The following is a 71,796-nucleotide window of genomic DNA, read 5'->3' as shown; positions in this document are numbered from 1 at the left end:
GATTCAGAGTGCAGATGCAGAGTGCAGATGCAGAGTGCAGATGCAGAGTGCAGAGTGGAGATTCAGAGTGGAGATTCAGAGTGGAGATTCAGAGTGGAGATTCAGAGTGGAGATTCAGAGTGGAGATTCAGAGTGGAGATTCAGAGTGCAGATTCAGAGTGCAGATTCAGAGTGCAGATTCAGAGTGCAGATTCAGAGTGCAGATTCAGAGTGCAGATTCAGAGTGCAGATTCAGAGTGCAGATTCAGAGTGCAGATTCAGAGTGCAGATGCAGAGTGCAGATGCAGAGTGCAGATGCAGAGTGCAGATTCAGAGTGCAGATTCAGAGTGCAGAGTGGAGATTCAGAGTGGAGATTCAGAGTGGAGATTCAGAGTGGAGATTCAGAGTGCAGATTCAGAGTGCAGATTCAGAGTGCAGAGTGCAGATTCAGAGTGCAGATTCAGAGTGCAGATTCAGAGTGCAGATTCAGAGTGCAGATTCAGAGTGCAGATTCAGAGTGCAGATTCAGAGTGCAGAGTGGAGATTCAGAGTGGAGATTCAGAGTGGAGATTCAGAGTGGAGATTCAGAGTGCAGATTCAGAGTGCAGATTCAGAGTGTAGAGTGCAGATTCAGAGTGTAGAGTGCAGATTCAGAGTGCAGATTGAGAGTGCAGAGTGCAGATTGAGAGTGCAGAGTGCAGATTGAGAGTGCAGATTGAGAGTGCAGATTGAGAGTTCAGAGTGCAGATTCAGAGTGCAGATTCAGAGTGCAGATTCAGAGTGCAGATTCAGAGTGCAGATTCAGAGTGCAGATTCAGAGTGTAGAGTGCAGATTCAGAGTGCAGATTCAGAGTGCAGATTCAGAGTGCAGAGTGCAGATGCAGAGTGCAGAGTGCAGATGCAGAGTGCAGATGCAGAGTGCAGATGCAGAGTGCAGATGCAGAGTACAGATTCAGAGTGCAGAGTGGAGATTCAGAGTGCAGAGTGCAGATTCAGAGTGCAGAGTGCAGATTCAGAGTGCAGATTCAGAGTGTAGAGTGCAGATGCAGAGTGCAGAGTGCAGATTCAGAGTGCAGATTCAGAGTGCAGATTCAGAGTGCAGATTCAGAGTGCTGATTCAGAGTGCAGATTCAGAGTGCAGATTCAGAGTGTAGAGTGCAGATTCAGAGTGCAGATTCAGAGTGCAGATTCAGAGTGCAGATTCAGAGTGCAGAGTGCAGAGTGCAGAGTGCAGAGTGCAGATGCAGAGTGCAGATGCAGAGTGCAGATGCAGAGTGCAGATTCAGAGTGCAGAGTGGAGATTCAGAGTGCAGAGTGGAGATTCAGAGTGCAGAGTGCAGATTCAGAGTGCAGATTCAGAGTGTAGAGTGCAGATGCAGAGTGTAGAGTGCAGATGCAGAGTGCAGATGCAGAGTGCAGATTCAGAGTGCAGATTCAGAGTGCAGATTCAGAGTGCAGATTCAGAGTGCAGAGTGCAGATGCAGAGTGCAGATGCAGAGTGCAGATGCAGAGTGCAGATGCAGAGTGCAGATGCAGAGTGCAGATGCAGAGTGCAGATTCAGAGTGCAGAGTGGAGATTCAGAGTGCAGAGTGCAGATTCAGAGTGCAGAGTGCAGATTCAGAGTGCAGATTCAGAGTGTAGAGTGCAGATGCAGAGTGCAGAGTGCAGATTCAGAGTGCAGATTCAGAGTGCAGATTCAGAGTGCTGATTCAGAGTGCAGATTCAGAGTGCAGATTCAGAGTGCAGATTCAGAGTGTAGAGTGCAGATTCAGAGTGCAGATTCAGAGTGCAGATTCAGAGTGCAGAGTGCAGATGCAGAGTGCAGATGCAGAGTGCAGATGCAGAGTGCAGATGCAGAGTGCAGATTCAGAGTGCAGAGTGGAGATTCAGAGTGCAGAGTGGAGATTCAGAGTGCAGAGTGCAGATTCAGAGTGCAGAGTGCAGATTCAGAGTGCAGATTCAGAGTGTAGAGTGCAGAGTGCAGATGCAGAGTGCAGATTCAGAGAGCAGATTCAGAGTGCAGATTCAGAGTGCAGATTCAGAGTGTAGAGTGTAGATTCAGAGTGCAGATTCAGAGTGTAGAGTGTAGATTCAGAGTGCAGATTCAGAGTGCAGATTCAGAGTGCAGAGTGCAGATTGAGAGTGCAGAGTGAGAATGCAGAGTGCAGATTGAGAGTGCAGAGTGCAGATTGAGAGTGCAGATTGAGAGTGCAGATTGAGAGTGCGAGTGCAGATTGAGAGTGTAGAGTGCAGATTCAGAGTGCAGATTCAGAGTGCAGATTCAGAGTGCAGATTCAGAGTGCAGATTCAGAGTGCAGATTCAGAGTGCAGATTCAGAGTGCAGAGTGCAGATTCAGAGTGCAGAGTGCAGATTCAGAGTGCAGAGTGCAGATTCAGAGTGCAGATTCAGAGTGCAGATTCAGAGTGCAGATTCAGAGTGCAGATTCAGAGTGCAGATTCAGAGTGCAGATGCAGAGTGCAGAGTGGAGATTCAGAGTGGAGATTCAGAGTGCAGATTCAGAGTGTAGAGTGCAGATTCGGAGTGCAGATTGAGAGTGCAAAGTGCAGATGCAGAGTGCAGATTGAGAGTGCAGATTGAGAGTGCAGATTGAGAGTGCAGAGTGCAGATTCAGAGTGCAGATTCAGAGTGCAGATTCAGAGTGCAGATTCAGAGTGTAGAGTGCAGATTCAGAGTGCAGATTCAGAGTGCAGATTCAGAGTGCAGAGTGCAGATGCAGAGTGCAGATGCAGAGTGCAGATGCAGAGTGCAGATGCAGAGTGCAGATGCAGAGTGCAGATTCAGAGTGCAGAGTGGAGATTCAGAGTGCAGAGTGCAGATTCAGAGTGCAGAGTGCAGATTCAGAGTGCAGATTCAGAGTGTAGAGTGCAGATGCAGAGTGCAGAGTGCAGATTCAGAGTGCAGATTCAGAGTGCAGATTCAGAGTGCAGATTCAGAGTGCAGATTCAGAGTGCAGATTCAGAGTGCAGAGTGCAGATTCAGAGTGTGGAGTGCAGATTCAGAGTGCAGATTCAGAGTGCAGATTCAGAGTGCAGAGTGCAGATGCAGAGTGCAGATGCAGAGTGCAGATGCAGAGTGCAGATTCAGAGTGCAGAGTGGAGATTCAGAGTGCAGAGTGGAGATTCAGAGTGCAGAGTGCAGATTCAGAGTGCAGAGTGCAGATTCAGAGTGCAGATTCAGAGTGTAGAGTGCAGATGCAGAGTGCAGATGCAGAGTGCAGATTCAGAGTGCAGATTCAGAGTGTAGAGTGTAGATTCAGAGTGCAGATTCAGAGTGCAGATTCAGAGTGCAGAGTGCAGATTGAGAGTGCAGAGTGCAGATTGAGAGTGCAGAGTGAGAATGCAGAGTGCAGATTGAGAGTGCAGAGTGCAGATTGAGAGTGCAGATTGAGAGTGCGAGTGCAGATTGCGAGTGTAGAGTGCAGATTCAGAGTGCAGATTCAGAGTGCAGATTCAGAGTGCAGATTCAGAGTGCAGATTCAGAGTGCAGATTCAGAGTGCAGATTCAGAGTGCAGATTCAGAGTGCAGATTCAGAGTGCAGATTCAGAGTGCAGATTCAGAGTGCAGAGTGCAGAGTGCAGATTCAGAGTGCAGAGTGCAGATTCAGAGTGCAGATTCAGAGTGCAGATTCAGAGTGCAGATTCAGAGTGCAGATTCAGAGTGCAGATTCAGAGTGCAGATTCAGAGTGCAGATTCAGAGTGCAGAGTGGAGATTCAGAGTGGAGATTCAGAGTGCAGATTCAGAGTGCAGAGTGGAGATTCAGAGTGCAGATTCAGAGTGCAGATTCAGAGTGCAGATTCAGAGTGCAGATTCAGAGTGCAGATTCAGAGTGCAGAGTGGAGATTCAGAGTGGAGATTCAGAGTGCAGAGTGGAGATTCAGAGTGGAGATTCAGAGTGCAGATTCAGAGTGCAGATTCAGAGTGCAGATTCAGAGTGCAGATTCAGAGTGCAGATTCAGAGTGCAGAGTGCAGATTCAGAGTGCAGATTCAGAGTGCAGAGTGCAGATTCAGAGTGCAGATTCAGAGTGCAGATGCAGAGTGCAGATGCAGAGTGCAGATGCAGAGTGCAGATGCAGAGTGCAGATGCAGAGTGCAGATTCAGAGTGCAGATTCAGAGTGCAGAGTGGAGATTCAGAGTGGAGATTCAGAGTGGAGATTCAGAGTGGAGATTCAGAGTGGAGATTCAGAGTGCAGATTCAGAGTGCAGATTCAGAGTGCAGATTCAGAGTGCAGATTCAGAGTGCAGAGTGGAGATTCAGAGTGGAGATTCAGAGTGCAGATTCAGAGTGCAGATTCAGAGTGGAGATTCAGAGTGGAGATTCAGAGTGGAGATTCAGAGTGCAGATTCAGAGTGCAGATTCAGAGTGCAGATTCAGAGTGCAGAGTGCAGATTCAGAGTGCAGATTCAGAGTGCAGAGTGCAGATTCAGAGTGCAGATTCAGAGTGCAGATGCAGAGTGCAGATGCAGAGTGCAGATGCAGAGTGCAGATGCAGAGTGCAGATGCAGAGTGCAGATGCAGAGTGCAGATTCAGAGTGCAGAGTGGAGATTCAGAGTGGAGATTCAGAGTGGAGATTCAGAGTGGAGATTCAGAGTGGAGATTCAGAGTGGAGATTCAGAGTGGAGATTCAGAGTGCAGATTCAGAGTGCAGAGTGCAGATTCAGAGTGCAGATTCAGAGTGCAGATTCAGAGTGCAGATTCAGAGTGCAGATTCAGAGTGCAGATTCAGAGTGCAGATTCAGAGTGCAGATTCAGAGTGCAGATGCAGAGTGCAGATTCAGAGTGCAGATGCAGAGTGCAGATTCAGAGTGCAGATGCAGAGTGCAGATTCAGAGTGCAGATTCAGAGTGCAGAGTGGAGATTCAGAGTGGAGATTCAGAGTGGAGATTCAGAGTGCAGATTCAGAGTGCAGATTCAGAGTGCAGAGTGGAGATTCAGAGTGCAGATTCAGAGTGCAGATTCAGAGTGCAGATTCAGAGTGCAGATTCGAAGTGCAGAGTGGAGATTCAGAGTGGAGATTCAGAGTGCAGATTCAGAGTGCAGAGTGGAGATTCAGAGTGGAGATTCAGAGTGGAGATTCAGAGTGCAGATTCAGAGTGCAGATTCAGAGTGCAGATTCAGAGTGCAGATTCAGAGTGGAGATTCAGAGTGCAGAGTGGAGATTCAGAGTGGAGATTCAGAGTGGAGATTCAGAGTGGAGATTCAGAGTGCAGAGTGCAGATGCAGAGTGCAGAGTGCAGATGCAGAGTGCAGATGCAGAGTGCAGATGCAGAGTGCAGATGCAGAGTGCAGATGCAGAGTGCAGATTCAGAGTGCAGATTCAGAGTGCAGAGTGCAGATTCAGAGTGCAGAGTGCAGATTCAGAGTTCAGAGTGCAGATTCAGAGTGCAGATTCAGAGTGCAGATTCAGAGTGCAGATTCAGAGTGCAGATTCAGAGTGCAGATGCAGAGTGCAGATGCAGAGTGCAGATGCAGAGTGCAGATGCAGAGTGCAGATTCAGAGTGCAGAGTGGAGATTCAGAGTGCAGAGTGCAGATTCAGAGTGCAGATTCAGAGTGTAGAGTGCAGATGCAGAGTGCAGAGTGCAGATTCAGAGTGCAGATTCAGAGTGCAGATTCAGAGTGCAGATTCAGAGTGTAGAGTGTAGATTCAGAGTGCAGATTCAGAGTGCAGATTCAGAGTGCAGAGTGCAGGTGCAGATGCAGAGTGCAGATGCAGAGTGCAGATGCAGAGTGCAGATGCAGAGTGCAGAGTGCAGAGTGCAGATTCAGAGTGCAGAGTGCAGATTCAGAGTGCAGAGTGCAGATTCAGAGTGCAGAGTGCAGATGCAGAGTGCAGATTCAGAGTGTAGAGTGCAGATGCAGAGTGCAGATGCAGAGTGCAGATGCAGAGTGCAGATGCAGAGTGCAGATGCAGAGTGCAGATGCAGAGTGCAGATTCAGAGTGCAGATTCAGAGTGCAGATTCAGAGTGCAGATTCAGAGTGCAGATTCAGAGTGTAGAGTGTAGATTCAGAGTGCAGAGTGCAGATTGAGAGTGCAGAGTGCAGATTGAGAGTGCAGAGTGAGAATGCAGAGTGCAGATTGAGAGTGCAGAGTGCAGATTGAGAGTGCAGATTGAGAGTGCAGATTGAGAGTGCAGATTGAGAGTGCAGATTGAGAGTGCAGATTGAGAGTGTAGAGTGCAGATTGAGAGTGCAGATTGAGAGTGTAGAGTGCAGATTCAGAGTGCAGATTCAGAGTGTAGAGTGCAGATTCAGAGTGCAGATTCAGAGTGCAGATTCAGAGTGCAGATTCAGAGTGCAGATTCAGAGTGCAGAGTGCAGATTCAGAGTGCAGATTCAGAGTGCAGATTCAGAGTGCAGAGTGCAGATTCAGAGTGCAGAGTGCAGATTCAGAGTGCAGATTCAGAGTGCAGATTCAGAGTGCAGAGTGGAGATTCAGAGTGGAGATTCAGAGTGGAGATTCAGAGTGCAGAGTGGAGATTCAGAGTGCAGATTCAGAGTGCAGATTCAGAGTGCATATTCAGAGTGCATATTCAGAGTGCATATTCAGAGTGCAGATTCAGAGTGCAGATTCAGAGTGCAGAGTGGAGATTCAGAGTGGAGATTCAGAGTGGAGATTCAGAGTGCAGATTCAGAGTGCAGATTCAGAGTGCAGATTCAGAGTGCAGATTCAGAGTGCAGATTCAGAGTGCAGATTCAGAGTGCAGATTCAGAGTGCAGAGTGCAGATTCAGAGTGCAGATTCAGAGTGCAGAGTGCAGATTCAGAGTGCAGAGTGCAGATTCAGAGTGCAGATTCAGAGTGCAGATTCAGAGTGCAGATTCAGAGTGCAGATTCAGAGTGCAGAGTGCAGATTCAGAGTGCAGATTCAGAGTGCAGAGTGGAGATTCAGAGTGCAGATTCAGAGTGCAGAGTGGAGATTCAGAGTGCAGATTCAGAGTGCAGATTCAGAGTGCAGAGTGGAGATTCAGAGTGGAGATTCAGAGTGCAGATTCAGAGTGCAGATTCAGAGTGCAGATGCAGAGTGCAGATGCAGAGTGCAGATGCAGAGTGCAGATGCAGAGTGCAGATGCAGAGTGCAGATGCAGAGTGCAGAGTGCAGAGTGCAGAGTGGAGATTCAGAGTGGAGATTCAGAGTGGAGATTCAGAGTGGAGATTCAGAGTGGAGATTCAGAGTGGAGATTCAGAGTGGAGATTCAGAGTGCAGATTCAGAGTGCAGATTCAGAGTGCAGAGTGGAGATTCAGAGTGCAGATTCAGAGTGCAGATTCAGAGTGCAGATTCAGAGTGCAGATTCAGAGTGCAGAGTGCAGATTCAGAGTGCAGAGTGCAGATTCAGAGTGCAGATTCAGAGTGCAGATTCAGAGTGCAGATTCAGAGTGCAGAGTGCAGATTCAGAGTGCAGATGCAGAGTGCAGATGCAGAGTGCAGATGCAGAGTGCAGATGCAGAGTGCAGATGCAGAGTGCAGATGCATAGTGCAGATGCATAGTGCAGATTCAGAGTGGAGATTCAGAGTGGAGATTCAGAGTGGAGATTCAGAGTGGAGATTCAGAGTGGAGATTCAGAGTGCAGATTCAGAGTGCAGAGTGGAGATTCAGAGTGCAGATTCAGAGTGCAGATTCAGAGTGCAGATTCAGAGTGCAGAGTGCAGATTCAGAGTGCAGAGTGCAGATTCAGAGTGCAGATTCAGAGTGCAGAGTGCAGATTCAGAGTGCAGATTCAGAGTGCAGATTCAGAGTGCAGATTCAGAGTGCAGAGTGCAGATTCAGAGTGCAGATTCAGAGTGCAGATTCAGAGTGCAGATTCAGAGTGCAGATTCAGAGTGCAGATTCAGAGTGCAGATTCAGAGTGCAGATGCAGAGTGCAGATGCAGAGTGCAGATGCAGAGTGCAGAGTGCAGAGTGGAGATTCAGAGTGGAGATTCAGAGTGGAGATTCAGAGTGGAGATTCAGAGTGCAGATTCAGAGTGCAGATTCAGAGTGCAGATTCAGAGTGCAGATTCAGAGTGCAGATTCAGAGTGCAGATTCAGAGTGCAGATTCAGAGTGCAGATTCAGAGTGCAGATTCAGAGTGCAGATTCAGAGTGCAGATTCAGAGTGCAGATGCAGAGTGCAGATGCAGAGTGCAGATTCAGAGTGCAGATTCAGAGTGCAGAGTGGAGATTCAGAGTGGAGATTCAGAGTGGAGATTCAGAGTGGAGATTCAGAGTGCAGATGCAGAGTGCAGATGCAGAGTGCAGATGCAGAGTGCAGATGCAGAGTGCAGAGTGGAGATTCAGAGTGGAGATTCAGAGTGGAGATTCAGAGTGCAGATTCAGAGTGCAGATTCAGAGTGCAGAGTGCAGATTCAGAGTGCAGAGTGCAGATTCAGAGTGCAGATTCAGAGTGCAGAGTGCAGATTCAGAGTGCAGATTCAGAGTGCAGATTCAGAGTGCAGATTCAGAGTGCAGAGTGCAGATTCAGAGTGCAGATTCAGAGTGCAGATTCAGAGTGCAGATTCAGAGTGCAGATTCAGAGTGCAGATTCAGAGTGCAGATTCAGAGTGCAGATGCAGAGTGCAGATGCAGAGTGCAGATGCAGAGTGCAGAGTGCAGAGTGGAGATTCAGAGTGGAGATTCAGAGTGGAGATTCAGAGTGGAGATTCAGAGTGCAGATTCAGAGTGCAGATTCAGAGTGCAGATTCAGAGTGCAGATTCAGAGTGCAGATTCAGAGTGCAGATTCAGAGTGCAGATTCAGAGTGCAGATTCAGAGTGCAGATTCAGAGTGCAGATTCAGAGTGCAGATTCAGAGTGCAGATGCAGAGTGCAGATGCAGAGTGCAGATTCAGAGTGCAGATTCAGAGTGCAGAGTGGAGATTCAGAGTGGAGATTCAGAGTGGAGATTCAGAGTGCAGATTCAGAGTGCAGAGTGCAGATTCAGAGTGCAGATTCAGAGTGCAGATTCAGAGTGCAGATACAGAGTGCAGATTCAGAGTGCAGATTCAGAGTGCAGAGTGGAGATTCAGAGTGGAGATTCAGAGTGGAGATTCAGAGTGGAGATTCAGAGTGCAGATTCAGAGTGCAGATTCAGAGTGTAGAGTGCAGATTCAGAGTGTAGAGTGCAGATTCAGAGTGCAGATTGAGAGTGCAGAGTGCAGATTGAGAGTGCAGAGTGCAGATTGAGAGTGCAGATTGAGAGTGCAGAGTGCAGATTCAGAGTGCAGATTCAGAGTGCAGATTCAGAGTGCAGATTCAGAGTGCAGATTCAGAGTGCAGATTCAGAGTGTAGAGTGCAGATTCAGAGTGCAGATTCAGAGTGCAGAGTGCAGATTCAGAGTGCAGATTCAGAGTGCAGAGTGCAGATGCAGAGTGCAGATGCAGAGTGCAGATGCAGAGTGCAGATGCAGAGTGCAGATTCAGAGTGCAGAGTGGAGATTCAGAGTGCAGAGTGCTGATTCAGAGTGCAGAGTGCAGATTCAGAGTGCAGATTCAGAGTGTAGAGTGCAGATGCAGAGTGCAGAGTGCAGATTCAGAGTGCAGATTCAGAGTGCAGATTCAGAGTGCTGATTCAGAGTGCAGATTCAGAGTGCAGATTCAGAGTGCAGATTCAGAGTGCAGATTCAGAGTGCAGATTCAGAGTGTAGAGTGCAGATTCAGAGTGCAGATTCAGAGTGCAGATTCAGAGTGTAGAGTGCAGATTCAGAGTGCAGATTCAGAGTGCAGATTCAGAGTGCAGAGTGCAGATGCAGAGTGCAGATGCAGAGTGCAGATGCAGAGTGCAGATGCAGAGTGCAGATTCAGAGTGGAGATTCAGAGTGCAGAGTGGAGATTCAGAGTGCAGAGTGCAGATTCAGAGTGCAGAGTGCAGATTCAGAGTGCAGATTCAGAGTGTAGAGTGCAGATGCAGAGTGCAGATGCAGAGTGCAGATGCAGAGTGCAGATGCAGAGTGCAGATGCAGAGTGCAGATTCAGAGTGCAGATTCAGAGTGCAGATTCAGAGTGCAGATTCAGAGTGCAGAGTGCAGATGCAGAGTGCAGATGCAGAGTGCAGATGCAGAGTGCAGATGCAGAGTGCAGATGCAGAGTGCAGATGCAGAGTGCAGATGCAGAGTGCAGATGCAGAGTGCAGATTCAGAGTGCAGAGTGGAGATTCAGAGTGCAGAGTGCAGATTCAGAGTGCAGATTCAGAGTGCAGATTCAGAGTGTAGAGTGCAGATGCAGAGTGCAGAGTGCAGATTCAGAGTGCAGATTCAGAGTGCAGATTCAGAGTGCAGATTCAGAGTGCTGATTCAGAGTGCAGATTCAGAGTGTAGAGTGCAGATTCAGAGTGCAGATTCAGAGTGCAGATTCAGAGTGCAGATTCAGAGTGCAGAGTGCAGATGCAGAGTGCAGATGCAGAGTGCAGATGCAGAGTGCAGATGCAGAGTGCAGATTCAGAGTGCAGAGTGGAGATTCAGAGTGCAGAGTGGAGATTCAGAGTGCAGAGTGCAGATTCAGAGTGCAGAGTGCAGATTCAGAGTGCAGATTCAGAGTGTAGAGTGCAGAGTGCAGATGCAGAGTGCAGATTCAGAGTGCAGATTCAGAGTGCAGATTCAGAGTGCAGATTCAGAGTGTAGAGTGTAGATTCAGAGTGCAGATTCAGAGTGTAGAGTGTAGATTCAGAGTGCAGATTCAGAGTGCAGATTCAGAGTGCAGAGTGCAGATTGAGAGTGCAGAGTGAGAATGCAGAGTGCAGATTGAGAGTGCAGAGTGCAGATTGAGAGTGCAGATTGAGAGTGCAGATTGAGAGTGCGAGTGCAGATTGAGAGTGTAGAGTGCAGATTCAGAGTGCAGATTCAGAGTGCAGATTCAGAGTGCAGATTCAGAGTGCAGATTCAGAGTGCAGAGTGCAGATTCAGAGTGCAGAGTGCAGATTCAGAGTGCAGAGTGCAGATTCAGAGTGCAGATTCAGAGTGCAGATTCAGAGTGCAGATTCAGAGTGCAGATTCAGAGTGCAGATGCAGAGTGCAGATGCAGAGTGCAGAGTGGAGATTCAGAGTGGAGATTCAGAGTGCAGATTCAGAGTGCAGAGTGGAGATTCAGAGTGCAGATTCAGAGTGCAGATTCAGAGTGCAGATTCAGAGTGCAGATTCAGAGTGCAGATTCAGAGTGCAGAGTGGAGATTCAGAGTGGAGATTCAGAGTGGAGATTCAGAGTGGAGATTCAGAGTGCAGATTCAGAGTGCAGATTCAGAGTGCAGATTCAGAGTGCAGATTCAGAGTGCAGATTCAGAGTGCAGAGTGCAGATTCAGAGTGCAGATTCAGAGTGCAGAGTGCAGATTCAGAGTGCAGATTCAGAGTGCAGATTCAGAGTGCAGATGCAGAGTGCAGATGCAGAGTGCAGATGCAGAGTGCAGATGCAGAGTGCAGATGCAGAGTGCAGATGCAGAGTGCAGATTCAGAGTGCAGATTCAGAGTGCAGATTCAGAGTGCAGAGTGGAGATTCAGAGTGGAGATTCAGAGTGGAGATTCAGAGTGGAGATTCAGAGTGCAGATTCAGAGTGCAGATTCAGAGTGCAGAGTGGAGATTCAGAGTGGAGATTCAGAGTGCAGATTCAGAGGGCAGATTCAGAGTGCAGATTCAGAGTGCAGAGTGCAGATTCAGAGTGCAGAGTGCAGATTCAGAGTGCAGATTCAGAGTGCAGATTCAGAGTGCAGAGTGCAGATTCAGAGTGCAGATTCAGAGTGCAGATTCAGAGTGCAGATTCAGAGTGCAGAGTGGAGATTCAGAGTGGAGATTCAGAGTGCAGATTCAGAGGGCAGATTCAGAGTGCAGATTCAGAGTGCAGATGCAGAGTGCAGATGCAGAGTGCAGATGCAGAGTGCAGAGTGCAGAGTGGAGATTCAGAGTGGAGATTCAGAGTGGAGATTCAGAGTGGAGATTCAGAGTGCAGATTCAGAGTGCAGATTCAGAGTGCAGATTCAGAGTGCAGATTCAGAGTGCAGATTCAGAGTGCAGATTCAGAGTGCAGATTCAGAGTGCAGATTCAGAGTGCAGATTCAGAGTGCAGATTCAGAGTGCAGATTCAGAGTGCAGATGCAGAGTGCAGATGCAGAGTGCAGATTCAGAGTGCAGATTCAGAGTGCAGAGTGGAGATTCAGAGTGGAGATTCAGAGTGGAGATTCAGAGTGCAGATTCAGAGTGCAGAGTGCAGATTCAGAGTGCAGATTCAGAGTGCAGATTCAGAGTGCAGATACAGAGTGCAGATTCAGAGTGCAGATTCAGAGTGCAGAGTGGAGATTCAGAGTGGAGATTCAGAGTGGAGATTCAGAGTGGAGATTCAGAGTGCAGATTCAGAGTGCAGATTCAGAGTGTAGAGTGCAGATTCAGAGTGTAGAGTGCAGATTCAGAGTGCAGATTGAGAGTGCAGAGTGCAGATTGAGAGTGCAGAGTGCAGATTGAGAGTGCAGATTGAGAGTGCAGAGTGCAGATTCAGAGTGCAGATTCAGAGTGCAGATTCAGAGTGCAGATTCAGAGTGCAGATTCAGAGTGCAGATTCAGAGTGTAGAGTGCAGATTCAGAGTGCAGATTCAGAGTGCAGAGTGCAGATGCAGAGTGCAGATGCAGAGTGCAGATGCAGAGTGCAGATGCAGAGTGCAGATGCAGAGTGCAGATGCAGAGTGCAGATGCAGAGTGCAGATTCAGAGTGCAGAGTGGAGATTCAGAGTGCAGAGTGCTGATTCAGAGTGCAGAGTGCAGATTCAGAGTGCAGATTCAGAGTGTAGAGTGCAGATGCAGAGTGCAGAGTGCAGATTCAGAGTGCAGATTCAGAGTGCAGATTCAGAGTGCTGATTCAGAGTGCAGATTCAGAGTGCAGATTCAGAGTGCAGATTCAGAGTGCAGATTCAGAGTGCAGATTCAGAGTGTAGAGTGCAGATTCAGAGTGCAGATTCAGAGTGCAGATTCAGAGTGTAGAGTGCAGATTCAGAGTGCAGATTCAGAGTGCAGATTCAGAGTGCAGAGTGCAGATGCAGAGTGCAGATGCAGAGTGCAGATGCAGAGTGCAGATGCAGAGTGCAGATTCAGAGTGGAGATTCAGAGTGCAGAGTGGAGATTCAGAGTGCAGAGTGCAGATTCAGAGTGCAGAGTGCAGATTCAGAGTGCAGATTCAGAGTGTAGAGTGCAGATGCAGAGTGCAGATGCAGAGTGCAGATGCAGAGTGCAGATGCAGAGTGCAGATGCAGAGTGCAGATTCAGAGTGCAGATTCAGAGTGCAGATTCAGAGTGCAGATTCAGAGTGCAGAGTGCAGATGCAGAGTGCAGATGCAGAGTGCAGATGCAGAGTGCAGATGCAGAGTGCAGATGCAGAGTGCAGATGCAGAGTGCAGATGCAGAGTGCAGATGCAGAGTGCAGATTCAGAGTGCAGAGTGGAGATTCAGAGTGCAGAGTGCAGATTCAGAGTGCAGATTCAGAGTGCAGATTCAGAGTGTAGAGTGCAGATGCAGAGTGCAGAGTGCAGATTCAGAGTGCAGATTCAGAGTGCAGATTCAGAGTGCTGATTCAGAGTGCAGATTCAGAGTGTAGAGTGCAGATTCAGAGTGCAGATTCAGAGTGCAGATTCAGAGTGCAGATTCAGAGTGCAGAGTGCAGATGCAGAGTGCAGATGCAGAGTGCAGATGCAGAGTGCAGATGCAGAGTGCAGATTCAGAGTGCAGAGTGGAGATTCAGAGTGCAGAGTGGAGATTCAGAGTGCAGAGTGCAGATTCAGAGTGCAGAGTGCAGATTCAGAGTGCAGATTCAGAGTGTAGAGTGCAGAGTGCAGATGCAGAGTGCAGATTCAGAGTGCAGATTCAGAGTGCAGATTCAGAGTGCAGATTCAGAGTGCTGATTCAGAGTGCAGATTCAGAGTGCAGAGTGCAGATTCAGAGTGCAGATTCAGAGTGCAGATTCAGAGTGCAGATTCAGAGTGCAGATTCAGAGTGCAGAGTGCAGATTCAGAGTGCAGATTCAGAGTGCAGATTCAGAGTGCAGATGCAGAGTGCAGATGCAGAGTGCAGATGCAGAGTGCAGATGCAGATGCAGAGTGCAGATTCAGAGTGCAGAGTGGAGATTCAGAGTGGAGATTCAGAGTGGAGATTCAGAGTGGAGATTCAGAGTGGAGATTCAGAGTGGAGATTCAGAGTGCAGATTCAGAGTGCAGAGTGCAGATTCAGAGTGCAGATTCAGAGTGCAGAGTGCAGATTCAGAGTGCAGATTCAGAGTGCAGATTCAGAGTGCAGATTCAGAGTGCAGATTCAGAGTGCAGATTCAGAGTGCAGATTCAGAGTGCAGATGCAGAGTGCAGATGCAGAGTGCAGATGCAGAGTGCAGATTCAGAGTGCAGATGCAGAGTGCAGATTCAGAGTGCAGATGCAGAGTGCAGATGCAGAGTGCAGATGCAGAGTGCAGATTCAGAGTGCAGATTCAGAGTGCAGAGTGGAGATTCAGAGTGGAGATTCAGAGTGGAGATTCAGAGTGGAGATTCAGAGTCCAGATTCAGAGTGGAGATTCAGAGTGCAGATTCAGAGTGCAGATTCAGAGTGCAGATTCAGAGTGCAGATTCAGAGTGCAGAGAGGAGATTCAGAGTGGAGATTCAGAGTGCAGATTCAGAGTGCAGAGTGGAGATTCAGAGTGGAGATTCAGAGTGGAGATTCAGAGTGGAGATTCAGAGTGCAGATTCAGAGTGCAGATTCAGAGTGGAGATTCAGAGTGCAGAGTGGAGATTCAGAGTGGAGATTCAGAGTGGAGATTCAGAGTGCAGAGTGCAGATGCAGAGTGCAGAGTGCAGAGTGCAGATGCAGAGTGCAGATGCAGAGTGCAGATGCAGAGTGCAGAGTGCAGATGCAGAGTGCAGATGCAGAGTGCAGATGCAGAGTGCAGATTCAGAGTGCAGATTCAGAGTGCAGATTCAGAGTGCAGATTCAGAGTGCAGATTCAGAGTGCAGATTCAGAGTTCAGAGTGCAGATTCAGAGTGCAGATTCAGAGTGCAGATTCAGAGTGCAGATTCAGAGTGCAGATTCAGAGTGCAGAGTGCAGATGCAGAGTGCAGATGCAGAGTGCAGATGCAGAGTGCAGATGCAGAGTGCAGATTCAGAGTGCAGAGTGGAGATTCAGAGTGGAGATTCAGAGTGGAGATTCAGAGTGCAGAGTGCAGATGCAGAGTGCAGAGTGCAGATGCAGAGTGCAGATGCAGAGTGCAGATGCAGAGTGCAGAGTGCAGATGCAGAGTGCAGATGCAGAGTGCAGATGCAGAGTGCAGATTCAGAGTGCAGATTCAGAGTGCAGATTCAGAGTGCAGATTCAGAGTTCAGAGTGCAGATTCAGAGTGTAGAGTGCAGATGCAGAGTGCAGAGTGCAGATTCAGAGTGCAGATTCAGAGTGCAGATTCAGAGTGCAGATTCAGAGTGCAGATTCAGAGAGTAGAGTGTAGATTCAGAGTGCAGATTCAGAGTGCAGATTCAGAGTGCAGAGTGCAGATGCAGAGTGCAGATTCAGAGTGCAGATTCAGAGTGTAGAGTGCAGATGCAGAGTGCAGATGCAGAGTGCAGATGCAGAGTGCAGATGCAGAGTGCAGATTCAGAGTGCAGATTCAGAGTGCAGATTCAGAGTGTAGAGTGTAGATTCAGAGTGCAGAGTGCAGAGTGCAGATTGAGAGTGCAGAGTGCAGATTGAGAGTGCAGAGTGAGAATGCAGAGTGCAGATTGAGAGTGCAGAGTGCAGATTGAGAGTGCAGATTGAGAGTGCAGATTGAGAGTGCAGATTGAGAGTGCAGATTGAGAGTGCAGATTGAGAGTGTAGAGTGCAGATTGAGAGTGCAGATTGAGAGTGTAGAGTGCAGATTCAGAGTGCAGATTCAGAGTGTAGAGTGCAGATTCAGAGTGCAGATTCAGAGTGCAGATTCAGAGTGCAGATTCAGAGTGCAGATTCAGAGTGCAGATTCAGAGTGCAGAGTGCAGATTCAGAGTGCAGATGCAGAGTGCAGAGTGCAGAGTGCAGATTCAGAGTGCAGAGTGCAGATTCAGAGTGCAGAGTGCAGATTCAGAGTGCAGATTCAGAGTGGAGAGTGCAGATTCAGAGTGCAGATTCAGAGTGCAGATTCAGAGTGCAGATTCAGAGTGCAGAGTGGAGATTCAGAGTGGAGATTCAGAGTGCAGATTCAGAGTGCAGAGTGGAGATTCAGAGTGGAGATTCAGAGTGCAGATTCAGAGTGCAGATTCAGAGTGCAGATTCAGAGTGCAGATTCAGAGTGCAGATTCAGAGTGCAGAGTGGAGATTCAGAGTGGAGATTCAGAGTGCAGATTCAGAGTGCAGATTCAGAGTGCAGATTCAGAGTGCAGATTCAGAGTGCAGAGTGCAGATTCAGAGTGCAGATTCAGAGTGCAGATTCAGAGTGCAGATTCAGAGTGCAGATTCAGAGTGCAGAGTCAGAGTGCAGATTCAGAGTGCAGATTCAGAGTGCAGATTCAGAGTGCAGAGTGCAGATTCAGAGTGCAGATTCAGAGTGGAGAGTGCAGATTCAGAGTGCAGATTCAGAGTGCAGATTCAGAGTGCAGAGTGCAGATTCAGAGTGCAGATTCAGAGTGCAGAGTGGAGATTCAGAGTGCAGATTCAGAGTGCAGATTCAGAGTGCAGATTCAGAGTGCAGATTCAGAGTGCAGAGTGGAGATTCAGAGTGGAGATTCAGAGTGGAGATTCAGAGTGCAGATTCAGAGTGCAGAGTGGAGATTCAGAGTGGAGATTCAGAGTGCAGATTCAGAGTGCAGATTCAGAGTGCAGATTCAGAGTGCAGATTCAGAGTGCAGATTCAGAGTGCAGAGTGGAGATTCAGAGTGGAGATTCAGAGTGCAGATTCAGAGTGCAGATTCAGAGTGCAGATTCAGAGTGCAGATTCAGAGTGCAGAGTGCAGATTCAGAGTGCAGATTCAGAGTGCAGATTCAGAGTGCAGATTCAGAGTGCAGATTCAGAGTGCAGAGTGCAGATTCAGAGTGCAGATTCAGAGTGCAGATTCAGAGTGCAGAGTGCAGATTCAGAGTGCAGATTCAGAGTGCAGATTCAGAGTGGAGAGTGCAGATTCAGAGTGCAGATTCAGAGTGCAGATTCAGAGTGCAGAGTGCAGATTCAGAGTGCAGATTCAGAGTGCAGAGTGGAGATTCAGAGTGCAGATTCAGAGTGCAGAGTGGAGATTCAGAGTGCAGATTCAGAGTGCAGATTCAGAGTGCAGATTCAGAGTGCAGAGTGGAGATTCAGAGTGGAGATTCAGAGTGCAGATTCAGAGTGCAGATTCAGAGTGCAGATTCAGAGTGCAGATTCAGAGTGCAGATTCAGAGTGCAGATGCAGAGTGCAGATGCAGAGTGCAGATGCAGAGTGCAGATGCAGAGTGCAGATGCAGAGTGCAGAGTGCAGAGTGCAGAGTGGAGATTCAGAGTGGAGATTCAGAGTGGAGATTCAGAGTGGAGATTCAGAGTGGAGATTCAGAGTGCAGATTCAGAGTGCAGATTCAGAGTGCAGAGTGGAGATTCAGAGTGGAGATTCAGAGTGCAGATTCAGAGTGCAGATTCAGAGTGCAGATTCAGAGTGCAGATTCAGAGTGCAGAGTGCAGATTCAGAGTGCAGATTCAGAGTGCAGATTCAGAGTGCAGATTCAGAGTGCAGAGTGCAGATTCAGAGTGCAGATGCAGAGTGCAGATGCAGAGTGCAGATGCAGAGTGCAGATGCAGAGTGCAGATGCAGAGTGCAGATTCAGAGTGGAGATTCAGAGTGGAGATTCAGAGTGGAGATTCAGAGTGGAGATTCAGAGTGGAGATTCAGAGTGCAGATTCAGAGTGCAGAGTGCAGATTCAGAGTGCAGATTCAGAGTGCAGAGTGCAGATTCAGAGTGCAGATTCAGAGTGCAGATTCAGAGTGCAGATTCAGAGTGCAGAGTGCAGATTCAGAGTGCAGATTCAGAGCGCAGGTGCAGATTCAGAGTGCAGATTCAGAGTGCAGATTCAGAGTGCAGATTCAGAGTGCAGATTCAGAGTGCAGATTCAGAGTGCAGATTCAGAGTGCAGATTCAGAGTGCAGATTCAGAGTGCAGATTCAGAGTGCAGATGCAGAGTGCAGATTCAGAGTGCAGATGCAGAGTGCAGATGCAGAGTGCAGAGTGGAGATTCAGAGTGGAGATTCAGAGTGGAGATTCAGAGTGGAGATTCAGAGTGGAGATTCAGAGTGGAGATTCAGAGTGCAGATTCAGAGTGCAGAGTGGAGATTCAGAGTGGAGATTCAGAGTGGAGATTCAGAGTGCAGATTCAGAGTGCAGATTCAGAGTGCAGATTCAGAGTGCAGATTCAGAGTGCAGATTCAGAGTGCAGATTCAGAGTGCAGATTCAGAGTGCAGATTCAGAGTGCAGATGCAGAGTGCAGATGCAGAGTGCAGATTCAGAGTGCAGATTCAGAGTGGAGATTCAGAGTGGAGATTCAGAGTGGAGATTCAGAGTGGAGATTCAGAGTGCAGATTCAGAGTGCAGAGTGCAGATTCAGAGTGCAGATTCAGAGTGCAGATTCGGAGTGCAGATTCAGAGTGCAGATTCAGAGTGCAGATTCAGAGTGCAGAGTGGAGATTCAGAGTGGAGATTCAGAGTGGAGATTCAGAGTGCAGATTCAGAGTGCAGATTCAGAGTGCAGATTCAGAGTGCAGATTCAGAGTGCAGATTCAGAGTGCAGAGTGGAGATTCAGAGTGGAGATTCAGAGTGGAGATTCAGAGTGCAGATTCAGAGTGCAGAGTGGAGATTCAGAGTGCAGATGCAGAGTGCAGATGCAGAGTGCAGATGCAGAGTGCAGATGCAGAGTGCAGATGCAGAGTGCAGATGCAGAGTGCAGATTCAGAGTGCAGAGTGGAGATTCAGAGTGGAGATTCAGAGTGCAGATGCAGAGTGCAGATTCAGAGTGCAGATTCAGAGTGCAGATTCAGAGTGCAGATTCAGAGTGCAGATGCAGAGTGCAGATTCAGAGTGCAGATTCAGAGTGCAGATTCAGAGTGCAGATTCAGAGTGCAGATTCAGAGTGCAGATTCAGAGTGCAGAGTGCAGATTCAGAGTGCAGAGTGCAGATTCAGAGTGCAGAGTGCAGATTCAGAGTGCAGATTCAGAGTGCAGATTCAGAGTGCAGATTCAGAGTGCAGATTCAGAGTGCAGATTCAGAGTGCAGAGTGGAGATTCAGAGTGCAGATTCAGAGTGCAGAGTGGAGATTCAGAGTGCAGAGTGGAGATTCAGAGTGCAGAGTGGAGATTCAGAGTGCAGAGTGGAGATTCAGAGTGCAGAGTGGAGATTCAGAGTGCAGATTCAGAGTGCAGAGTACAGATTCAGAGTGCAGAGTGGAGATTCAGAGTGCAGATTCAGAGTGCAGAGTGCAGATTCAGAGTGCAGAGTGCAGATTCAGAGTGCAGAGTGCAGATTCAGAGTGCAGATTCAGAGTGCAGAGTGCAGATTCAGAGTGCAGATTCAGAGTGCAGAGTGCAGATTCAGAGTGCAGATTCAGAGTGCAGATTCAGAGTGCAGATTCAGAGTGCAGATTCAGAGTGCAGATTCAGAGTGCAGAGTGGAGATTCAGAGTGCAGAGTGGAGATTCAGAGTGCAGAGTGGAGATTCAGAGTGCAGAGTGGAGATTCAGAGTGCAGAGTGGAGATTCAGAGTGCAGAGTGCAGAGTGCAGATTCAGAGTGTAGAGTGCAGATTCAGAGTGTAGAGTGCAGATTCAGAGTGCAGATTCAGAGTGCAGATTCAGAGTGCAGATTCAGAGTGCAGATGCAGAGTGCAGATTCAGAGTGCAGAGTGCAGATTCAGAGTGCAGATGCAGAGTGCAGAGTGCAGATTCAGAGTGCAGAGTGCAGATTCAGAGTGCAGATTCAGAGTGCAGATTCAGAGTGCAGATTCAGAGTGCAGATTCAGAGTGCAGAGTGGAGATTCAGAGTGGAGATTCAGAGTGCAGATTCAGAGTGCAGAGTGGAGATTCAGAGTGGAGATTCAGAGTGCAGATTCAGAGTGCAGATTCAGAGTGCAGATTCAGAGTGCAGATTCAGAGTGCAGATTCAGAGTGCAGAGTGGAGATTCAGAGTGGAGATTCAGAGTGCAGATTCAGAGTGCAGATTCAGAGTGCAGATTCAGAGTGCAGATTCAGAGTGCAGATTCAGAGTGCAGAGTGCAGATTCAGAGTGCAGATTCAGAGTGCAGATTCAGAGTGCAGATTCAGAGTGCAGATTCAGAGTGCAGAGTCAGAGTGCAGATTCAGAGTGCAGATTCAGAGTGCAGATTCAGAGTGCAGAGTGCAGATTCAGAGTGCAGATTCAGAGTGGAGAGTGCAGATTCAGAGTGCAGATTCAGAGTGCAGATTCAGAGTGCAGATTCAGAGTGCAGATTCAGAGTGCAGATTCAGAGTGCAGAGTGGAGATTCAGAGTGCAGATTCAGAGTGCAGATTCAGAGTGCAGATTCAGAGTGCAGATTCAGAGTGCAGAGTGGAGATTCAGAGTGGAGATTCAGAGTGCAGATTCAGAGTGCAGAGTGGAGATTCAGAGTGGAGATTCAGAGTGCAGATTCAGAGTGCAGATTCAGAGTGCAGATTCAGAGTGCAGATTCAGAGTGCAGATTCAGAGTGCAGAGTGGAGATTCAGAGTGGAGATTCAGAGTGCAGATTCAGAGTGCAGATTCAGAGTGCAGATTCAGAGTGCAGATTCAGAGTGCAGATTCAGAGTGCAGAGTGCAGATTCAGAGTGCAGATTCAGAGTGCAGATTCAGAGTGCAGATTCAGAGTGCAGAGTCAGAGTGCAGAGTGCAGATTCAGAGTGCAGATTCAGAGTGCAGAGTGCAGATTCAGAGTGCAGATTCAGAGTGGAGAGTGCAGATTCAGAGTGCAGATTCAGAGTGCAGATTCAGAGTGCAGATTCAGAGTGCAGATTCAGAGTGCAGAGTGCAGATTCAGAGTGCAGATTCAGAGTGCAGAGTGCAGATTCAGAGTGCAGATTCAGAGTGCAGAGTGGAGATTCAGAGTGCAGATTCAGAGTGCAGAGTGGAGATTCAGAGTGCAGATTCAGAGTGCAGAGTGGAGATTCAGAGTGGAGATTCAGAGTGCAGATTCAGAGTGCAGATTCAGAGTGCAGATTCAGAGTGCAGATTCAGAGTGCAGATGCAGAGTGCAGATGCAGAGTGCAGATGCAGAGTGCAGATGCAGAGTGCAGATGCAGAGTGCAGATGCAGAGTGCAGAGTGCAGAGTGCAGAGTGGAGATTCAGAGTGGAGATTCAGAGTGGAGATTCAGAGTGGAGATTCAGAGTGGAGATTCAGAGTGCAGATTCAGAGTGCAGATTCAGAGTGCAGAGTGGAGATTCAGAGTGCAGATTCAGAGTGCAGATTCAGAGTGCAGATTCAGAGTGCAGATTCAGAGTGCAGAGTGCAGATTCAGAGTGCAGATTCAGAGTGCAGATTCAGAGTGCAGATTCAGAGTGCAGATTCAGAGTGCAGAGTGCAGATTCAGAGTGCAGATGCAGAGTGCAGATGCAGAGTGCAGATGCAGAGTGCAGATGCAGAGTGCAGATGCAGAGTGCAGATTCAGAGTGGAGATTCAGAGTGGAGATTCAGAGTGGAGATTCAGAGTGGAGATTCAGAGTGGAGATTCAGAGTGCAGATTCAGAGTGCAGAGTGCAGATTCAGAGTGCAGATTCAGAGTGCAGAGTGCAGATTCAGAGTGCAGATTCAGAGTGCAGATTCAGAGTGCAGATTCAGAGTGCAGAGTGCAGATTCAGAGTGCAGATTCAGAGTGCAGATTCAGAGTGCAGAGTGCAGATTCAGAGTGCAGATTCAGAGTGCAGATTCAGAGTGCAGAGTGCAGATTCAGAGTGCAGATTCAGAGTGCAGATTCAGAGTGCAGATTCAGAGTGCAGATTCAGAGTGCAGATTCAGAGTGCAGATGCAGAGTGCAGATTCAGAGTGCAGATGCAGAGTGCAGATGCAGAGTGCAGAGTGGAGATTCAGAGTGGAGATTCAGAGTGGAGATTCAGAGTGGAGATTCAGAGTGGAGATTCAGAGTGGAGATTCAGAGTGCAGATTCAGAGTGCAGAGTGGAGATTCAGAGTGGAGATTCAGAGTGCAGATTCAGAGTGCAGATTCAGAGTGCAGATTCAGAGTGCAGATTCAGAGTGCAGATTCAGAGTGCAGATTCAGAGTGCAGATTCAGAGTGCAGATTCAGAGTGCAGATTCAGAGTGCAGATGCAGAGTGCAGATGCAGAGTGCAGATTCAGAGTGCAGATTCAGAGTGCAGAGTGGAGATTCAGAGTGGAGATTCAGAGTGGAGATTCAGAGTGGAGATTCAGAGTGCAGATTCAGAGTGCAGAGTGCAGATTCAGAGTGCAGATTCAGAGTGCAGATTCAGAGTGCAGATTCAGAGTGCAGATTCAGAGTGCAGATTCAGAGTGCAGAGTGGAGATTCAGAGTGGAGATTCAGAGTGGAGATTCAGAGTGCAGATTCAGAGTGCAGATTCAGAGTGCAGATTCAGAGTGCAGATTCAGAGTGCAGATTCAGAGTGCAGAGTGGAGATTCAGAGTGGAGATTCAGAGTGGAGATTCAGAGTGCAGATTCAGAGTGCAGAGTGGAGATTCAGAGTGCAGATGCAGAGTGCAGATGCAGAGTGCAGATGCAGAGTGCAGATGCAGAGTGCAGATGCAGAGTGCAGATGCAGAGTGCAGATTCAGAGTGCAGAGTGGAGATTCAGAGTGGAGATTCAGAGTGCAGATGCAGAGTGCAGATTCAGAGTGCAGATTCAGAGTGCAGATTCAGAGTGCAGATTCAGAGTGCAGATGCAGAGTGCAGATTCAGAGTGCAGATTCAGAGTGCAGATTCAGAGTGCAGATTCAGAGTGCAGATTCAGAGTGCAGATTCAGAGTGCAGATTCAGAGTGCAGAGTGCAGATTCAGAGTGCAGATTCAGAGTGCAGATTCAGAGTGCAGATTCAGAGTGCAGATTCAGAGTGCAGATTCAGAGTGCAGAGTGGAGATTCAGAGTGCAGATTCAGAGTGCAGAGTGGAGATTCAGAGTGCAGAGTGGAGATTCAGAGTGCAGAGTGGAGATTCAGAGTGCAGAGTGGAGATTCAGAGTGCAGAGTGGAGATTCAGAGTGCAGATTCAGAGTGCAGAGTACAGATTCAGAGTGCAGAGTGGAGATTCAGAGTGCAGATTCAGAGTGCAGAGTGCAGATTCAGAGTGCAGAGTGCAGATTCAGAGTGCAGAGTGCAGATTCAGAGTGCAGATTCAGAGTGCAGAGTGCAGATTCAGAGTGCAGATTCAGAGTGCAGAGTGCAGATTCAGAGTGCAGATTCAGAGTGCAGATTCAGAGTGCAGATTCAGAGTGCAGAGTGGAGATTCAGAGTGCAGAGTGGAGATTCAGAGTGCAGAGTGGAGATTCAGAGTGCAGAGTGGAGATTCAGAGTGCAGAGTGGAGATTCAGAGTGCAGAGTGCAGAGTGCAGATTCAGAGTGCAGATTCAGAGTGCAGATTCAGATTCAGAGTGTAGAGTGCAGATTCAGAGTGTAGAGTGCAGATGCAGAGTGTAGAGTACAGATGCAGAGTGCAGATGCAGAGTGCAGATGCAGAGTGCAGATGCAGCGTGCAGAGGCAGAGTGCAGAGGCAGAGTGCAGAGGCAGAGTGCAGAGTGCAGATGCAGAGTGCAGATGCAGAGTGCAGATGCAGAGTGCAGATGCAGAGTGCAGATTCAGAGTGCAGAGTGGAGATTCAGAGTGCAGAGTGCAGATTCAGAGTGCAGAGTGCAGATTCAGAGTGCAGATTCAGAGTGTAGAGTGCAGATGCAGAGTGCAGAGTGCAGATTCAGAGTGCAGATTCAGAGTGCAGATTCAGAGTGCAGATTCAGAGTGCAGATTCAGAGTGCAGATTCAGAGTGCAGATTCAGAGAGTAGAGTGTAGATTCAGAGTGCAGATTCAGAGTGCAGATTCAGAGTGCAGATTCAGAGTGCAGAGTGAAGATGCAGAGTGCAGATGCAGAGTGCAGATGCAGAGTGCAGATGCAGAGTGCAGATGCAGAGTGCAGAGTGCAGATTCAGAGTGCAGAGTGCAGATTCAGAGTGCAGAGTGCAGATTCAGAGTGCAGAGTGCAGATGCAGAGTGCAGATGCAGAGTGCAGATTCAGAGTGCAGATTCAGAGTGTAGAGTGCAGATGCAGAGTGCAGATGCAGAGTGCAGATGCAGAGTGCAGATGCAGAGTGCAGATTCAGAGTGCAGATTCAGAGTGTAGAGTGTAGATTCAGAGTGCAGAGTGCAGAGTGCAGATTGAGAGTGCAGAGTGCAGATTGAGAGTGCAGAGTGAGAATGCAGAGTGCAGATTGAGAGTGCAGAGTGCAGATTGAGAGTGCAGATTGAGAGTGCAGATTGAGAGTGCAGATTGAGAGTGCAGATTGAGAGTGCAGATTGAGAGTGTAGAGTGCAGATTGAGAGTGCAGATTGAGAGTGTAGAGTGCAGATTCAGAGTGCAGATTCAGAGTGTAGAGTGCAGATTCAGAGTGCAGATTCAGAGTGCAGATTCAGAGTGCAGATTCAGAGTGCAGAGTGCAGATTCAGAGTGCAGATGCAGAGTGCAGAGTGCAGATTCAGAGTGCAGAGTGCAGATTCAGAGTGCAGAGTGCAGATTCAGAGTGCAGATTCAGAGTGCAGATTCAGAGTGCAGATTCAGAGTGCAGATTCAGAGTGCAGATTCAGAGTGCAGATTCAGAGTGCAGATTCAGAGTGCAGATTCAGAGTGCAGAGTGGAGATTCAGAGTGGAGATTCAGAGTGCAGATTCAGAGTGCAGAGTGGAGATTCAGAGTGGAGATTCAGAGTGCAGATTCAGAGTGCAGATTCAGAGTGCAGATTCAGAGTGCAGATTCAGAGTGCAGATTCAGAGTGCAGAGTGGAGATTCAGAGTGGAGATTCAGAGTGCAGATTCAGAGTGCAGATTCAGAGTGCAGATTCAGAGTGCAGATTCAGAGTGCAGATTCAGAGTGCAGATTCAGAGTGCAGATTCAGAGTGCAGAGTGCAGATTCAGAGTGCAGATTCAGAGTGCAGATTCAGAGTGCAGATTCAGAGTGCAGATTCAGAGTGCAGATTCAGAGTGCAGATTCAGAGTGCAGAGTGCAGATTCAGAGTGCAGATTCAGAGTGCAGAGTGCAGATTCAGAGTGCAGATTCAGAGTGCAGAGTGCAGATTCAGAGTGCAGATTCAGAGTGCAGATTCAGAGTGCAGAGTGCAGATTCAGAGTGCAGATTCAGAGTGCAGAGTGGAGATTCAGAGTGCAGATTCAGAGTGCAGAGTGGAGATTCAGAGTGCAGATTCAGAGTGCAGATTCAGAGTGCAGATTCAGAGTGCAGAGTGGAGATTCAGAGTGGAGATTCAGAGTGCAGATTCAGAGTGCAGATTCAGAGTGCAGATTCAGAGTGCAGATTCAGAGTGCAGATTCAGAGTGCAGATGCAGAGTGCAGATGCAGAGTGCAGATGCAGAGTGCAGATGCAGAGTGCAGATGCAGAGTGCAGATTCAGAGTGGAGATTCAGAGTGGAGATTCAGAGTGGAGATTCAGAGTGGAGATTCAGAGTGGAGATTCAGAGTGCAGATTCAGAGTGCAGAGTGCAGATTCAGAGTGCAGAGTGCAGATTCAGAGTGCAGATTCAGAGTGCAGATTCAGAGTGCAGAGTGCAGATTCAGAGTGCAGATTCAGAGTGCAGATTCAGAGTGCAGATTCAGAGTGCAGATTCAGAGTGCAGATTCAGAGTGCAGATTCAGAGTGCAGAGTGCAGATTCAGAGTGCAGATTCAGAGTGCAGATTCAGAGTGCAGAGTGCAGATTCAGAGTGCAGATTCAGAGTGCAGATTCAGAGTGCAGATTCAGAGTGCAGATGCAGAGTGCAGATGCAGAGTGCAGATGCAGAGTGCAGAGTGGAGATTCAGAGTGGAGATTCAGAGTGGAGATTCAGAGTGGAGATTCAGAGTGGAGATTCAGAGTGGAGATTCAGAGTGCAGATTCAGAGTGGAGATTCAGAGTGGAGATTCAGAGTGCAGATTCAGAGTGCAGATTCAGAGTGCAGATTCAGAGTGCAGATTCAGAGTGCAGATTCAGAGTGCAGATTCAGAGTGCAGATTCAGAGTGCAGATGCAGAGTGCAGATGCAGAGTGCAGATGCAGAGTGCAGATGCAGAGTGCAGATTCAGAGTGCAGATTCAGAGTGCAGAGTGGAGATTCAGAGTGGAGATTCAGAGTGGAGATTCAGAGTGCAGATTCAGAGTGCAGATTCAGAGTGCAGATTCAGAGTGCAGAGTGCAGATTTAGAGTGCAGATTCAGAGTGCAGATTCAGAGTGCAGATTCAGAGTGCAGAGTGGAGATTCAGAGTGGAGATTCAGAGTGGAGATTCAGAGTGGAGATTCAGAGTGCAGATTCAGAGTTTAGATTCAGAGTGCAGATTCAGAGTGCAGATTCAGAGTGCAGATTCAGAGTGCAGAGTGGAGATTCAGAGTGGAGATTCAGAGTGGAGATTCAGAGTGCAGATTCAGAGTGCAGAGTGGAGATTCAGAGTGCAGATGCAGAGTGCAGATGCAGAGTGCAGATGCAGAGTGCAGATGCAGAGTGCAGATGCAGAGTGCAGATGCAGAGTGCAGATTCAGAGTGGAGATTCAGAGTGGAGATTCAGAGTGCAGATGCAGAGTGCAGATTCAGAGTGCAGATTCAGAGTGCAGATTCAGAGTGCAGATGCAGAGTGCAGATTCAGAGTGCAGATTCAGAGTGCAGATTCAGAGTGCAGATTCAGAGTGCAGATTCAGAGTGCAGATTCAGAGTGCAGATTCAGAGTGCAGAGTGCAGATTCAGAGTGCAGAGTGCAGATTCAGAGTGCAGATTCAGAGTGCAGATTCAGAGTGCAGATTCAGAGTGCAGATTCAGAGTGCAGATTCAGAGTGCAGATTCAGAGTGCAGATTCAGAGTGCAGAGTGGAGATTCAGAGTGCAGATTCAGAGTGCAGAGTGGAGATTCAGAGTGCAGAGTGGAGATTCAGAGTGCAGAGTGGAGATTCAGAGTGCAGAGTGGAGATTCAGAGTGCAGAGTGGAGATTCAGAGTGCAGATTCAGAGTGCAGAGTACAGATTCAGAGTGCATAGTGGAGATTCAGAGTGCAGATTCAGAGTGCAGAGTGCAGATTCAGAGTGCAGAGTGCAGATTCAGAGTGCAGAGTGCAGATTCAGAGTGCAGATTCAGAGTGCAGAGTGCAGATTCAGAGTGCAGATTCAGAGTGCAGAGTGCAGATTCAGAGTGCAGATTCAGAGTGCAGATTCAGAGTGCAGATTCAGAGTGCAGATTCAGAGTGCAGATTCAGAGTGCAGAGTGGAGATTCAGAGTGCAGAGTGGAGATTCAGAGTGCAGAGTGGAGATTCAGAGTGCAGAGTGGAGATTCAGAGTGCAGAGTGCAGAGTGCAGATTCAGAGTGCAGATTCAGAGTGCAGATTCAGAGTGCAGATTCAGATTCAGAGTGTAGAGTGCAGATTCAGAGTGTAGAGTGCAGATGCAGAGTGTAGAGTACAGATGCAGAGTGCAGATGCAGAGTGCAGATGCAGAGTGCAGATGCAGAGTGCAGAGGCAGAGTGCAGAGGCAGAGTGCAGATTCAGAGTGCAGATTCAGAGTGGAGATTCAGAGTGCAGAGTGGAGATTCAGAGTGCAGATTCAGAGTGCAGAGTGGAGATTCAGAGTGCAGAGTGCAGATTCAGAGTGCAGAGTGGAGATTCAGAGTGGAGATTCAGAGTGGAGATTCAGAGTGGAGATTCAGAGTGCAGAGTGGAGATTCAGAGTGGAGATTCAGAGTGGAGATTCAGAGTGCAGAGTGGAGATTCAGAGTGCAGAGTGGAGATTCAGAGTGCAGATTCAGAGTGCAGAGTGCAGATTCAGAGTGCAGATTCAGAGTGCAGAGTGCAGATTCAGAGTGCAGATTCAGAGTGCAGAGTGCAGATTCAGAGTGCAGATTCAGAGTGCAGAGTGCAGATTCAGAGTGCAGATTCAGAGTGCAGATTCAGAGTGCAGATTCAGAGTGCAGATTCAGATTCAGAGTGCAGATTCAGAGTGCAGAGTGCAGATTCAGAGTGCAGATTCAGAGTGCAGATTCAGATTCAGAGTGCAGATTCAGAGTGCAGAGTGCAGATTCAGAGTGCAGATTCAGAGTGCAGATTCAAGATTCAGAGTGCAGATTCAGAGTGCAGATTCAAGATTCAGAGTGCAGATTCAGAGTGCAGAGTGGAGATTCAGAGTGCAGATTCAGAGTGCAGAGTGGAGATTCAGAGTGCAGATTCAGAGTCCAGAGTGCAGATTCAGAGTGCAGATTCAGAGTGCAGAGTGGAGATTCAGAGTGCAGATTCAGAGTGCAGAGTGGAGATTCAGAGTGCAGAGTGGAGATTCAGAGTGCAGATTCAGAGTGCAGAGTGGAGATTCAGAGTGCAGAGTGCAGAGTGCAGATTCAGAGTGCAGATTCAAGATTCAGAGTGCAGATTCAGAGTGTAGAGTGCAGATTCAGAGTGCAAAGTGCAGATTCAGAGTGCAGAGTGCAGATTCAGAGTGCAGATTCAAGATTCAGAGTGCAGATTCAAGATTCAGAGTGCAGATTCAGAGTGCAGAGTGCAGATTCAGAGTGCAGAGTGCAGATTCAGAGTGCAGAGTGCAGATTCAGAGTGCAGAGTGCAGATTCAGAGTGCAGATTCAGCCCTGTGTGTGGTGAGGAGGGCCCCTCAGTGTTTCACATGCTTCTACGGAGGTTTAGGGACCTTGTTGCTTCACTGCTGATTGGGCTCTGAGACGACCATCCTGCCTAGTTACCTGTTGTGAATGGGTATAAACAATAAACGTCCGATTATGGTGCCGGTTGGACCTATCCCCCCCTCAAGAACACAAAGAACCTACTGACATTTTCTACCTGAAATAGACCATCTAATTTGGAAAGACCACCCTGTGTCCTTCCTGATTTTATTTTCACCCAGTCACTAATCTCAAACTTATACTCCTTTCTCTCCATGCTCACATTTGTCCCCTTGCCTCCTACACCATTTCAACCTTTCAGCCATGCATGGACCAATTTAGTACCAGGTAAGCATCACACATCTATTGAAATGGGGGTCGCAGTGTGTAGGGCTTGCAGTGTGTGGGGGGGTCGCAGTGTGTGGGGGGGCTCTGTGTGGGTGTGTGTGGAGGGCTCGTGTGGGTGTGTGTGTGGGGGGGCTTTGTGTGGCTGTGTGTGTGGGGGGCTCTGTGTGGGTGTGTGTGTGGGGGGCTCTGTGTGTGTGTGTGGGGGGGCTCTGTGTGTGTGGGGGGGGCTCTCTGTGGGTGTTTGTGTGTGTCATTTGCGAGAGATAAAGCTAGTTGCATTGTAAATGACAATGCCATTTATTTATGTTTTAAAAAAACACATAAATAAAAATAATGTCAAGAGCAATGCCAATAGCTCTAACTTTAACAAAGGCAAAACCATTGCATTGTAAATGCTTGTTCATTAATGTTCCGGGGTGGGCTCCCCAGGAGATAACAGGATCTGGCCCTAGGGGGTGGCGGTCCCCAGGGCCATGTATGGCTCCAGGAGGTAGACCGTGCAACCCTCTCCTATTCTTTTCAGGTCTAGCCCTGGGGAGGTGGTGGTCCCCAGTGCCCTGTGTGGCCCAGGAGGGAGGATCGTGGCCCCTCTACCATTTTTTAAAACTATTTGGCCCCAAGGATAGGGTGGTCCCTGGGGGTCCACGGAGCCACCCATTACGTATTATTTTGCCCCGGGAGGTGTTGGTCCTTGGGGTTCGGGGGGTCCGCACACCCCCATCAATGTTTCTTTAGGAGGTGATGGTCCACAGGGCTTACAGAGTCAATGGAAGTGGGGCCTGTGTGCTCCCCTCCTTTTTTATCTACAAAACCCTGGGGAGGTGGTGGTCCCCAGGGCTCAATAACCCTTAGGAGGCAGGCCCTGTGCGCCCCTTTCCTTTTTAAAAAAAAAATGCCCCCAGGACCTGGCCCACCCAGGGGCTCTAATCAAAACAAGTGCGGGAGCCTGCGCTTTTTCATTTTTATTTTTGCCATGGATTCGCCTATATCATTTGGACCATTTGAAGAATCCTCAAGAAATTTTCCCCAAAAAGTGCCCCAGTGATCCTTGTTGCGCATGGAACGTTTAGTGGTGATCCGGCCAGCTGGGGCTGTGAAAAGGGGTGGTCAAAAATCATGCACTTCCCATGTTAATTCCCATAGGAATTTTTAACACAACTACAGGCCAAACTGCTGAACAGAATTACACCAAATTTGGCAGAAAGGTAGCTGTGGTTTAGAAAGCGACCTTTCTATAAAATGGCATAAATCCATTCAGTAGTTTTGGAAATATTAAGGAAAACCAAATTTGTATATATAGGGACGCGGATTCCAGAGGACCCGACAGTCCCTATGCTCAAATCTGATTGGCTGCCAACACTTCCAACCAGGAAGTGTTGGCAGTCACCCTGGGACTCAACTTGAGCTGAGTCCCACAAAAAAATGTTAAAAAAGAGAAGGGGAAGGGTAGGAATACCCTGACCCACTAGGCCTCTTGGGGGGATCACACAGGAACCCTACTGGGGGAAAAAACTTTTTTTAAATACATAGATTCTTCAGGAGCCGCATTGGAGCTACGGCTCCCACTGAAACAAAGCATATGTTTCTTTTCTGTTAAGCTCCCAAGTGGGCTAGGTCCCAGGGGCAATTAAAGGAGGGGGCGCACAGGGACCACAACCTCACCTAGCCTTATGTGAAAATAAAGAGGGGGTACTCGTGGACCCAGCCCCGGAGACCACCACCTCCGTGGGGCCAAAGTAACTTTAAAAGCCCAGATGATGTCTTCTGTTGTCTGCTGCCCCGAAAAAGTAATAGAAACACTGACTATCGCCAACAGAAATTCAGTGAAGGCTGGATGATAGTGGAGCCAAGAATGTCTCAGAAATTACTACATATGGAATAAATCGTGCCTGGCTGTAATCAGAAAAGGGTGGGTGACACTGGTACTGAAATATCATGGAAGGACCAAAATTGGACTGTACAAAGGATGACTGTAATCAGTAACACCAGAGGATGCTATTTCCTCTACGCAGCACTGAGAAAACTCTTGCTACCTGTCTGGCTATAAGCAGAACAGACTAAAACTTCACTGGATATGTAAATACAATCGGAGAACCAAATGCAAAAGAAGATATGCACGCAAAGCATGAACAGATCTCCCACAAATAGCTTGCATCCTTAATGGCTTCAATCCATTGCATCGATGCAGGTCCCACTAACCATATTTATAATTGGATTTCTAAAAGTCCACAAATTCTTTGAGGCCAATAACAACTTAAATAAGCTATGACTATAATGCAGGTAATTCTGGCACATCTCTACCCTCTCTCTTTACAAGACCTTCCCATTCTACACAGTAGATATAATAAAAGCTGTACCAGACATCTTTCCAAATTATCCCTTTCCACAATGTAGCATGCTACCCATTCAATAATATGCTTCTGCGACTCACCATGCGATATGAAGCTCTGCACAAATGCTAATACTACAACTGCGAGATACCAAAGGGGATGATGGACGGAGCATTTGAGCAAATCAAACACTCACCCCCAGTCAACTGATCTGGGTTTAATCCATCACCATTATTTCGCTCACTCCACCACCCCAGTTCACACAAGGCCTTAAGCAAATCAGTCTGATCCTGTGCCTCATGTGAACAGTCCAGCCCGAACTGCCAAGCCATGTCTTCCCTGGACCGGAAACAAGCCTCCCGGGACCGGTTTCGTGTTCATAACCCTCATCAGCCAGGCTATCTTGAATCCAGTGGTAAAGTGAGCAAGGGATCCACGTCTGGGCATACCCTGCCAACTTTGGGCGAACAAAGTGATACTATAGCTGCGGCAGAAAAAACAAGAGTTATTCCACACTTGCAGCACAGTAGGAGTAGTAGTACACATAGTGGCATACTATTTATCATGCAGCATGAATAATTAAAAAATTCAAAGAATTGTTAAGAGAAGAAAGTATTTCGCAGACAAAATAACACATGGGACCCTCCTCTATTCCTAGAAGTTAATAATTGAGTGGGAAGCATTTTATTTTTTACGGAGTTTTATAAAGCGCAAACTTGACCCAAAGGTATTGGGTGTCAGAGAGCTTTACATGAGCACCAGTTACATTACATGAGGGCACATTTATTTTTGTTAGGCACAGGAAGATTAAGTGATTTTACCAGAATCACAGGATATTGCGCATCCTTGCCGAGACTCGAAACAGGTTCCCCAGATATTTTTTTTATAAATCTTTTTATTAACCATCATTGACATACATCATACCATGATACATCAATACAATTTCTATTCGGGTAGAGTAGTTCGGAAACAGTTACATACAAATTACACAGTAAGGTCCAGTCAAGAAGAGAGCTGTTTGTCTTGGGTCAGGTGTTGCGACGGAGTACAGATGTCTCCCCTATACGAGTTCCAGAGACCCCAGATCTTAACCCATTTTTTAGGGCAGCCCATGATTCCCCAGATTTGAGATTGACCGCCCTAGCCGTTAGGCCAACTTCTCTCTCCATATTTGTACTAGACATTTATTTTCCTGCATAGATGTTCTGGTGTTCTTCTTATAGAGTGCATCCTCAATGGTGAGTCAGTTTACTCACCCAAGTGACAGGGCCATATCCCTGCATGTCCTTTTCTACCTTCTTTTCAGTCTATCGCCCTCCAGCCACACCATTATTTAATAATCACATCGCCCCTTCCTATTTTGACTCATGCTAGCATCTTTTCACAGGGTACTTAGCCTGTGGGTTCAGGTAAAAGTTACAGATGTTAAGGACAACTTCCTGTGGTATATTCTCTGTTTGGGTTGTTACAGCTTCTAAGGAGCAAAGGGACAAAAGTCCAGCACTGACCATAGCTGCTAATAACAATCCCACTGTTTCTTGCCTGCCACTCCCCTTCATCTCTTCTAATCTAACCACATTCTCTGCATAGGATTACTTCTTCTGGGTGGACAACCTACACCTTTTGTTGATTTCCTTGGGTTGCAGAATTGCTAGTTCTTGGTCCATCCCATGGGACAGCTATTTTAAAAGTGGCATCAGCTAATATCCTTGGATTGCATTGTCTCCACTCCTGGGAGGATCCTAGTGCTCCTGTGTAAGAGTGGGGTCTGCATATTTTCTTGGGTCGCAATCTCACTATGCCTAGGTGGATGCCATAAACACTTTTGAGAGTTATGTTGTTTAGATCCTGAAACATCACAGCTACTGGGTGGTGTGCTTTAGTCCGGCTTCAGACATCCCCATCTTCACTCTTTGGAGGGATCCAACAGTTTCTCCATACTTAGGGTTAAGAGAGGGCCTACCAATGGAGGCTACCAAATGCCAGGTGCCCTCAGACTCCAAAGAGGCTGTTGGTGATGTTGCAACCTACAGTAGGTTGTATACCTAGCTAATCCTAGATAGGTTTTAAGGAATTGACTTAATTGGTTCATGTACCAGAGCCTTTCATTACGGGTTACATTTCAGCTTCTCCAGGGTTCATCCAAAGCCTTCTAACTTTCGATGTGAGGTTACTGACTCCTTCTAAGCTGCCATTTCCTTGGTTGTCTACAACATTTTCACCCTTGCGTGTAATTTCCTTATTCTCATTATATTGAACACTACATCTCATGAAGTCGCTCTTTTGAGGATGGAGCTTTCCTCGCTCATTCGACCACCCCACCCCATTCATAGGCTAAAAACTCAGGTCTACTAACCAAGCACAATGAAGTAATAGCTTCAGACACAGTCAACGTACGACAAAAGATGAGTGTGATAAATATTTGCTAAGTGACTCTCCCACTGCTCTTCTGCTTCATGATGTGCTTCAGTGCAGCAACAAGTTCACTGCAACACAATGGGTGCACTCCTGAACCTTCTCAAGTGTGACACCAAAACACTTCTCACGTACACCACTCTATAATACACAAAAATTACCAACCATGTACACAAACCGAGTAGCTAATTACTCAACGACACAGAAATCCCTATGATATCTTGTTGTAGCTGGAAACACACTGCACAGATACTGAAATTAAAGTAATACAATTCTACCACGAAGAGCAAATAGCAAAACTCCTCAACCCTCTACTCAATAACCACAGTTTTAGATCAATAAAAGGCAGCAAATTTGCTTTTTACAAATAAAAGCTTGAGTTTTGTTTCTTTCCATTCTTCTGTATCAAGCAAAAAAATGTGATTCTTTTTCATATGTCTCAAGGTAAACATTTCTCATGAACACTGTCTAATGAATCTTGACAGACAACTGTCATCACTAAAATAGCAATAAGGTTTGGTCTCTTGAAGGATTTTCAGTGCCAGTGGAAATAAAAGGTGACACCCTCAAAATGAGCTGAACATGTGGCCCCTGCACAGTTACAGATGTTCTTTAGTCCAGGAAATGACGTCAGTTCTGGTGACTGTGCTACAACCGGGTATCAGTAGGTGAAAGGAAGGTCAGTCATTCAGATGACGCTGATCAAAGGAAGTGCGAGGTATAAAAACATACATGGGCATTCTTCAAACCAGATGTGGGTCATTTTACTAGATGTTTGTGTGGATTTAGATTGTCTCCAATAAGAAGGTAAGATAGTGGCTTTGGGTGCCCGTCTTAGCCCAAAGTCAGCATGCTAATCACTATTATTTTTCTGATGATTATAATCCTGGCTGAAATTCTTTGAATCTGGGGAAATCACTTTTTCGCCCTTCCCTTAAGTGGTAAATATAAAAGAAGAGCTGTGTGCTGTTTACTAGTATCCCAGTCATTTGGTCCCACGGCTACTACAGAACACTTCCTGGTTTCTGATATTTGGTCTGAACAACTACCCCTCCCACCCTCCACACACACACACACACACAGACAGACACATAGGTTACTGGGGAGAATTTAGAAAATATAACGTACATAAATGCCTTCTCGGATACCATTCAGACAAAATGGCATACACAATGTTTACCAGAGCCAGCGAGAAGACCAATATTTAACTATATGGAATATAATGAGTTGAGCACACAACTCCATACAATGGCTCCAACAAATACACATTTGGACAAGCACATGCATATTTATTCTAATGAATGGAGATTAATCAGAGGAAATGTACATGTGTACAGCATCTTATATTCAAGATGCTCCCACTGCAACACAAATGTCCTTTGCGGCTAGGTCTGCACGATTTTAAACAACCATTAACAAGCCAACAGGTCTGGCTTTGGCAAGCGGGTCCGATGATCATTTGTTTTATGGAGCAGTACAGACAAAATCACAAAAATAGGAATTCTTAACATTATCAGTTTAATGTCATGTATGCGTATCTTTTACGAATTAACTATCGGGCATGCATGCCCTCAAAACTAGGGTCCAGGGGAAAAAAAGAATAGAGATTTTTTTGTATTACATTGATATGCCAAAAAAATAAAGTGAAGAGAAGACAATGAAAACCCCTGTCTCTTAAGCGTGATGGCCATATGTGCCCAATAAACATCTTAATGTCAAAATAACCATTTTTAATATTTAATAGAACAGTAGGGGTGCTTCCTCGAGCTTGGAATAAATTGAAACACCCTTTAGTTTTAATGAAAACCAAAGGAAAATATAGCTTTTATAGACACAAAGAAAACGTACTGTTGGCTTTGAATGACTGCAACCCGAAGACACAGTTTAACAGCACGAAAATGACTAAAAGGAGAATGAAATAGAAAAAAAAAACATTGGTGAAGTAATGTATTTGCCTGCCAGCCCTGGCACCGACGTGCAGTTATTTTTGATGAGGCTGAGCACATGAGAACACAAAAAATGTCATCCCTGAAAGTGCAAGAAACATTGGCTGAAGTGGGCAGGGCCATTGCTGAACAGAAGCAAAATCTGACTGACAGCTGAACAACCCAATGGATGAAGAGAGCTGACCCAAAGGCCCTCTGTGTCTATGCTTGTTTTATGATATATATTTTTTTACAACATTCGAGAGACAGCTAAAGACGTTTCCATGCCAGAGCACAGAAACACAAACAGTTACCTTGAGCAGACAACAATACACAGGCGGTAGTTCTCACCTTTGTAAATTAAGACCTGGTAAGATGTGCTGAACCTCCTTTAGAGAACCCGAGCAGTCATTGCGTCACCAGTGTACCAGAGTGCACTTCCACACTCGGAAAAGATGACTCCTCTAAAATAGCCACATTTTGAATTTAGATAAGAGTTCAGGTTCCATGGCCATTTAACCTTCGACCTTTGTGCTCAGACTTCCAATTATAATACTGATCGGACTTGTGTCCTTAGGGAGCTGGACTGAGACTTCTGAATCGTAGCCTAGGAACTTGTGCTGACTCTCAATTACCACCAACCAGGCCTATGTCCCGGCTCGCGCCAGTTCACTGAGCCATCAGCGAGGTCCCCCGTAAGTCTTTATTATCTGGACCCTCGATAAGCTGAAGCATCATTTGTCCTCATTCTGCCTGCAGGACATTTGCAGTGGGGGTGGAGGTAAAAAAAAAAGCCGAGACGTGGTGACACGGCAAGGCCCTCTAACAAGAATCAGGACAATGCTTATGTGTGGTTTATCAGCCCCAGTGGTGCAGGCTGCAATCTCGAATGATGCAAAGGATGCAGCAATCACACAAAATAAAGGCGATGCTTAATAAATGCACCTTACACATATGCATTGTGTTGCAGGACATACAAGCAGTTGAGCCTTTAATTCTCCGCCGTTTTACTATGCGCTAGAAATGCTGGGATTTTAAAAGCCTAGAAAGATGACGGAAATTGTACTTTAAAATATAGGTGGAACACATAAATAGATTAGCATGAAAGCACCAGAATAGTTAATGATATAGTTCAAACTCCATAGGGTTTCAGAAATCTGGGTGTGCCTTAAACTTTGGCAATCTGTAACCAAAGTCCACCTTTTGACCAACACTTGCTTTTTACAATGTGCAATTTAAAGCTACAAAAAAAGTTACAATTGTTTTGTATTTCATTGAGAAATAGCTTGAAATGCAGTTTTTCTTATGCATGTGAAGCTTGGAGAAGATTGGCCACAGCTGGCACTGTATACCATTTTTTTGTGCAAAGTTGTATATTCACCAATTTTTAAAAAGTGTTCCAGCATCGAACACATAAATAAATAGGTCAACAGTGATCACATAATATACCAACAATGACATGCATCTAAAAACCAGTTGAGACACAAGTGTCTCTAAAAACTGTGGAAATGATTTAATCATTTCCGAAAGGTAAATATGTAAAAACTAGGATATATGGTTTTCATAATTTTCTTCTTCCTTCATAATTTTGCCATGTAAAGAACTTGGGGGCCGATTACGATGGCGGGCGGACAAAGTCTGCCTTCCATCGTTGGTGCAAAAGGGACCGCCCGCCATAAGTGCGGTGGTCCCGCAAAACGAATTAGGATGCGCCCGCCACACTGGAGGGCGCATCCTGTATGTTTACATTGCGGCGGGTGTCAGCACCCACCACAATGTAAAAATACAGGTTTTGTATGTGCATGTACAACGTGGCAGGCACCGTGCAGTGCTTGCCACCTTGTACATGCACACACGTGCTGCACCCCACCTCCCATTCCCCCCGGGGGCCGGCAACGGGCCCCCAAAGGCATTCTTCGCCTGTCTTTTTGCGGCGGGAACTCCACCGCCAAAGACAGGCATCATAATGCCCAAGGCTGTGCCTGCACGGCACTGCCTCCATTACCCCATGGTACCTAGTCACACACATGGCGGGCAGAAAAGGCCCGCCTTGCGGGTCCACGGCGGACAGCCTTTCCGTCTGCCGCGGTACCTTTCCCATTCCCACCGCCATCCTAATTTGGCAGTGGGAATATTCAGGGTGAAGGCGGGAAATCCACCACCGCCGGCCCGGCATTGGCGGACTTCCCGCTATCGTAATTGGCCCCAAAGTTATAATAGTTCAGTATCCATCCAGAAAACAAGACATGCATTCCTCATAAGGCTATAAAAAAAAGTATGGTCGGATGTTATGCAGACATAACTAACACCAATAAAGTGTACATATCGACAAAGACGTGCACATTCATTCTAAGTTACATTAATCAGATGAAATATACGTTAGGGCTACCTGATGCAAGTTAGGGCCAATTGATGTACAAGCAGACCAACAAATGAATGAAGAGATGCAAAATTTATGAAAGAACTTAAAAGGAAAATATTTGTTCATAAAAATACAACATTGTGGATGCATATGTGCCATACTATACACATGTACAAAGAATATGTCATGGGACCAGACAAATCTACACTGTGCCTCAGATCAATTTTGGCTGAAGCTTATTCATGAAAGCAAAAATCCCAATTCAAAGCAATTTTGGTCCCTCGTAAACAGGGGCTTACAAGGTAAAAGTGGTCACGGTAGTGCAAACATCAGTGCAGACGAATGGAGCCAGTTTTTATCATCTCACTTCAGGGATCACAGTAAAAAGGATGACCATCCCAAATCCCCCAGTCCAGTCAATGCTGTGATTTCATATCCGGAACCCAAGAGCTCAATACGTCTCGATCCCAGTCACTTAGCTAATAACGCGACAGAAGAACCAATAAACGAGGGCTCTGCGAAAAACATCAACCCACTGTTGGAGACCACAGAGACATCAGATGAACAAAAAAACAAGATCTCATGCTCCATATGGAAAGCCAGGGCTGAAGGAGCTCCAGGGCCAAACGGTCTTCCCTAGGCTATGTTCAAATCTGATGTCGGCCTATGGTCAGCCTACCTGACCCCTCTGTTTTCCTATTGCAGACTAAATAACACCGTTCCAGAGTCCTGGAGAGGTGCTATCATTCACCCAATCTATAAAAGCAGGAAGAGAAATAACCCCAATAATTATCGAATGATAGCACTCCTCGACGTCGAGTCCAAATATTATGCCAGCATTTTATTGGAAGAGCTGCAGGCCTGGTCCGACACAACAATGCACCTCCCTTTTAATCAGACGGGTTTTGTGGCCAACTCTTGCACAGCAACCAATTTACTTACCTTAACGGTCTTGATGGAGAAAGCGGCAGTTCAACAAACCCAACTGCATTGCTGCTTTGTTGATTTTAAAGCGGCCTTCGACTGCATGCCCCAGAGCCTGCCTTGGCAAAAACTAGAGACCTGGGGCATACCTCCGACCCTTTTACACGCTATAGTCCAACTCCACACGGAAACATGGATCAGAATCAAGTTGGGTGAAGGCTCCGACGTTTCTAGGAAGATTGGAACCAAACCCTGTGTCAAAGAAGGCTGTGTGCTGGCTCCACTCCTTTTTAACTTGTTTATATCAGACTTATCCTCATCACTTGATAGTGTCAACTGTCACCCCCCTCAACTAGACACTTTATGCTGATGATTTGGTGTTGCTAAGCCACACAAAAGTGGGCCTACAGAAGCTACTAGATGAACTGCTCCCCTATACCATAAGAAATTCTTTAGAACTGAATTTGCTAAAAACCAAAACAATATTCTTCGGGAAGCAAAAGAGGTCAGTCGGAGGGCCGTACTTCAATAATGCAAAGCTCAAATCAACATCTTACTACTAATATTTGGGAATCGTTCTCAACACCAGATTATCATTCATCAAGCAGAAAGAAGCATTAAGGACCAAAGCCTTGTCATTAGAGGCCGCCACCGCGAAACTGTCAAAACAGCTACTTGGCCCAAACCTAATCTTTATGCTGAAAGTGATGAAGGTGAAGATAATCAACTCTCTGTCGTATGGGCACGAGATCACGAAGGGAACATTATGTATTTTACTAAACAAACTAACAATCAACATTTTTAAACAGGCTTTTCGCCTGCCCAAATCAGCTTCATCAGCCCAAGTGTGACTCAAACTGGGCCTGCTAGACCATCATGGCATAGAGGCTGGCGCGATCATAAAGTTTTGCCACAGACTGCGCCACGGCCGGAAGAGTTCCCTGGAGGCCAGACTCTGGCAGGAAATATCGAAAAATCAGATCAACCAGAAATATCGACAACACCTGGATCACAGTTTACAATTACTGGGAGTCAAAGAACTCTGGGGAACAAACCCCTCCCAGCCGGTGCTAAAGGTTGCCATCAAGAAGAGTGTCAGATTGTGGTCCTTTCATGCAGACAGGGCAACACTGTCAAAAAGGAAACACGCTTGGGCAGTAATTTCCAATTTCAAACTAGGCGTTGAGTCGCCCTATTTATCAAGCACATTTGCACTTTACTAGAAACAAAAGTTATTAGCCCTGAGGATGGGTGATTGGCCATTTTTCTCGAATGGCGCCGTCCAGGCAATAGTATCAAATGCAAGTTGATCGGCTACTACTCCGAGGCAATGGAACACATAGTTTGTGTATGCCCCGCAATGCTTACAGTCAGACAGTCACTATTGCGGGAACCATGGATTAGGCTAGGAGTTCGATCATGACGCCAGGCTATACACCAAGCTGAATATTGGGCTTACCAAATTTGTCAACAAGGCGTCAAAACTGTTGGGAGACACTAGTGCCGCTGAATCTTCTTTACCTCAGCAGGGCGGCATTCAATCTATAGGCTCAACAACAGAACCCTAGACTGACAATAATAGCCGATTAGATCCTGGCTTCCTAGCTGAACATTATCTGCCTACAATGCTTGAGGGTTTTTAAGCAATTAACAAGTTTTGTATTTTTTATTCAGAGATCTCTTTCATGAATTAATTGAATGTGTTTTAAATTGCAATGGTTTTTAACCAAACAATAAAGTCATATTATCACTGTGCACAATATACCTCTTCTTACTCAGTCACTGGCAAAAGAATACAATTACATAAAATATGTTTGCAAGAGAAATTATGGTTCTTCTAGGTTCAGACCACACTTAAAAAAAATGTTTTAAAGCATAGGCAAAGACAATATGTTTAGTGTTGGCGATTACTTTTTGGTTTTGTCAATGCTTGTTTTGCTTTGCCATGGATTTTTAAAAACCTTATTATCGGAGGAGCAGCGGGGCCCACATCAGTATAGAAAAAAAACACTATCTATAAGCAAAAATATGTGCTTGTCTCAAAAATCACATACTGTCATAGCTTCAGCCACTAAAGGGAAATGATTTGTGTATGGGTGAGCTTCTTGTAAAAGGGCAGTGTGCCATCACTCACAGTGAAAAAGCCAATGGCTGAAATGGGCTGACCCACAGCTCCACACTGTTGTAGGCAGAGGAAATATGTGACTGGTATAACACTAGGCCATTGGATGAAGAGGGCTGGCTGAAGTCCCCCATAAATAAATAAATAAATGATATACATATATATGACCAAACCTGTGGTGGCGGTCCCTGGACCGCCAGACTTGCTGTGGGACCACCCCAGGACTGCCGCAGCTGCCAGGGATCATCGGTGGCGCTGCAGTCAGAGGCCCAAATATGCTTGGTGGGGTCGCTGGGGCATTGCAGAGCATATTAGGAGTTTCCTGATCACCTCACTTACAATGGCCGTGAGCTCCCCATTAAAAGTGTGTCGGTGAGGAATCTTAGGGGGACCTACAGGGCCCCCTGTTTCCTCAGGGAGGCTTACAGGGGGCACATGGTGTGCCCCCTGTCTGCATGCACCCCTTTCCTGCACAGCATGGACTTTACAGTCCATGCTGTGCAGGAACGGGATTTGGCATTCCCATTGAGATGACTTTTTTATAGGCACCGCTGTGGGAACTCCAAAGGAATGCTAACCAGACCAGGAGAATACTCCTAATCTGGCAGGAGGTGTGACTAAAGGTTTGGCAGTCCTGGAGCGGGGAGCTGGTGTGGCGGCCTGCTCCAGTACCGCCAAACTCGTAATCAAGCCCTTGGTGAAAGCCAGACCTAAAAAGATTTCTCAAAAGTACTGAAAATCAGTATGTAACATGTTTTTTATTTACACAAATCACACATTCCCTTCCTGGCACTCTCTAATCACCAACACACCACAGCTCATTAAGCAGTAGGACACAATGAACTGTGAGCTGGATAGCACTACGAATTGATATAAAGAAACTGAATGTATCTTTATACTGTTAAGACACTATGTTTTTTCAAATATTGTAGACTTGACAAATGTAAAACTTTAATCATAAATAAAGAGGAGAGAGAAAAAGATAGCGGTGGGCTACATAACAGGCTGTCTAGTATGTGCATTATAGTCATACAGTGCAATCAAGAAACTCTGCTAACATATCAGTAAATTATACACATCACCTGCCATGCATTTTTATATTACACCATTTATTATGCTGTAAACAAAAGTTGATTTTTCCATATTAAAACACAATTATTGAAAGCAGGAGTTGACTACTGTATTAAGCTATTTCACTGCATGTAGAACAAGTTCTGCCTTTTAAAAGCATACTTTTTTTTACAGGAATTAAAGGCTTTGCAGCTGCTCTCTCCAATGTTCTACTAAGTATGGACCACTTACTGCACACCATTTATGGGTCTGGCACATGATACTGCAACAATGCCACAAACTGTCCCTAGTGACTTGATGGAAACCCACCAGGCGGAATGTCAAGTGCCCTGCAAGTGACAGTCTTGAATCATAAATTAATAAAAGCATCCTCATATGTCTACAAAACGTGAACTGCTTATTGGCTATGAATGAGTGGCGTAGCTACAGCTATTATCTACATCAATTGCCAAGCCAATACACAAAAAAGAAATAGAACACACTGCCCAGCGTCATTGAAAAAAAGGCAAAAAGTATTACAGTTTCGAATTAACATTGCGACAAACTCACCAGCTTCCTACTGCACACAGCCGGAGACGCCCTTAATCTTTAATAGCACGACAACTTGTTTTCAGCATCTGTCAACATTGCTCGTCCATCAGTGCAAGAACAATACTAGATAAGGAAAATGGCCGCACAAACCGCGCGCATTTCCAGGGGGTGTTCTGGGCCCGGGCTCAGTCAGCGGCTTTTGTAGAATTGATGAATATCGTCTAAAGGCAAGTGCAGACAGGCGCGCAGATCTGTATCTTCCGTAATCCATTTGGGCTGACACACACATGCGAGGGAACTATTTTACCTCCATTCTTCCACGACCGATGAAAACTAAATGTAAGCAAAGTCATGAACTTGGCCGTTTGAAAGGAATAACTGCGGCTAATGATAGGGGTTAATTTATGCTCCCCTCCTGGAATTGGACTGACCCGGGTGCTCAGGCAGCTCGAGTCAATAAACAAAGCCATACGTGGAACATCCATTAAAGGCCTGTGCTAGGAATTTTCTGCGCTGCATCCAAGGAGGTAATGGGTTACCCGGTCTTACAATATAAATTGTTGTTTGCAACAATGGTTCCTGAAAGAGCTCATCGATCACGCCTATTCAAATAAAATAATATAAACTTCCCAGCTCACTGCTGAGTGTGGCCTGCATCTCATCACAGGCAGCTTCCACGAGACAATAATGGCATCTCTTAAAAATCTAAGGCTGTTGAGCATCGAAGCACGGCTCAGAGGTCAGACTGACCCGAGCCAAGGGTTCTAGTTGCGTCTATGGTTACTTTTTTTGTGTACCGTTTTAAATAGCACGAACTCGACCTGAAGGTATTGGAGCCCTTTACATGAGCACCAGTTGCATTACAGACGTGCACCTTCATTTTTGGTAGCATCGGGGAGATTAAGTGATGTGCCCAGAATCACAGGATGTTGAGTCGACGCCGAGACTCGAACCTGGTTTCCCAGCTCCAAACTCGGCAGCTCTGGTCGTTAAGCCACATCCTCTCTGGCACTAGGGAAATAGTACATTTAAACGCCTCCCCGGAGTCACTCTAAATCTCAATGTCTCAGTTTGCTGCCATTGGGACTGGACTTTCGTTATTTCGTGCAGCTGCTATCAGTATTTATTTATAAGCGGCATGCCCCAGAAAGGAATTGGCGGGCGCTCGATGGCGCAGCAAACAATTATTTGTCAGTCACTTTTCGTTTACTGCGTTTCATTTGCTGTTATGAAGTTGTCGCTGCTTTTATTGCAGGTTGATGATGTGGGTAACACTCGGCTGCCCTTTGTGGTTTTACATATTGATTTGTCTCGTCGTTGCCTGTACTCTCGGCAATGCTTACTTGAAGTAAGCAAAAAATAGGTCTTTGAAAAATGCCTGCAGAAAAATTGTGTTACTCAGCAGTAGTGCTTTGGCTGAAACAATGAGCCAGAATCACAAATCCATTTGTGTCTGTAGGACTGACTTACACACATAAATGGCTGGGTTCCTGGCTGCAAGGAATTCACAATAGGTGACCTTGTGGTCGAAGCCTTTTAACTCACACGTGCTATTACCGACCCTGTGGTGTAATATATTCGAGTAAATTCCATGCAAGGGGCGAGAGCTGCTAATTCAAAGCTCTGTTAGCATTGACAGCTCGTGAACACCCTTAAATGTGAGAGTGTACAACTTCTTTCTGACCGATTTGCACCCTGGAAAAGCCCAACAATTTACTTTTGTCAAGGGCAGGAGTAAATCTCTTTACAAGGTGGAAGGGGTAGAGAAGCCCCCAAAACGTGGTTGGACTGTAAGAGAAAGGGTGTCTCCGTATGAAACCTATTAACACATATTTCCCTGCACAAATACGTACGCTTTCCAAAATATCTAACTGTAAAATGCATTCAATTAATTCCTGGGTAACTGTCAAATGTCAGAAAAGCCATTTACAAACCTTTAACAGGATCATGGCTGACGCGGCTTTGAGGAGCACCATGGGTAAGCCTTATGTGGGAGCAGAAATCTCCAAGTGGTGTTCTGCTTATTTGTTTGTAAACCTGACCCAATCTTTTCACCAATGAGTAAGTGTTTTTTTCTGAACTCCAACAGTTTTCTATGTGCAAAGTTCTCTGGCTGCACATGGGTTCATACTCTGTCCAAGAACAATACTCATATTGTTGGCACAATATGTTGAATTAGTCCAAAATAATTGAAAAATCCATAAGGTTTGGATTCTGAATAATGTGTGCCTTAAGAGGCATGTCGAAATGTTTCTTTCCAACTCTGAGCATTACTGAGCCTGTGACATTCATGACAGGGGTCCCTAGAATCTAGTGTGTGCTGTGTAGATGTATGTTAGATCTGCAATCAAATGACAGGTAAGACTACCTCTGTGTATTTATCACTCAGATGCATAGTATAAAGGCATTGCTCTTACAGGATGATGTCAGTGACCTCTAAACAAATGTATGTGACTAATACAACATTACTACACACCACATGCCAAGCTCAAGAGGCAAGAAAGTGTGAGACAGAATAGGGGTCATTGCTTCAGGAACCAGTGAGTTTGGAGGCATAGACAAAGGCTCATAGAGTGAGATGTGATTCTCTGAGCTCCTTGTCGGCCAGCTCATTTGGCAGTGATGTCATTCCTGTTGACCCAAATTAGTGCCACATACCCTCTAGGATTCTGAGCGCTTAGTAGGTGCTGATCAGAATTGCCAAAGCATGTGTCCTGGTTTGGAAGTATATCTAGCTACGGGTCTTACATTTCTTCTTCTCAACTGTAATTTCCTACCTCTTCGCTTGTCATGTGTGTTGGTGTCACTTACTGCTGTTGTCCACGTTTTGTGGGAGGCCTCTGGCTTTATCTGAACCGGAGTATTGCAATACTGCTGGCTATTTTGGTGGTAGATGTTCTTTATTGATGTTCAATAAAGAGTTTTTGATAATTTTTGTGTTAAGACTTTCAGGATTTCCAAAGCAGATCGGTCATTTGGCTCAGATTGTGAAAATCTGAATTTTTTTTTAATCACTGGTGACCTTTGAGGTTAACCTTACTGTTGAACCCAAAACTGAGCACCACATCCACCTCTATAGCACTTTATCCTCAGTAGGCGAGGTTGAGCAGTTCCCAAATTGCTGAGGGAATGTGGTAGGGTTACATACTCAGAACTCAACAGACATCAGATAACAATTAATAAATGACTGTCCAGACAGTAGCTTATCTTATTAAAAAAACACATGACCTTCATCTCCACTACAGAGAGATTAGCCAGGGAAGCCAGATCCCCTTCATGTACCCTAAAAAATAAAGGTAAGGACTAAAATCATTTAGAAGAATCTAAAATGACCCAATCAAATACCTTATGCCACATAAAAATCTATTTAGTTTGGGTTTTTTTTATTTTAACTTTTAATACTGAGCAGTACTGCTAAAGACACGCTCTTAATTTCTCTGCTGCCACCAATATAAGAAACTGAATTAATTAATTGGGGTGGATGGCAGCTGGAGATGTTACCTTGTGATTTATTCTCTGAAATGGAAGTTGAAATCCTCCAGCAGGTCAATGTTGCAGGATGCAGCAGAGGACGTTATCTTGAGTTTGACAGTCCCTTTCTGAGCAGGAAAATTAAAATATTGCACTCGGGGAAGTTGGCCCATGTACTTTGGTCACCTTTGTCCCGTCAAGATTTCTATGTTTAGACTTTGATTCTTTTTCTGAGCTCAGAATCTCCTGTGGGACAAGATTGCAGGCTGCACCAATGAGAAGTTCCACAGGGCCAAATACCTACTTGCCGAGGGCCAGCTGAAATGGATTTGGTGCTGCAGAGAAGCTCCAAGCCAGAAAAAAACTCAGCCCAGTAAAGTATACTATGGCCTCATATAAAAGCTAAATAAATCAATTAGGAGTTAGCCAATTTGACCATGTATGTTTTAGGGGTCAGAATACATGCACTGGGACCTGATTAGCTGTGCATGCTTTTACCAGCAGTATTAGACCAAAAGAAGAATTAGCGGTGAGAATACACAGTGAGACTTTACAGCACAAACATCATTGATCCAATGCAGGTTCCTCATGTGAAAGTATATTCACTATGAACTTGAAAGTGCCTGTATGTGTTTTAGAAGCATAAATAGTATGGGCTGATTAAAAATTGTAGGAAAGGGGGTTATTATACAGTGAGGCTGGTTGCGCTTCACAAAGTAATATTGTCACAATGGCCCAAATAGGTCATTTGGATTCACACTAATAAATCCCTAGCTCAGTCTTGGTTGTGTGGCAGAGAGCAGTCAGGCTTTACTAGAGGAACATGTACTAATCATTTCAGACTACCAACATGGATTATAAGCAATTGACACAACTCGAAAGAAATCCGACACTAATTTATAAGCAAAAGGCAGATTCTTATATAAATTTAGACACCACAATGACGACAATCGGATGAGTAAACCCGGAGTTAAAACAAATAAATCAGTCTATTTCACGCTTGCAAAATAATGGCGTAGCGATCAATGGGGAAAAAACACTAGAGACCATTGGTCACTTGCTGGTCGAGTTCAGTGGAAGGCGATACAAATGGGGATGATGGACGGAGCATTTGAGCAAATCAAACACTCACCCCCAGTCAACTGATCTGGGTTTAATCCATCACCATTCTTTAGCCCACTCAGCCACCCCATTTCAGACATGGCCATATGCAAATCAGTCTGACCCTGTGCCTCATGGGAACAGTCCAGCCCGAACTTCCAAGCCATGTCTTCCATGGACCGGAAACAAGCATCCTGGGACTGGTTTCGGATTCATAAATCAGCCAGGCTATCTTGAATCCAGTGGCCAAGTGAGCGAGGGACTCACGTCTGAGCATACCCTGCCACACTTAGGGCGAACAAAGCGATACAAATGGGGATGATGGACGGAGCGTTTGAGCAAACCAAACCCTCACCCCCAGTCAACTGATCTGGGTTTAATCCATCACCATTCTTTAGCCCACTCAGCCACCCCATTTCAGACATGGCCATATGCAAATCAGTCTGACCCTGTGCCTCATGGGGACAGTCCAGCCCGAACTGCCAAGCCATGTCTTCCATGGACCGGAAACAAGCATCCTAGGACCGGTTTCGGATTCATAATCCTCATCAGCCAGGCTATCTTGAATCCAGTGGCCAAGTGAGCAAGGGACTCCCGTCTGAGCATACCCTGCCACACTTAGGGCGAACAAAGCGATACAAATGGGGATGATGGACGGAGCGTTTGAGCAAATCAAACACTCACCCCCAGTCAACTGATCTTGGTTTAATCCATCACCATTATTTAGCCCACTCAGCCACCCCATTTCAGACATGGCCATATGCAAATCAGTCTGACCCTGTGTCTCATGGGAACAGTCAAGCCCGAACTGCCAAGCCATGTCTTCCATGGACCGGAAACAAGCATCCTATCCGGATTCAAAAAACCTCATCAGCCAGGCTATCTTGAATCCAGTGGCCAAGTGAGCAAGGGACTCACGTCTGAGCATACCCTGCCACACTTAGGGCGAACAAAGCGATACAAATGGGGATGATGGACGGAGCGTTTGAGCAAATCAAACACTCACCCCCAGTCAACTGATCTGGGTTTAATCCATCACCATTCTTTAGCCCACTCAGCCACCCCATTTCAGACATGGCCATATGCAAATCAGTCTGACCCTGTGCCTCATGGGAACAGTCCAGCCCGAACTGCCAAGCCATGTCTTCCATGGACCGGAAACAAGCATCCTGGGACTGGTTTCGGATTCATAATCCTCATCAGCCAGGCTTTCTTGAATCCAGTGGCCAAGTGAGCAAGGGACTCACGTCTGAGCAAACCCTGCCACACTTAGGGCGAACAAAGCGATACAAATGGGGATGATGGACGGAGCGTTTGAGCAAATCAAACACTCACCCCCAGTCAACTGATCTGGGTTTAATCCATCACCATTCTTTAGCCCACTCAGCCACCCCATTTCAGACATGGCCATATGCAAATCAGTCTGACCCTGTGCCTCATGGGAACAGTCCAGCCCGAACTGCCAAGCCATGTCTTCCATGGACCGGAAACAAGCATCCTGGGACCGGTTTCAGATTCATAATCCTCATCAGCCAGGCTATCTTGAATCCAGTGGCCAAGTGAGCAAGGGACTCATGTCTGAGCATACCCTGCCACACTTAGGGCGAGGAAAGCGATACAAATGGGGATGATGGACGGAGCGTTTGAGCAAATCAAACACTCACCCTCAGTCAACTGATCTGGGTTTAATCCATCACCATTGAGTGGTAAGGTGATGCAGGTCCCAGGACCAGGGTTCAGCAGTCAGTTGAATTTTATCCGGCTCATAGGGCCCAGGCGCAGAATTGTCCCGTCTCTCCCTGGTGCTGAAGAGGGAGCCTCAGGTTTGCTGGTTTACTTCTTAGATGGTGCTGGTGAGGAAAAGGGTGAAAAATCTTGACAACGAGGTCACTGAGGACGCCAGACTGGCCACCAACAAGCCATGGCAGTGGCAAGCTCAGCCTTGGGTTACTTCGAGGTCCTGGAGTCTGGGGGAAAATAGTAGCCACCCGAAACTTGCTAGAGGTCAGGACTACATTTCTCGCGATGCACTAGACTATTTACTTTTTGGGCGATCCCTCGGTAGGCCCGATGGCCAGTGATTCTTTGGTTCCAGGAGCATGCTTTACCTGAGGGCTGCAAAGTACTAGTGCCTCTAGTCCAAGGGAGTTCTGGTGTTGCCTTTGACTCTCAGAGGGGTTCCTCTTTCCTTTGAAACCGGTCTATGGACCAGGAGGAGTAGTAGTTGCACAGTTGCAGGGAGGTTGCCACAGGTGCTGATTATCGTGCCTTCGCTTTGTGAAGGTCCTAATGTCGTAGACTTAGGTCTATTCTTTGTCCTTGGTTGCAAATCGATTAGATCTGAGGTTGTGGTGCCAGGGGAGCCCCTTAAATTCTAGATTTAGGGGTGTACGGGGTGTGTGTGCTAGTAGCCAATGGGCTACTAGCTCCACTGGCTAATCCACCCCTGAGATTACCTCTTCCTGGGGAGGATGTTATCTCTTCTACCCAGAAGTTTCTATTCTGCAACTTTAAAGAAATGGCAGAACCCTTATTAGGCTGTACAGCCAAGGTAGCCCACCCAAGGGGAGTGGCTAGCCTTCTGGGGGGGTGTACACCTCTTGACTATCTAATGTTTCCCCCTGCCCAGGTTGCAAATGTGCCAGATGCAGGTGGTTGGCATTTTCCTCTTCTGGGAGGAAGCCTGATTGCATATAAGAGGTGGTGGGAGCTTTGAAGCGCACTGTCTTGATGTGACACTTCATTAGCCATACTATCAGGAAGGGAGGTAACACCTTCCGCCCAGGCAGGTCTTTGTTTCTGCCTCACGAGAGTGTTCACACCTCTTGGCTGGGGGTCATATTCCTGTTGTGGTGGCAGAAGCTGTAGGCTGTCAGCCAGGGCACAGGAAATGCTGGAGCAACCATGTGGGCAACATCTAAGGTAGCAACCTGGGTGCATGTCACATCAAATAACAAGGTGGGCAACCTCGAAGGTAGAAACCTGGGTGCATGTCACATCAAATCTGACTTTGGAAAAAGGTTGGGTGTGATGAGACAAGTTGTTTGATACCAAACATGACATTTCAGTGGGACCGTAATGGAGCGGACAACCTCGGAATGCCCGGGTGCCAGCACACTGTGGCCCCTTGAACACTAATAGTAGCTCGTAAAGGAAGAAGGCTACTAAAGGGACATATACATTTACACTTATATCTCCACACCTTTAATATAATGCACCCTGCATCCTGGACTCGGAAGGTCTACCTTAGGGGTGCCCGGCTTGTATTAAAAATAGTGCAGGGACCTTGCCATTCATGGTGAGGGCAAAGTCGAGTTTGAGCAGTTTGTACTGCTGATGTATTCTGCAATGGCGATCCTGCTGTCATCTGTTTACTTGGGTCACTCAGGAAGGCAAAATCAGTGCTTCAGGCACTGGGGACCCATTTAACTTCCATGGCCTGGGTACCACACACAGGGTCTTATAGGGGGGTTAACATCCTTGCCAATTGGGGATACCAGTTCACATTCATCATATTTTAGGAGAGAGCACTTGCACTGGGGCCTGACTAGCAGGTCTCAGTAAACTTTCAGAGTCAAAACCATCAGCATTGGAGAAAAAAGTGTGGGGGTGACCATACACAAAGAGCACTGTCCTACACAAATCTTTTGCTGTACACCAATAACTCTTGTGCTAAAAAATAAAAGGCAACTTGACTAAGCACAAAACATACCTACATCGAGGGTTAATGATGCTTTTAAGGAATGCTGTGCACTTTGTAAGTACAATACAGGATATAACTTATTTTCCTGTCACTTGCCTATGAGCATGTTCCCTGCTTGTGACTGTGCCCCAGGCAAAATGCTATATTTGTTTCTACTTCTCAAACAGTTTTAGGAATAATATAAACTGTGAAATTTACACACTAGAGCAAATAAAAGTTTGTAAATCCTGAAAACACAAGCAGTTTGAAATCATGCACAAGTGCATTTCAGACTTTTCTTATGTTTCACCTAAAGCTAGAATAAGAAAGAAATCTCAAGTGAGCGAAAGGGATTTGATGGACTGAAGACTTATGCCTGATTTAAGTTTGGTGGATATGCTACTCTGTTATGACAGAGATTCTTTCCACCTTGTTTTGAGTGCCATAGGTTATAATGTAATAAGAAGGAAGGATATCAGTCATGTTTGTGACAAAGCAACCAGTTCGCCAAACTCTGAATTAGGCACTGAATGTTGAGCGTCGTTGCAGAGACTCGAACCCGGTTCCCCAGCTTTGAGGTCGACTGCTCTAGCCGTAAGGCAAATGGACACCACAACAGTTTAGGAAAATAAGTAAACTTTATCTAAACCAAAACAAGACCGAACGAAAAAATCCACAAAACAGTATGAAAAATATCCTTAAAAATAGGTTATTCTCGAGATTAGATTATGCTTTGATGCCCTCCTCCCAGGCTTCCCTCATAGGGGAGGTGAAACATCTTGCCAGGGGTATTTCGGATCACTCCCCGCTGTGGTTAGTTGTGAACGCTCGTCTGGGGTCGGGAGGTCGGGTTGCCCCGATTAACCCATGGTACCTCCGTGATCCTAAGATTAGAGTAGAATTGCTTAAAGCGATCGATCGTTACTTTGCTGAAAATGTGGGTTCAGTGTCCTCTGCTGTCTCTTTGTGGGAGGCGTATAAAACTGTTATTCGGGGACAAGCCCTCTCATCGATTGGCAATGTTAAGAGATGTAAGCGGGAAGAGGTTGTCCGTCTTGAGACTTAACTTACCATCCTTGAGGGAGAGTTGGAATCTGGAGCCTCCCCTGAGAAGCTGCACTTGTTAGACCTAAAACAGCACGAATATAGAGCACTTGTGACTGACGCTGCGAAAGAGATGGGTCGTGAACAGCAAGGGCGTCTGTATGATGTGGGAGATAAGGCGGGGAAGTTGCTTGCTTGGTTGGATAGGAGAGAATGCGCGAGTCGAGTTATCCCTGTCATAGCTGATGTGAATGGTGAAAGTATCACTGACCCTGCTGGGATCGTTGCGCGGTTCGCCGATTATTTTCGGGTAGTGTACTCCCCTGTGTCCGATAGACCAGAGCAGGACTCCCGCTTGCTTCTACGCGATATCTCGCTGCCATGCTTGTCTGACCCGGAGCGGGGCCTGTTGGAAGCTCCGCTCACGGTTGATGAAATTGCGACCGCTATCCGATCGATTTGCTCCGGGAAGGCATCGGGCCCTAATGGACTCCCCATCGAGCTTTACAAGCTCCGTCCCGACGTACTGGCGCCGTATTTGCGATCGATGTTCTTGGAATCCCTAGAGAAAGGGTCTCTTCCTCCTGATCAAAGGCTGGCCTCCATAGTGGTTATCCATAAGGAGGGAAAGCCGCGTGACCGCTGCGAATCCTTCAGACCTATTTCCCTGATTAATGTTGAACCGAAGATCCTGGCCAAAGTTCTTGCTACTCGTTTGATATCTGTTATAGGAGATCTTGTTCATCCGGACCAATCCGGCTTTATACCACATCGCAATACGGCACTTAATCTTCGGCGCCTCCATGGAGCGCGAGCCGGGACTCTGCGGGAGTCGGCCATCTTGGCGTCCCTAGACGCCACTATGGCGTTTGATACGCTTGAATGGCCTTATCTTTGGGCTGTCCTTTCTAAATTCGGTTTTGGGCCTGCCTTTATCCGTTGGGTGCAGCTGCTTTATGCTGGCCCTTTAGCCCAGGTAGTGGTGAATGGGCGTGTTTCGGCCTCCTTTGCGCTTGGTAGGGGTACGCGCCAGGGCTGTCCTCTGTCCCCACTTCTGTTTGCTCTTGCTTTAGAGCCATTGGCTGCTTGGTTGAGATGGGAACCATCCTTGAAGGGCATTAGATGGTCTCCGGAATTTGAAGACCGTATATCTCTGTACGCGGATGATATACTCTTATACCTTACGTCGCCCCGGAAGTCGTTGATCGTCCTTTTCGACATTTTGACTTCTTTCAGTAAAAATTCCGGTCTTGTCATCAATTGGTCAAAATCTTGCATTTATGTTCTTTCTGGCGATGCTCCCCTCTTGCCACGTGGATGTCCTATTTCGGTGGTGCTCGAGGGATTCAAATATCTGGGAATCTTTGTTACCCTAGACCCTACGCTTCGTTACGAGCGCAATTTGTTGCCCCCTCTCCGACGTCTTCGGGCGGATATAGAAACGTGGAACAGACTCCCTCTCTCTCCCCTGGGACGAGCGGCGTTGTTTAAGATGATGTCGCTCCCCCGATTTCTTTATGCGCTTCAAAACACGCTTGACGTAGTACCAGCCGGGTATTTCCGGGAGATTGAATGTCTACAGCGACAGTTGATATGGGGGGGCCGTTCTCGTATTGCCCTTTCGAAGCTCACGCTCCCTTGGTATGATGGCAGCATTGCACTCCCGGACATCCGTCGCTATTATTGGGCCTCTCAGTTAGGGGCCATCAATCACGGTACCTATGCTCATTCACTAAACCCGGCCTTTGCGATGGATAAATGGTTGCTGCCCGGCGGCGATTACAACAGGGCTTTATACGCGAAGTCAGCCGGTGGATCTCTTACGGGTCCTACTAAAACAGCGGTGCAGGTGTGGTATCGGGCTACGGCGGCCACGGGATGGGCTGACAGACCGACCCGGGCTACCCCACTCTATGCCTCGGATAAACTTGGCTCCCTTTGGCAATCGAAGGGATTTGATCGGTGGGACATGATAGGGATCAGCAGGGTCGATGATGTGTGGATCAAGGGTAGGATCAAAACTTTTGAGGAATTGAAAGTTGAATATGGATTGAATGATAGGGAATCCTTTCGGTATGCGCAAGTCCGGCACGCAATCTTGTCTGTTTTTCCCCCGAGGCTCGGACGTGCCGGAAGCATCCCCGCTTGAAGATAGGATACTAGATGGGCATGTCCCTGATAGCACTATCTCGCTCATTTATAAAAAACTGATTAATACTAGGATTGACTTATTGGAAGGCCTCCGAGGGTTGTGGACCAGTGATGGTCTGGAGCTCGATGATGAAGATTGGCAGGCCGCGATCTCTTCCCCGAAAGAGGTGGCTATCCCGGCACGCCTTCGGTTTGTCCAACTCAAAATTCTGCATAGGGTGTATGTGACTGGTCCGCGTCTGGTGCGAATGGGATTCTCGACGGATGGATTGTGCAGACGTGGATGCGGCATGGTGGCCACGTTTCTCCATATGATTTGGGAATGTCCGGCCGTGTTGAACTATTGGAATCGCGTGCATGCGGTAATGAGTGAGGTTACGGGTGTACGGCTGATGCCTGAAGCGCGGAGGTGCTTGCTGAACGTCTGGGAACCGAATGATTACAATCTGGCGCAGCTTCGATGGGCGACCTTGGGTAACATGATCGCCAAGCGTGACATTGCCCAGCTATGGGGCGCCCAGAGGCCTCCGACAGTCCTAGTGTGGAAACAAAACATGGATTGGTGCATGTTTCGAGAAAAAACGGTTTATGTTTCCCGTGGCACACCTGGCAAATGGGGGAAAATCTGGACTCAGTGGAACGCATACCGTGGTGATATATGTGCTCCCCCCATATCGGAATGTGATATTGACTTGTCTTCCTCCCAACATGATGTTTCCTCCGCAGGATTATAGATGTTTTGTATACTTCTGGTCTCCTTTTCCCCCCCTTCCCCCCGATTTACTGTTTGCAACGATATCTGATTTACGTTTGTACCCCCCCCACGGGCCGAATGGTGACACAATACTAATGTAATGCCTTGCCATGTTTTGTTTTTCTGTTTTCTTGTTTTTACTTTCAATAAAAAGTTTCAAAAAAAAAAAAAAATAGGTTATTCACTCAAATAAAGGGTCTAGCAACAAATAACTCCACCTGGAGTTATTATGACGTTGTGACAAATGAAAATCCCAAAGTACGGCTTCGCCCGCGAGGTGGGGGTGTCGGGCGCCAAGTTAAACAGACCCACAAAGAACAGTACCTTGGAAATAATGAAAATAAAGATGTTGCACGGCGTCGGGCAGGAGATGCTTTGTCTTCGTCGAGCGACGTCTGTTCCTTAGGACCCCAGGGGAAGTGAAGCCTCTATTCCTTACTGCGGAGCAGGGGAGGCGAGACGTCTCAGGAGGTGACGTCACCGCGATGGCGAGGCGTCTGGTCCTTACGACGATGCGGTGTTGATGGATTCTGGAGTCACACACGTCGAGTATCGGCTCCGTGTTGTTGAAGCACTAGCGTTGGAGTCGTCAGGGCGGTGCATCGTGCTCTTCACGAGCGGTGTTCATGGCTTCGATGTAGGTTATGGCGTTGCTCATCGGCATCGTTGTTGCAATTAAATACTGTGTCAGCTGAAACAGCAGTTCCAGATGCAGAGAGACAGAAGAAATGAAATCTATTCAGTATGTGGATGATCTGTTAGTGGCCGCTGATGATGAGAAAACTTGTAAGGAAGCTACTATTTCTTTGTTGCGACATTTGTCGGACTTGCATCATAAAGTGTCACCTTCTAAGTTGCAGTATTGTCGCCAAGAAGTGACCTACTTAGGTCATCTCTTGTCAAAGGAGGGAAGAAGGTTGACCCCAGAATGAATTCAAGCGATTGCTCGAATGACTGTGCCAAGTACACAGAGAGAAGTGCGTGCTTTCTTGGGTATCACGTCGTATTGTAGACAGTGGATTCCGAACTTTTGTCTATTGGCAAAACCTCTATTGGCATTGACTTGTAAGGATACACCAAATCCTCTTCTTTGGTCTGACGATTGTCAGAAAAGTTTTTCTGAGTTGCGTGATGCATTGTGTTCTGCTCCTGTGTTGGGTACTCCCGACTACAGTAAGCCTTTTACACTCTATGTCCACTAGAGAGAGGGTTGTGCATTGTCAGTTTTGACTCAACAATTCGGTGATAAGCAGCGTCCATGTGCGTATTTCTCGTCAACTTTAGATCCGGTAGCTAGAGCATTGCCGAGTTGCTTGAGAGCTACAGCGGCAGCGGCTTTTTCTATCCGACAGTCTGCTGGACTGGTGATGGATAATACGTTGATTGTGATGGTTCCACATGCAGTGGATACCTTGTTAAATCGTACCAAGACTCAGCACCTTACTAGTGCAAGGTTGTCGGGTTATGAGTTGACACTTTTGGCTAGTCATGTGCATATTAAGCGATGCAATGTATTAAATCCAGCAACATTGTTGCCGACGTCTGTGGATACAGATGGTCAGGAACAGCATGATTGTTTTTTTGAGGACAGAAGAGGAGACGATGGGTACGATTGACTTGAAAGATTCTCCTCTTCCGGATCCTGATGGTACGTTATGGGTTGGTGGTTCATGCTACAAGCTTCCGAATGGTGACGCGACTGCAGGATATGCCGTGACGACATTAAGTACAGTTGTTGAAACTCCACGTGAGCTATAATTCAGCACAAGCAGCGGAATTGATTGCATTAACGAGAGCGTGTGTTTTGTCTGAAGGAAAGAGAGTGAATGTGTATATCGATAGTCAGTATGCGTTTGGTGTTGCCCATAGTTTCGGACGTTTGTGGAAAGAAAGGGGATTCCTCACATCCCATGGGACTAAGATTCAGCATGGACAGTTGGTGAATGAGCTTCTCGAGTCACTTACTTTGCCGAAGCAAGTTGCGATTGTGAAGTGTAGTGCTCATCGGAAGGTTACGGATGATGTTGGCCGTGGTAATGCGTTTGCGGATAAAGTTGCGAAAGACACAGTAAGAAATCTGATGAGTCGAATGTATGTGGCAGGCCCTGCGAGATGGATTGGTGATGTTGGAATGTGCGAAGATACGATTGAGAGTGTGAAATCGATACAGGCTGAAGCTACAGAAAGTGAGAAGAATGTTTGGAGAGAAACTACAGGTAGATTGGATTCGACTGGTTGTTGGGTTGAATTGTCAGAACACCAAAGATGGATGTTGCCAGATGCGTACGTGCTTGCAGTGGTTACTATGGCACATGGTTTGTCTCACATCAGTGTGAAAGGGATTTGTAAGTTGTTGGCTCCAGTATGGCAGAATGCTGGAATTCCCAAGTGTGCGGAGAATGTGGTCAAGAATTGCATGGTGTGTTTGATGTATAATCCTGGCAAGGGAACCCCAACTCCAGCTGGTCACTTTGCTCCTCCGACGTATCCGTTAGAGGTTTTGCAATTGGATTTCATCCACATGGAAAGGTGCAATAATTTAAAGTATGTCCTTGTAGTTGTTTGCGCCTTTTCTAGATGGGTAGAAGCATACCCCCTAAAAGATAATACTGCCTCGTCCACTGCTAAAGTCCTGGTCAAAGAATATTTCCCTAGGTTTGGGTTGCCAAGGATGTTATGGAGTGATAACGGAAGTGAATTCGTGGGGAAGGTGATGAAGAGAGTGTGTGAAGGGTTGGGAATTCACCAGAAATTCCACGCTGCGAATCATCCCCAATCAGCTGGTTTAGTTGAGTGCTATAATGGCACGTTGTAAGAGAGCACCGTTGCCTCTGCCGTACGACCAGTGGGTCCGTGAAGGTATTGCAGATTCCGAGACTGAAAGGGTGCCGAAGTTTGCACCGTTTAGCGACGCTGAGTTGGTGTGGAGAGGCTCCGAGAAAGAAGATGACGATGTCCTTCAAGAAGCTGTGCCCGTGTCTCAAAGATTAGACACTACTGAACCTGAACTGTTGTTTCAGCCTCAAACGAGGCCTGGAAAAGACCGTTATAATCTACGACCTAGGGACAATGAACTAATAAAGTGAATAATTCCTTTTTGATTTTTGGAACTGAACTCTCTCAGCCGAGAAACTTTTTTGGTATATTTTTGTGAACCACCATCCGGGTTCAGCTGTAGGGTCACGATGTAAAGACTAGGGAGTGCAGCCGAAGAAGCAAGGTCGACGGTTCTGGTTGGTCTAAGGGAGTTCCCTGGGCTGACAGAAGCATTCTTTATCAGAAGAAAACCAACCGCCGTGAACAGCATCGGTTAGAGGATGGAGTTTTTTGAGATTGAGAGAGCCGTTGAGAAAATGAACTTTAAGAAGAAACTGTGTAAAATTATGCATAGCAAATGTTTTCTGATCACATGTCTTTTGATGTTTTTTAGCATGACGTTAGCTTTGGTGGGTTGGTTTGTATTTTCTCTTCAACTGATTTCTGCACCCATTTTCCAACCTACGACTTTACCTGCTACTACTTCTTTGCATTCTTTTCATACTTTACCTGAACACGAACAGATTAGGAGGTCAGAATTCATCAATAATTAGTTTGTGCAACTCCTCCATCAACACCAGTTAGCAGTGAACACCACTAATTGTTGGGTGTGCGGTCTTATGCCACATACTATGGATAGAGGTATTCCTTATCTGGTTCTGCCGTTCAGTTATAATGGGTATGTATGGGCATATCAGACGATGTTTATTTATGCCAACGAAGTCTATCCCCTGCGTTCCATGAGAGACAATTCGAACAATAGTGCCTTAGTGAAGGGAATAACAGATATGATTAGAGATATCGATACATATGAGACTATTCCCAAAGATGAGGTGTTAGCTTATATCGGATGGAACGTGACTGGATATAGTGTTAGTCTGGGTGAAAAGCAGAGACTAAAAAGGTCACCCCCGATTTGGATTGTACCCCATCGTGGTCATTTTTGTCTGCAAGGGAAGGGCAAGAATCCGAGAGCTCAGTTAGGGAAGAGTGTTTGTACTCAAACGTATGTCTTTGCGTCCCAAACTTCCGACCGTTTTTAGCAGCTAAGGGCACGTATTTTGTCTGCTATGATAGAGCATATACATGGTTGCCCCCTGATTTTTCTGGAACATGTTATGTTGCATATTTGTTGCCTCCTACATATACTGCTGCTGTAGATTACCACAGAACGAGAGTTGTTAGGGGTGTCTTCAGTGAGGAAGATACTACGGGACAAGAAGTGGGAGACTTTTTCAAGGGTTTCCTACCGTTTTGGGGACCTATGGCAAACAGTGGAAACCTACGGCAATTGACAAGAGTGGTTGAATCCACCATAAATGAAACTGCTGGCGCCCTTAGTAATCTGACCGCTGAGCTTCAAGCGGATCGCCTTATGACATTACAGAATCGAATGGTTTTGGACGTCATACTTGCGGACCGAGGTGGGGTATGTAAAGTGATCCAATCGAGTTGCTGCGTTTTCATACCAGACAATGCTCCTACAGTATACCAGGCCATTTCTAAGTTACATAAGATCTCTGAGTCTACAAATGTGGATAAAGGAGATTGGTCGTTGATTGGATGGTTTGGGGAACTGTTATCGACCTGGGGATGGAAGATTCTGATGATCATTGGGATGGCTTTAGCGATTCTTTTCCTGTTCTGTCTTTGTGTGCAGTGCGCTCCTGCTATATGTGGCCTCTGTGCTACTACGTGTGCAAGGAGACCTGTCCCAAGAGAGGTACTAAGTAATAGGATTATGCTCCAGCAACGTCTTGATGATCTGATGAATATAGACTTGGATTCAGATTGACGTGACTTTAGGTTATTGCCTATGTAAGGGCAAAAGGAGGGTCTGAGGTTCCGTGAATTCTGAACCCGTTCCATAAAGGTCATGGTTTAGTTACGAATTTGATATTGGCGAACCGTAACTAGTTAGTGCGGCAAGTATGAGTGTTTTCATCACGTTAGACCGATGGATTCACTACGTATTTAGGGATTTTGTTCTGAACCTTTGGGTTCCATTTTGTGTATGGCAGCCATTTTGTGGTTGCCCTCAGATAGGCCGATGACTGTGGCTGAACTTGTCTTTTCTAGGACATGTACACCTTAGCTCCAGTTCGTGTTGACTCCTGTTTGACCTGAGTGAACTGACCCTGTTGCCTGAAGCCGACCTTGTTAAACCAGTTCCTGCCCTTTAGCTGATCAAGATTAAGGATCAGAGCACAGGACATCATAAACTTTTACTGCACACAAATATGCCTTATCCTACTCTTACCTGTTTCTGCTCCTTTCTTTATGGTCTATTTACGATTGGGTTGTGCCTTTTTTTATTATGGGTTCGTTCGACCTGTCTAAAGAAGAATGTTGGGTTTGACCGATGATTGATCATGGGCTGGGCAACTGAAAAGTGGGTTTGTCGTCATGCGATACTTTATTTGTGGAAACATGTGATTGGTTAAACTGTAAACAAGGAATGTTTGCCTGAAGCATAATGTTTGGCATAAAAAGGGATGACTTGCTGTGTAAAATTGAGCAGTCTCCTGAGAACTCATACCGTGATGATTTCTAGGACTTCTGTTACTGGCTGCAGCCAATAAATTTGATCTTTGACGCCACCAAGAAGTTTCCGTGTCTCTGTATTCTAAGACAGGTGATACCTGAAGACTTTGGGCGTGCCCCTGGCACCGCTGGGTATTATATAACCCGGTTCTTCACCACATACTGTATAAGAGCAGCACCAGCAGGTAACACAAGAGTATCGAGCTGAGTTTTCAAAGCCTGACTATAAATGGAGGGACTTTCACATTAGCCTTGAGGAGCTTCGGCCTCCTAAAGAGAAGCCAAGAATATCTCTACTCTCCTCAGCAATTGGAATACTGAAGAAAGCATTTTTCAAGTCTATGACTGAAAACCAGGCAGCTGAAGCAGGAACCAAAGTCAACAAAGCAGTAATATCCGGAACAACTGGAAACTGTGGCACAACAATCTTGTTAACCTCTCTAAGATCGATCACAAACCTGTAAACAGGTGGCTGAGAAGAGTCAGTGCGTTTCAGGACAGGCAAAACAGGACTGTTACACACATTACCTCTCGTTTCTTCAATCACACCTTTCTCAATCAAATCATAGATATTCGCTAAAAGCGCTCTTTCACCATCACTCGAAATCCGATATTGGGGAATACGTGGCAATTTAACATTCGATTTGAGCGTAACAACATAGGGTGGGATCTCCAAAAGACCCACATCATTAGGACCAGTAGCCCAAAGAGTATCAGGGAGAGAACTCAATTCCAGTGGAAGTCGATCTTTAGATAAATACATTGGAGAGATCACTTTCTTACCCAATGTAAGATGTACTCCCGAAGGAGAACAATACAATGTCGCATGCAATCTTTTTAACAAATCCAAACCCAACAAATTCTCACCACAACCTGTCGTTAGAATAAGGGGTGCTTCCAATTCACAAGGCCCAATGGAAAGAGACAAAGGACTAGAAACTGGATTACTTACCGGGGCGCCTGAAAATCCTACCGAAACATTCGTTAAGCCAGACAAAGGTGCGCCAGGGAGTTTAGAGTGCATGATAGAACTCTTTGATGCACCAGTATCCAAAAGAAAAGGCGCTACCACACCTGATGTAACTACTCCAACATAAGGCCCACTCTGATCTACTGGAACCGACACTACTCCCTCTTTTTGTCCATGGCTGTCCTAGCAACCATTATAGTCAGCATTCTCACTCTCAACATAATAGTCATCAGCATAGTATTGAGTCGACTGAGCAGACGCAATTTTCTGTTGATCAAAACAATTCATAGAATTCTGCGGAGGAAAGGAACGTTCGTTCTGGGGAAACGCACCACGTCCTCTAACCCTTGACACTTGCTGGAAACCACCACGACCCCTCGGGGCCGACATACCACTTGTACGTTGTCGTAAAACAGGACACTCATTCTTGTAATGACCTTCCTCCCTACAATACGCACACTGATTCAGACCCAAAGGTGGTCTTGGAGAAAAATACTCAGGCTTCTGTGATATTCTCTGAAACTATGGAGGTTGCTGAAACTGTGGACGTTGCTGTGACTCTTGCTGATTCGAGCGAGGCGGATACGCCTGCTGCAAAAGAACTTTTGTCTTCAAGTCTTTAGTCTTCTTCTCTACTCTATCTTTCTCATCCTTATCCCTATTCTCGTAGTACTGTGCAGTCGCCAAAATCTGGGCCGACGAGAAAACAGCCCAAGAACTCTCGGAATCTTTCAACTTATTACACAGTTCAGGAAGTAAGTTAAAGACAAACTTATCTACGAACAATCTTTGTCCACCTTCCGTACTCCTATCTTGACCACTATGATCTATAAATGTCTCTTCAAACCTAGTGAAGAAATCTGACACACTTTCATCTTTCTTCTGTTTGCATGCTGCTAACTTGTCCCAATTCACTCGTAAAGCCGGCATCACTGTCTTCATAAGGTTGATAATTCTGCCAGGTAAATCTGCAACTAGAGGCTCAGGCTTAGCTCCACCAACTTGTCTAGCGTCTGCAGCAGCAATATTGAGCCATGAGTCACCTAATTCAACCGCATGATCCTCATGACGAATCTTTGCCCATAGAGGTTGAGGTACTACATTACCCAACAGCATATCTATGTCGGCTAAATTCATGATGCATGCGTCAACTGTCTGGGACAATTCTTTGTAATAGCCAGCTGGATTTTTACGGGGATCAGATAAAGACTGTTTAAGGGCCAAAACTTCTACTCTCTTCCACGGTACATGTACCCATACTCTCTGAAAATGAGGCAGAACAGGCGGATTAGCGTTTGCATCCCCTTCTCTCCAAGCTGGGGGAACCTCTCTCATTGGATATTGTCGCACCTTTCTCCTAACTGCGGAATCAGGCTCAAATAATCGCTGAGAAGGGAAATCACTTCTACACGCAAGTATCATCGCAACTGCTTTCTCAATTCCGGGACCCACTATCGTCCCTTTCGCAAATTCGGACTGTATATTTAGCAACTCTACAGGAACTGAACCCAAATCATTATCTGCCCATTCCTCACGGAGGAAAGTACACATTTCATCAAACACATATCTTTGCTTGGGTGCTTCCCACTGCAGGAAAACATCCATAACTGACTCTAAAGTATACCTCGAAACATTCGAAACCCATCTGCGAGCCAAGAGATCCAACACTGCCCGTTCTTCGGGACCAGGTAGCTGACTACGCATTTGTTTACGTGCAGAAACAGGGGTCATACTCAATGACCCAAAGAAAGGAGACAAAAGACCAGTAACAGTATCAGTCATTTGTTCTCGAGCAGAAGGAGAAGCTGTCATAAGGACAGGAGACAAAGTATTTTGAGGTGATAGAAGTGTAGGGTTAGTAGCAAGAGAAGTGGAAGGTACAGGAGAATAAGGCAAAGTAGTTCCAGACAAAACCGATAGCAAAGTCTGCGGCCCCAGAGGAGGCTGCGCCGTAGGAGGAAGAACCAGCTGAGGAGGAGCCGGTGGCTGAACAGCAACAAGAGGTTGTACAACTGGAGGTTGCGGAGGTGCCGTAGCACTCTGTGCATAAGGGGGTGGTAATTTCAACAAATGTGACAACAAAGGATCCTTCTCAGGGTCCTTCGTTGTATTCCCAAAAAGAGATGGCAAAACTGGATAACATTTATCAATAGCCATATTATGTTGCCTATCTGACACCTCAATTGCTTTATCTTCTTCGTTTTCTTTAAACTGCCTAGCAGCTTGCATTATTGATACATCCTTTTCTCTTTTATCTCTTTTAGCTTGTTTAATTTCTCGTTGTCTGGCTTCTTTACGCCAAAGGCGAAAGAAGTCAAACATTGCCGGCCGGGCTTTCTTCCTAAATAATTTAGTTTCCAAATTGTCTAAAATCTCTGTATCAAAGCTACCATGTTGGGGCCATTGTAAGACACCATCTTTTCTAGTGTAGTGGACCCATACTTCATTAAAAGTAATGGGGCCCACGCCGTATTTAGAATAGAGCTCATAAGTCGGAGTTCCAACTGGAGGTATCGGACATGAATCCTCCAATCTGGAATCCCTGTTACAACCACGACAGAATATCCTCCTAATTTTGCTAAGACTAGGCATCTTCGCTCACTAATCTAGCTTCAAACTTCAAGGGATTATCTACAACAATAGTCTCGCAAATATACAAGTCCCTCGGCTTTGGAAATTGCAATTTTCAAATCAAAACTAAGGACCAAACAAACTAAGAACCAAAAACTAAGGACTGGGAGCGACCCACTTATACTTTTTTTTTTTGAGGTTCAACACTGCTTTATTGCATGATATAGACCAAGGTACACAGCTGTTAGTGCCCACAACCCGGAGGCCGGCAGCGTAGTATACAAGTATAAACACAGCCCTGGAGTCGGCATCCCTGAGGCCCGACGGCGATGTACAAGCAAATAGAAGAAGAATGAGGCCAGTCGGCGTTGTAGGGTTTTTAGAGGGGGAGCTGCAGCAGAACAGTAGTTTTCATTTCAACCTGTATTGAGAGAACAATAGAACAAAAAATAAAAAAATAAAAAAACTTCCCAACATGGAAGAACCTAAGAGGCATTTCGATCGTCCTTGAAAGGTAAAAGAGGATATAATAACTGGCAAAGTTGTGAGGTAGTACTGGTAAGCAATGAAGTGTACAGTCTAATGTTAATAGTGCCATGGTGTGTTAGAGTCCCTAGTGGGTCCGGAGACTATGACCGGATCCCCGCGTCATATATAGCGTGTCGAGATGAAGGAAGTGTCAACAGGCATGTGAATTAATTACTCCAGTCCATACGCATTATAAGAGGCATGTTCTGTGCTAACGTCTATGACAATTGAGTGTCGCAGTCAGAAAGCAAGGCTGTTGATGAGTCGGATAGTATGGCCTCAGGAAGGAACATTATCCCCCTCAGGAGTATCTTCCGCAGCCGATCGTTGGAGCATGTAACATACCAGGGGGCCCCATATGTCTCTGGGTTTACAGGATGTAGGTAATAATTCAGCAAACGTGTTGTATTGGTCTTGACAATAAGTTAGGTCTGCTAGCCAGGTCTTGAATTTAGGCGCTCTGCCTCGGCCCCACAGACAGGCTACTTGGCGTTTAGCCAACAGCAACGCAATGTTGACAAACTTCCGGTAAGAGCTAGGGATCTGTTGCGTGTATCCAAGTATCTTCACCAAGGGGTCTACGGGCACCGTGGCGCCCGTCATATCTGTAAGGGCGTCCGCTACCTGCTGCCAATATTGCGCCACCTGCGGGCATTCCCACGCCAAATGTAGGATATCTGCATGACTGGCATGGCATCGTACGCACCGGTCGTCATCCGCCAATCCAAATCTGAATTTGCGCACCGGTGTGTAGTATATTCGTTGTAGGTATTTATAATGTATAATTTTGAATCTGCTGCTGGCAGACAGGCGAGAGGTGAGCGCGCTGCAATATTGCCATTGTTCATCAGTAATGTCTGCAGCCAATTCAGTCGCCCAGCGCGTCCGGGCAACGGAGTCTAACGTCTGCGACGCGTTCCTGAGCTGTCGGTAGAGGCCAGATACCAAGTGCTTCCCATCTCGAGAGTTCAGCAGAAAGTGGAGCGGGGGCAAAATCTCAGGTTCATCAGGAAATTTGGGGAGAATGTCCCGCATCCCTGCGCGTAGACGCACGTAATAAAAGAGATCTAGTGGGGTGTAGACATATGATCGGAAGAAAAGGTCCAACGTTTTAAATTCACCGTTGACAAATAGATCGCCCCAACAGGAGATACGTAGGGTAGTGCACAACACACGGAATCCCTGCTCCTGTAGCAACGTGAGCCCCGGATGATAGGTAAGTGGTAATTTCGGCGAATAAGGTAGCTGGCATGCTAAGCTCCTTGCAATTCGCCGCCACGCATCCATCGTGCATGAAACAGATGTAGTCGGCGTGGTTATGGATGATTCCGGGCAAAGGAGTAATCCTGACAGCGGGAGGGGTCGCACTATCCAGTCCTCCACCGCTATATGCGGCATGTAAGGAGTGGGAGCCATCCAGTGGTAGGCAAAGTGTGCTTGAGCGCACTGGTAGTATTTCTCGAAGTCCGGTATATCGAAACCTCCCTTGTCATAGGGCAAGGTCAGTGTGGCCCATTGAAGCCGTGATTGCTTGCCTCCCCAAAAAAGTCTGCGCAGTTCAGTCCTTAGCGTCTTAAAAAAGAAGGCGCCGGGGAAATAGGGAATGTTGATAAAGAGGTAGAGGAATCGGGGAAGGATGACCATTTTAATTAGGGACGCCCTGCCGGCCATAGACAGTGGCAGGGTGAGCCAGCAGTCTACAGTAGCAGTTAGGTTCGTGATAGCAACACCGTAATTGGCACGTAGCGTCTCCTCCCTGTCTCGGGAAATACGTATCCCCAGGTAGCGGAGATCCGTCCGGCACCATTCCAGTGGATAATCCAGAGGGAAATCGCTCACTGCCTCAGTAAGGGGAAAAAATTGGGACTTGGACCAGTTGATGTGTACTCCGGACATGTTCCCAAATACGATGAACTCTCTGAGCAAAGGATTGAGGTTTGTCTCAGGGTGCTCGACATATAGCGTGATGTCATCCGCATAGAGGGACACATCAATTTGTCGCTGTAGGCATTGGACCGCGCCGTCCCGATGGAGTTGACGTAAACGGCAGGCCAGTGGTTCCACAGCTATGGCAAATAATAAGGGCGAGAGCGGGCATCCCTGGCGTGTGCCTCTAGTAATGTCAATGGACTGCGATAGGTGGCCATTGATCAGCACTCGTGCCGTAGGTCGGGTGTAAAGTAGGCGTATCCAGGACATGAACAAGGGTGGGAACCCCATGCGCGTCAGGACAGTGAACAAATAGGGCCATTCAACTGAATCAATCGCTTTGGTCGCGTCAAGGAAGATTGCTGCGACAGGTGTGTCGGGATGTACGGTTCTTAGAAGGGAAAACAGGGTGCGGAGGTTGTGTGACGTGGAGCGGCCTGCAACGAATCCAGACTGATCAGGTAGGACAAGTCTGGTCATTAGCAGCGGTAGTCGAGTGGCCAGGACTTTAGCTAGTATCTTCACATCGCAGTTTAGGAGGGAAAGTGGGCGATATGAATTGCAGGAGCTGGGGTCCTTATCCGGCTTCAGCTGGGACGTGATGACGACCTCACGCATAGAGCAGGGCAGGACCCCTTCGTCGAGGGATTCTGTGTAAACCTCACGCAGAACGGGGGCCATGGTGTCAATGTATGCTTTATAAAATTCGGCAGGAATGCCATCTAGGCCAGGAGCTTTACCGTTCTGGAGAGACATGATGGCATCACGGATCTCATCGAGCTCGAAAGGCGCAGCCAGAAAGGCCCTATCCCCATCACTAAGCCAGCATAATGCCACATCCTTCAGGTAGTCAGTGTAAGATGGTGTGTTCCCCACAGTAGAGGTGTATAATGAAAGATAATGTGTCGTGAAGGTAGTGAGTATGTCGTCCGAGTTTCTGAGTGTAGTGCCATTTGTGTCTGTGAGTTCAAATATGACATTGCGATCACGTGTTGGTTGAGTAAGTGCAGCCACTCTCCCAGGTCTGTCTCCCTCACAGTATTTTCGGGCCTGCCAGTATTTGCCACGGAACTTAGTCTCTCTGGTAGCCTCCTCTTCAAATTTGGTCAATGTTTCCCTAAAGGTAGCATGTAATACCGGGTCGGGGTCATCCACCATGCGGCGTTCTAGTATACCCAGCTCATTCTCCAGTGTGCTAATAGTACGACGGATATCACGTAAGACCCCACTGCTCTTGGATATACAATAGTCCCTTATAGTGACTTTGAATGCCTCCCAAATATGTTCCACAGAGTCTACAGATCCTTTATTTCTGGGGAAAAAAGCAGCTATCTCCTCACCCAGTTCAGTCCGAAACAGCGTGTCCAACAGAATTTCGGGGCGGAGTCTCCAATGAGGACGTTGGTTATCCCACCCAGGAACATGAAAGGGAAGGACAACGGGGTTGTGGTCAGAGTACGTCCTAGGCAGGTGAGACACCCCTTCTAGCTCCGCGGCAACCCCCCTGGAAATCAGAAAAAAATCTAAACGGGCCCATGTCCCCGTGTGTGAGGTGAAATGTGTGCCCTCTCTCCCCACTGGGTGTACGTGCCTCCAAGCATCCAGAAGGTCCCCTTCAGCAATCACCCCCTCCAGCGCCTCGCGAGCTCTAGGTTTATAGGAGCACACCCCATCAGCTCTGTCCAAATGTGGCACAAGTGTCAGATTGAAATCACCTCCCCAAATGATGTGTCGGGATCCCGCAGTCAGAATTTTGCCCCACAGAGCGGTAAAAAAAGCAGGTGTGTCTATATTCGGTGCATAAACCACCACAAATGTGTAAGTGTCACGGCCCAGTCTGCCCCATAAGAGTGCATATCTTCCCTCCTTATCAGCAAGTTCTCCATATTTGTGAAATGGCACGGTCCGGGCCACAAGGATAGCTACCCCCCTCGCATATGTGGAGTAAGAAGAAAAAATACGGTTCCCAGCCCACTTACTGGCAAAGGTGGCCCCATCTCGTGGCGGTAAGTGAGTCTCCTGCAACATAACCACCTGAGCGTGGTGCCTATCTAGACAGGCAATAACATTTCGACATTTTCTAGCATCGTTCAACCCCCGGACATTCCAGGACAAGCAATGTAAATGTACATTAGCAGTAGGTAGAGACATTTTTCAGTTCAATGCAATAGTAGTAGTAACAACCAAAGCATAAAGCCGGGGTCTGCAGCGGCTCTCCGCTTCTGACTGTTCGTAAGGACCATGCATAACCTCGTACAATCCGCCTACAGCATTCAAGGAAGTAAAGCCTCAACAAAAAAAAACAGTCCAACCCCCCTCCCACCCCAGCATCCCAATCATGCCAGTAGCCAAGGAGTCCCACCCAACTGTTCCCACCCCTCCCTGTCACTCCTAACCCATGTAGTGACCAAACAATTAGTAACAGCTTAAGGGGGAGTACCCTGAGGGGGTAAAACATAGAGTGCGCACAGCCAACTCTCGTCTCCCAGCTCCAGTTCGTACCGCCCTTGGTGGAGCCTAGAGCGAAGAGAGTGGGCCTTGGCGTACATTACCACAGGTGTGCAGATGCCATGCGACGTCGGTGACCTTGTCCAGTGCAGGCGCCGCAGTCCATATGTTAAGTGAATGTCCAACAAAGTAGGGTAAACGGCCTACAGAACCCCCGGGGACAAACGTCATTCGTCCTGTTCTGGTGGCAGATCATCACAATCCAGCTCTTCTGCAGCATTCCGGTTCTCTTGTCGCTCCCTTCGGAGTGTTTTCAGGAAGTCTTCTACCTTTTGCGGGTTGGTGAAGAATCTTTGCCGTCCCTGAAGAGTGATGCGTAGTTTCGCCGGGTATAGGAGAGCATTGTCCACTTGGGCTTCACGCAGTTTTTTCTTCACGGGTAGGAATTTGCGGCGTTCCTCTTGTACCATCGCGTAAAGTCCGGGTAAATGGAGAAAGTGATTCCATTGTACTGCAAGTTACGTTGAGTTCGGGCTACTCTCAGTGCTGTATCGCGGTCACGATAATTTAGTAGTCTGGCAATAATAGGCCGAGGCGGCAGTCCTGGCTTGGGTACAGGCGCAAGGGAACGATGCGCTCGTTCCACGATGAACTGGGCAGAGAAAACACCTTCACCGATGGTCTCCTTAAGCAATTTCTCAATAAAAAGTTCCATCCTGCCCGTGTTGGTAGATTCCGGCACATTTGTGACGCGTATATTGTTGCGACGGCTACGAGCCTCTAAATCTTCATTCTTCGCCGCTATAATCCGGAGTAAATTATCCATTCGTGCTAGTTGTGTCGTATGCGATGCGGCAGTATCTTCAGCAGTAGATATTCGCTGTTCCGCAGTCGTGAGTCTCTCCTCATGATGATCCACCTTGTGGACCAAGGCGTCTAAACGAGCAGTGACCCCATCAACCTTTTTGACCACTGTCGTAAACCCCTGCCTCATTTCCTGAAATAGGGCTCGAAAATCCAGGTCCGTAGGGGGGGCGGAGCGGTCACCGGAGGCGTCCCACTGGGTCCAGGGCCATTAGGCACCGATTTTGCACCCTTTTTGGCGCCGTCAAAGCTCAGTTTCGCCTGACGTCCATCGTGGTGCCCCATGACTGTGAAGGGGGGCAGTCCGCAGATACCACTCGCCCTAGTGATCTGGCGACTCCCCGGAGGTCGCAAGCGGGCCGTCAGGCAGCGGGGGTCGCGGTCAGCCGCGGCAACCCTCGGTAAGGCAGCCGCCGGCAGGACCGCGCGTAGCAGTGTTTATCAGAAGTAGGGCGCGCGTCTGGCACTGCCCCCGTGAGCCCAAGGACGTCCGTGCTAATGGAGGAAGCGAGGGAATAGGGAGGCCTCGCGGTCCAGCTGACAGCGCAATATTCCTGAAATCGCGGTGCAGGCAGATCAATATCCAGGTCACAGCACACTCACTGGATAATCAGGTATTGTCTGATGGGGGTATCGTGTGATAAAGGTGCCAGCACAGAATTCTCTACACCCCACAATGCGTGGGGCCCATAGGAGCAATGGCGTCCTCCAGCGTGGTGTTCCCCTCTGCTCAGGGCCTTAGGTGTGTATGGCTCAGCCGCAGGCCGCTCCAGACGCGTAGCACTGTGCCAGCCCCAGCAGGACGGTGAGTTGGAGTCTTCCCCAGGCTGTCCTCGGCCTTCACATCTCTCCCCTTCCTGCCGGGTGAATCGCGGAGGTCTCACCGCCGGTCCGGGTGTAGAGGCTCTTTGTCAGCAGGGGGGTCGGCGCTAGTAGCGGACCGACTGCAGCACCCCTCCGATCCAAATTGCAGCGCGAGGCCTCCCCCGCGAGTTCAGGCGGGCGTCCGGCAGTGTGGCCTAGTCCCTCGCGGCCGACCGCGGCCTCGCGTAGGACGTCGCCCTCCGCGCTCCTCTCCCGGAAGTGTCACTGCAGGTCTCGGCAGTCACAGCGGTCGCCAGATCTTCGGCCCTGAGATCGGCAGCAGTCCTAAATTTTGAACGGAGGTAGAGGGAGATAGCCTGCAGGGAGCGACGGGCTTACTTGCCGGGTCTGCACCCTGTAACGTAGGATTAGCAGGAGGATTAATGACCAAGGCACGGGAGCTACTTGATCAAGCGGCCATTCCGCTCGTGCGCCCTCTAGCGCCCCCCAGCGACCCACTTATACTTAACTGGGGTATCAGTCACGCCACCAGAAGACCTGTCTATCGTCTCGCCGTACAAAGCATCACAAATGGGTCCAAGACAGGGCGACAGTCAGGGCAGCAGTCCTTCGTAGCCGCCAGGAAAGCGGGAAGCCTCGCAGCAAAGACCTTCAGTCCACGTTCGACATGCCGGGATCGATGAAGTGGTGGCCGTCCTCCAGAATTTCCTCACGAAGCTACTCACGATCTTCAGGCGTGGACCGGTATCGCTGAAGTCGCCCCACGTTGGAAGCGCCAACTGAAGAACCAGGTTTTAGAACCCAGCGGCGCCAGGGGCACGCCCAAAGTCTTCGGGTTCACCTGTCTTAGAATACAGAGACACGGGATACTTCTGAGTGGCGTCAAAGATCACATTTATTGGCTGCAGCCAGTAACAGAAGTCCTAGAAATCATCACGGTATGAGTTCTCAGGAGACTGCTCAACTTTACAAAGCAAGTCATTCCTTTTTATGCCAAACATTATGCTTCAGGCAAACATTCCTTGTTTACAGTTTAACCAATCACATGTTTCCACAATGAAAGTATT

The sequence above is a fragment of the Lissotriton helveticus genome, chromosome 12, assembly GCF_964261635.1.
Source record: "Lissotriton helveticus chromosome 12, aLisHel1.1, whole genome shotgun sequence".
Lineage (NCBI taxonomy): Eukaryota > Metazoa > Chordata > Amphibia > Caudata > Salamandridae > Lissotriton > Lissotriton helveticus.
Note: the sequence above shows the minus strand (reverse complement) of the source record.